Source organism: Cryptomeria japonica, chromosome 9 (genome assembly GCF_030272615.1).
Source record: "Cryptomeria japonica chromosome 9, Sugi_1.0, whole genome shotgun sequence".
NCBI classification, from domain to species: Eukaryota; Viridiplantae; Streptophyta; class Pinopsida; order Cupressales; family Cupressaceae; genus Cryptomeria; species Cryptomeria japonica.
This window is the reverse complement of record NC_081413.1, coordinates 666222005-666294093: the sequence shown is the minus strand read 5'-3', so window position 1 is coordinate 666294093 and position 72089 is coordinate 666222005.

Here is a 72089-nt window from a genome sequence, read left to right as displayed (position 1 = left end):
GGGAGCTAGAAGGTGCTAGAGACGGTGGGAGCTCAATGACAGGGTTGGTAGGTGGAGGTCTAGCAGGAGAAGAGGAGATCATCAGTGTTGAGGATTCACCATGATGATACTATCCTGCTAGTTGCTTCTACAATTTAGCAATGATGCTATCTCTATTCCTTACTCTTCTTGGGCATTAGTGTAGGCTTTTAAAACTATCTCCAATTTAACCTGGAGATCTGCCTTTTCCTTAGCTTCCCTTTCCGCAACTACAACACTAAATTTTGAAATTTCTAGTACAGTGCTAGCAGCTTCCACTACCCTAGTAATCTGCACCCTCTTCACCATCATCCCTCCAAGGTAACTTGACATTGAGGTGTCCTTTTTCTTCTTATTTTCATCTTTTTTCAGAGACCACATAAGTAATGTAGCATTGTCTTTATTGAAAGTGACTCCCTCCATAAGTTTAGTCTCCTTTCTTACTGCTTCTAGGACTAGAGCATCTACAATATCCCATTCGGGGACAGTGAGTACCCCAGCCTATGCCACCATGTCTCTTCCTTGCTGAGGAGTGATGGTCTTAAATTCTTCAACCATTTCTTGCTTTATTTCTTCCTCAACTGTAGCTAGGTCTTTATGAGGCTACTCACTCTTCCTTTTGTTACACCTTGCATTGTATTTTTCAATGCTCTGCTTCCACACAAATTGTATAAATGCTTCTGATGTGATAAATTTTTCATCAGCCAAGAAATATTCACTGGCCTGTTTGATCTCAGGATCCCATTCATGGGCTTTGAATTCATTGATGGTGATATCCATTTTAGTAGCTAAGGGCTCTTCTGGCATTCCTTCCTCTACCTCATCATAAGTGTAAGCAATTTCCCCTAAACTACCTAACTATAATAGTTTCTCAACTACTGCCTATTCATCTCCTATATGGACAGGTGATTGAGATGGGGAGTACAAAGGTTCTTCAGGTTGTACCTCTTTTCCCACTCTTTTTTTCTTTGGGCTGCTAGGGATGTCAATGACATCATGTATCTTCCTCATACCTTTAGAGGTAGCGGGCTCCCCTGAAGCAAGCATAAGTACACTGTAATTAGATTCCTTATGTAGCATGTAATTACTAGGAGGGATCGGCCTAGCAGATGCAGACCTACTCAGGATCAGTCTTGCTTTCTCAGGATTGTTTTTAATTACAACCTCCCTCTTTTCTTTTAGTACTTGCATCACCTCCTCAAAACTAAGAATTAAGAACTTCATCTTCTCTGCAAAGGGGTGAAAGCTAGACAAAGGGTCATAACTTATGTCAAGTTGGTGCACCAAGTCTAAGGCCTTCTTATAGGGTACCCACTTTTCCTTTCTCAGCTCTTGTTCATCTAAATCAAACTCATTCCTGATGAGGTCTTCAGGGAACTAAAATTGATGGGGCTTAGCTTTGCATACAGCCCTCTTCCTAAACATACCATTGAAGAAATCTTTGGGGTCAGCACACGGAGAGACTATAGTTGGTAAATGATATGGCTAGAGGAAATCTTCAAAACATTTCCAACCTCCTTTGGTTATCACAAATTGGTGTGCCATGATAATTGTAGGGAAAATTGTCCCCTTACCTCTGCCAGTCAATTCTGCCTCTTGGATAGCACCAATCTGTCTAAGAATCTCTGCAATTCCCACTTTAAGAGGGACCTGATAAGGTAACAAAAATGGGGCACCTATGAAACCATATATTCTGAACATTGTGGAAACAGGGTATAAGTAAATATCACCCCAATTGTGGACAATTTTTATGTCCTTTGCAAACTCTTGTGGCCTAATGAATTCCAAAAGCACCTTAGGAACTCTTGGGTTTTCCGAATAGATAAGGGTACTAATTTTTGATGGAAAATATTTATCAAACCTTAGAAAACTTGCATCTTCTCTGTCCCATGACAGAATTGTGCTCCATAATTGCACTGGCATCTTTTCTCCATCCTTTTCATTTACAAGGTCCATCCCACTTGCAAAATAATCACCACCTTTGAATAAAAATAAATGCATAAGAAGGGAGTACCACCCGAAGGGCCTATCTCCTTTCCCATTCTTGATCCCTACCAATCCATTATGGATAGCATCAGTTATAAAAGAAGCATAATCAAAAGTTATTTCCATAGAAGGATTCGAAATCCGAGTAACCATCAACATGTAGTGAGTAGGTATACTTGCTTCAGCATCTTCCACTAGGATTTGGTAGAGTGACCAGTATAATCCTTTATCCCTAAGGGTAAACAAATTTAGAGAAAAGGGCTCTTCAGTGTTAGGTCCCACAATAGTCAACCTGCCTATCTTCAAAAAGAATTCTTTGAGAGGCCCATTTCTTAGGTGGTTTCTTTGCACATTATACACCTGAGCTAGTGATTTAAAATCAATAGGCTCCAGAAAATTAGTGTATTCATTTAACCCAAAGGCATTCCTGAATTCCTCATTATTAATTTCAATGAGGGTCTTCCCACTAATATCCTTAACACTTCTTGAATTTGGGTCATAGTTATGTGCAATCTGATTTAGAAGATCTACATCAAAGAAAACCCCGGGAACCACCAACTTTCCAACATCCAACTCCCATATACTGTTCTAAGGGGCTGGATAATTTCTCATGCTGAATCCAACCTTGAATAATCCAAACCCAGACATCCCTATTTAAGGGTCTCTTAACCAATTTCCCTTATCATATAAACCCTCTCCTATTTTTAGGCCAGAAGCTCTTGGCACCAATTCTTTCATTTTGGAAGCCACATTACTTGACAACGTCAACTGTTCAAGGAAATCATCACAAATGGCCCTCTCGTGGTAATTGACCTTTCCTGAGAATTCCCTCTTAGGTGCCATCTCTTTTAGAAAATTAAGCAAGCAATTTAACAATCTCCTTCAATTGTTCTATGATAGATTAAAACCTCAATAAAACACACACAGTTAAAAAATGATGGCCGAACAAGAGTATAGAAAAACCTGCTTGTACTCGAAGGAATTAGCTCTGCAACTAAAGAAGTCTGCTCTACAACTGGTTCTTTACAAGTGCTCTTTAGAATGATACCTCATTTTAATTGATACGAGATCATATACAGCGGCTGGGCTCTTAACTGCGACATTGATTCCACATGCTTGGCCATCCCTTCAGAATTGAATTCATGAAAGAATTCAAAATTTTTGGTCCAACGGGTCACAACGCCTATGCATTTTCTCTTTTTTCTATTTCACAAAGCTTAATGTCTTGGCAACTTTACTTCACTAAATAACACTGGCCATCCGATCAAATGAGAGTTGATCAATCTTTACACTAGCTTAGTACTTTTACCCTTTTCACCGGGCCTTATTTCGTATCGCCAATTCGCGAGTTTTATCCTGTGAGCACCTTACCTTTGCGAAACTATGCCAGGTGTCAAATGGGACCCAAACTACGTGGCTTTTAACTTGCACCTGGATAGTCAGCTTTTTCACTAACCACGCCTTCACCTGATAGCTAACGGGTTTTCGCTATTTTGTAAAGCTTAATCTGCATTCAACTTTAGGCTGCGAAACAGCGTCAACCGTTGGATCAAACCATACTTGATCATCCTTTAAGTGAAGACTTTTATACTGGCTTGCTTTCTCTGCTCCTCCTCTGGTTACCGGATACCACATGGCACCTAACCATTTTCCCTGGGAAACTTATTAAGTTTAAATCTGAGTCAGCCGCATGTTATACCCCCTTTTAAAACTGTCGGTTACACCTTGGCACCTTCAATCTCTGTGGAAGTCACATGCTCGTGTACACATCACCATTTATCCTGGCATCAAGATGAATCTCCTTTACTTTTGCCATTTTGCTGAGCATATCCTTTAGGCATCTTACAAGCGCAAAATAGCGCCAGCAGTTAGATCAAATGAGAGTTGTTCGACCTTTACACTTCATGTTCTCTTTGCCTTTAAGAATGAAAAACCTTTTCACCATTTTGCAGCCTCTAATATTCATGCATCTTCAATCTACAAAACCGCGTGGGTCGTCGATCTTCATCTAACTTGCTCACCGATTAGCCTACTGTATTGTCACCATTTTCAGTTTGCCATTTCGCAGGGCTTAAAACGTGAGCACTTCACCTTCGCGAAATAACATGGGTCGTTCAATCAAATGAGAGTTGATCGATCTTTACACTCTGAACTTTTACCTGCAAATGTGGGCCCTCTGACTTAACTCTGAACACCTGTCATCTAGTCGTCTTTCAAGCTGACATATCAATCTTTGATTTGCTGAGAGAAAAACATTAGGTTCCTCTTTATTTTCACCACTTGTATTTGTCAGTATCTTGTGCCATTTTTCTTTTCTGCGACCCACCTTCTTTTAAACTCTCAGACCTGCCTCGCTGACTATTGCATTTTCTGCCACGTGCCATCATCTTACTTGCCTTCAAGACTGGCCAGACCATCCGCTTGTAATGCCACATCATTTCGCCATTTCGTGAGTCTTAAACCACGAGCCATTTTGCCTTTGCGAAATAGTGAGAACCATAGATTTTTTTGAAAGATGCGCCCAACTTAACGGGCCTAGAACACTAGGAAGAAAAGGTATAAGGCGTAAAAATTATAATTAATTCACAAGACAACCTAGGCAAATGACAAGGGGGGACACTTCTCATGAATCTGAGACCCATTACTTAAGTGGATAAAGTAACGAGGAATTAGAAACGAGGGGTTTTCAATATTTTGCGAAGCAAAAGGAAAATTTGAAATTAAAACCCTAAAAGCCCTAAGACCTGATGGAGAGATGAACCAACTGAAAGTAGGATTAATTCAAAAATTCAAAATTTTAGCCAACTTATGGGAAAGCCAAACCCATTCTTTAAACAATGATAACAAGTTTGTTGGATATTACTCCGAAGACACATTTTTTTGGATTGAGTCTTACATTGTATTGCTCAAGTCTATCAAAGATCTGTTAGTGAACTGATTTTGCCTTTCTTCAAATTAATTAATTTCAAAATCCGTCACCTTCTTTTAAAGACAAAATTTTAGCTAAACAGTTGGGTAAGTGTAACATATACTACTTCCCTCTGAAGTTTTGATAGGTATAGCTCCCTCCATTAGTTATTCAGGGAATAATCTAAAAAAAAATTAATTGGTATGCTTTTAACCTGAAAGAACGTAAGGCTACCTACTTCATTCTTAGATGAGAGGCTAATGATTCACACATATTTTAGAGAAAAAATATTCTTCTAAATGCTTCAACACAAGAAATAGAAGTGACCAAAACAAAGTTCAGAACACCAGTTTAATAGTTCATAAAAACAGATAAGAGAAACAAAATCTCTTTTCAAGCATAAAATCTTTCAAAATCTCACAAGGAGTCCTAGAATAATAATAATATTCTGCATTGGAAAGACAATCACTGTCGTTTGATTATCTCACTATACGCAAAGATATATCACTACATAGATTCAAAATTCAAAGGTTTTCCTTCCCCCCAAAATAGTATGATCCTTTATATATATATATATATATATATATATACAAAGACACAAAAATACATGTATAAAACCCTTTTCAATTCCATATTTTTTAAGTCTGATGATTTCCTTCAACAAAACAGAACTTCTAAAACCAAAAAGAAACTAAGTAAAAACTAATAAAATTCTAACCAAAATCTAACCCCTATTCCGTCCATCTTAATCTAATTTATAGTCTTTAGAGCAGAGGAGGTCTCCCTAAAAACTCAACTTCCTCCGAATGAGTTATGAAAACCAACAAAGTATTTTTTTGATAGATGTCCCGAAGTCATTTGCATAAGCATGAAAAATACATAAAAACAGAGCCTTAATCAACACATTATGTTGCTTTCCCATCATCATCTTCTTCTCCGCTTTCCTGGGCGTCGTGGGCAGTTGCGAGTTCCTAGATTATTGATTAGTTCAGATTCTTCATAGCATTGAGTTTGGCCTTTGCAGCCTCTTTGTTCCATCTATATGCTTCACCATCTTTTCGGCATGCTTCGGTAACTGATCGTTACCGATAAACATCATGGACTTGATCCGAGCGACCTGCGTTATATCTTCAGGGGTGAAATTGTCTTTAGCTTTAATTTTCTCCATGTATAGCCTAAAAACCTTTATCGCATCCTGTGTGTTCAGCCCGCAAATTTCCAACTGCCAATCATGGTCAGGATTAACCACTTTGTTGTCATTAACTAAACTGCATTGGAGGTACTGGAGTTCATACACAGAAGTCTTGGCATCGGAAATCACAGATTTGAAGGTGAGCACTAGCCACATTATGGTCTTCTTCAACATGAAGAGTTGGCATTCATCTGTTACCAACTTGATTGAATGCTCTATCAAGAATTTGGTAGCTCCATACTCTTCTATTTTAGTGAACATAGGAAAGACATTTTCCCATTTATGTTCCTCTTTCTCCCATGGCAAAATCTAGTTTTGAATTTTTGCAATAAGGCTCTACATCTCATCGCATAACTTCTGGGAGTTTGAAATATACTTTTCTTCATCTTTAATTACGCCTTCAATCATCTCTCCACAGCCTCTGCAATGCTTTTAGCTCATTGAACCTGACTCATTAGCTTTTTATTCTCTGGTGAAGTAGGATCAAAGCTCTCTATAGCATGGGATATAGGAAGTTCCCCGAAGCAACCAATGCTATCAATGAATTGAGCGAGAATTTTTATATGTCGCTTTAGCTCTCTCTTTTCCCGCCCATCTTTCTCTGACCTGGTGAGCATTTTCTTTGCCAAAACCTAGAAGAAATGATTATCTGAATCCCTACTCATGTTTCCGAGCTCCACCTTAGTGATCTCAAAATCTTCTGCATTGACTTCCTTGTCTTCATCCTTGGGCTTGTATGAGGCAATCTCGACAACCCACTTTCTGGTTCCTTCATCATTATCCAGTCGAGCAGTTGTTTTGAAACTTTTTGGCTTGGGGCCCTTCTCTGTGTACTTAACTACCATGTCTTGAATTAGAATGGTCACGAGAATGGAACTCTATTTTTTATTTACCGAAGTGGTTAGCCACTTAGGGGTTGCACTGGAACTGGTTGCTCCTCCGATCACTTTGGAGGGTGGTGTCATGGCTATGGTAACTACATGGGAATCTATGGTATTCACGATGTCCCTGTCAAGATCTTCAACTTCAAATATCCGAGCATCAAGAATCTTATCCTTCACCTCTGTATCTTTGGTTTGGTCCATTCTTCTCTGAGTAGTACTTCGTGACCTAGTATGTTGAGGAGTAGAGAAGTCCAAAGCTGGATTAGACTTGTGCCTAATGTGAGATGGCTTTTTATCCTTTCCTGCATGAACAGGCATAGACGTATGATTAGAAAAATGCTTTGGTGAATGCAGAGTAACCTCACTATTTCTTGCAGAGTTAGACTTGGCACCTAATTTCATTGCTTTCTTCCTTTCAACCCATTCTATGGTTCTCTCCAAAACCCTTTTTGTTTTTAGTTGTATATCGTCCTCTTTTTCCCCATCCCAGTTGATACAAGACACTTTGGTTTCAACTTGGATTGAGTATACAGGTTCAAATAATTCTAGATAATCTTCTTCAAGCCCATTTATGTCAAGCTTTACCTATAATGAAATGACTTTCTCCAACACCATTCTCATGTTTGCCCTTTTGAACACCTTGAGTTCATCACTACAATCCTCCCAGAAGTCCTCTAATTGTGGAATTGGGAGACACGACATTAGACCAAGACTTCAGGAGAAACCCTTATTGTCAAAGCCTTTCCTTTCGTGGTACAGTGAGAAATTGAAGTTTTTCAAGTCCGCTCCAATGCTCAAAGAATCCGACATTGAACTGGAGGATAAAATCCCCAACTAAATAGGGAAATGATCCTTCCATTTATCCCTAGGTTGAGCCTTTTTAATCACAGTAGCCAGCTGCCTACAAATCTCTACTAAAACAAAACAATCTGAACCAAAATGAGGAAGCTTGAAGGGCTCTTCTTCAAAACCGCCTACTCTTATGTAGCAAAAGCAAGGGAACTGGATAAAGAAGCTACCAAATCTCTTCACCAATTCTTGTACATCCTCAAACATCCTCTTGGTTTTCATGTTCTTTAATTCGTAGCACAAATCTCCTAGGAAGGAATTATGTACCCTCCTAAAGTCTTGTAAGGCATTATCCTTTTGTAACATAGGGTAAAATTCATATACAGAGATTTCTCCCTTAGTGAGCTGCCTAGGTATTCCCACTATCTCCTTGACACATGCCAAACAATATATAAGATATAAGGACATGAAGAAATTCTGCTTAAACTGTTTGGCCATACTCAGCTGCTCCCTCATGGAATCGGCAATTAGTTCTGCCTAATCGAGGTATTGCTTTCCTTCTAATACTAGCTGCACATAGCAATAAATCCAGTCATCAAACTATAGGCTTCTGTCAAACCTCTGACTCGGTGCAATAGTAACATGACATCATGAATGTGAGGACGCATATGGTTCTTGTTGGGATTCTTGGGCAATCTGGAACCACCCCTTTGGGGAACCTTCAACCAGTATTTTGCTACATTATTTTGGTGCCCGGTTTGATCTGCATTGAACTCAGTGATTGACTGGGCGGGGGAAAATTTTGAGAACTGGTAATCAGGTAGTTTGAAAACAGAGGAAATTACCTCATGGTTAATGGCAAGGAGGGTTTCACCGTTGTCTCTCTTGATGGTTTTGGAAACTGGATCGTATCTAGGAATACATTCTCTAACCAGTTCTGGGCAAGGGATAGCTGGGGGGAAGGCTGCCGCCTCTATGAGACCACTACTCAAAATTTCCACACCAAAGGAACCATCAATTCCTTTGAACACCTTTTCCTTTAAAACTTCAAGATTTTCCCCTTTTAGGTCTGTATCACTGAGTATGGGCTCTGTACATGCAAGACTAAAAATGTTTCCGAAAAGGTGTAATGTGGACTTCATAATTCATAGATGGCAAGCCTTATTTCCTCAACAAATCTTACTATGAGAGAAGAAAAGTAGGTAAAAATCACTGGAGAGGATAGGAAATGAACTCACCTTCACAGTTGAGAGCAATCAGACAATTACTAGCAAACAAACCTTCTATCCAAGAAAATAACTCCGTAGCAACGAGGAACAAATTTTCAGAGAATTAACTCTTTCATACCTTATAGAAAAAGCAATGATATGGACTTATTAAGTGCAATAATTCCAATCATCAATTTAAATGTGCTGAGCTTGTGGATTGGACATCACACGTATGCATTGAATGCATGGCGGCATTTTTGAAGTAACCACTAGTTCCTGAAATGATTACTTGCTTCAAAAACTTAAACAGTTGACGTCACCTGAAATATGGTTCACCCTTCCTCATACTTGGCAATAAGTGCACCATCAAATCTTTTAGCACATGGGACCCACTGAATTTGAACATGCCTGAACCGTTTGAACTAGGTTCAAGGAGTTCAATGCCTGGAGAGAGATGATATAACACATTACTGAACATGAGCAGTAAAAGAACCGTTGCAAAACACTTTAAGTGAATGTTAGTATGAAAACCTCCTAGACACCCAAGAACCTATGGAACCTAAATGAACCTTATGAACCTGCTTCAAAATAGTTCAATTAGTTCACAGAGTTCAAACTGATCATTAAAACTTGGCTTTTCAGATTTAAAGACCATCTACAAACGGATTAAGGATTTGAACCGAGGAATTCCAAGAAAGACAAGGACTTTGAATAAAATTTTATAGGGTGATTTACTCCTATTATGAAGGATAAATGATGCAGTAACAAGATCTTAGCTGATATGTCTAGATGACTATCCCTTGTGTTGGATTTTTCTAGTAAATCATCTACATATTCCTCCATGATTTTGTGTATTATGTCATAGAATAAGGTGGTCATTTCCCTTTGATAAGTGGTGCCCACATTCCCCATCGACAAGTGAATGTTATTTTAGGTTGGTCTTTTGGTGCAATTTTGATTTGATTATAACCAGAGAAACCATCCGTGAGGGATAGCATTTCATTTCTAGCTATCAAGTCCACTATCATGTCTATTTTAGGGAGTGGAAAGTCATATTTTGGGCAAGCCTCATTGAGATCTTCGAAGTTGATGCAGATCCTGATACCTCTAGTATTCTTGGATACTGGGAATAGATTTGAAATATATTCAACATAGTCTATGGGCCTAATAAAACCCACATCTAACAGTTTTTGTAGCTCAATTTTGACTAACAAGGCTATGTGAGGGTGCATCTTCTCGAGCTTCTGTTTATATGGTTTTACTCCGGGAAGCAATGGCAAATGATGTAAGACCAATTTAGGATCTAATCCAGGCATATCTGCATAAGACCATACAAAATTGATTGGTCTTTACTTAAAGAATTGGATAAATTTCTCTTTTTCTATTGGATTTAGGGACTTTTCTAGGTGAATGTGATGAACTTTCTTAGCATCACTGATGTTGATTTCCTTAGTTTCTTCTGCCAATAATGTTGATTATTCTTTATTAATAGGAAGAGAATCCATTCTATTAAGAGAAATGTGTTTTACTTCATTATCAGTGTCTTGATTAGGAGAGGAGCTTGCTTCTCCAAAATATGTAGTTTTGTCTAGATCTTTTGCAAAGCCAGCCTTGTGATTATCATAAGGGATTCTATCCCTTGCACCCGAGAATTCAGCTATGGATTCATCATTTTGAAACCAATCTAATTGTGTTTTTTTGTTTTGCTCCCAGTCAATCAAATATGGATGTATAAGGGGTAGGTATTTGTTCCCTTTTGTAGTAGAAGATCTTGATAACATGCATACTTTGTTATTTGGATGATCTGATATGTCCTTATCATAAATTGGTGGTGGGATTTCATCATTATCAGATGGGAATTTATAGTCATGAGAATTTGTGACACTTTCTACGTATGTTTCATATTCTAATTCTATGTCACTCATCTCATCTTGTTCTTGTAACTGAGTTTGTTTCAGATTAGTAGATCTTCTTTGTATTGTGTATACCCTTCTTAAACCTGGTATCAGTCATTGCAGTCTTTCTTCATATGAATCAAATGGAGGAGCTAGAGTTGTTTCCCTTAGCAAAAGTATTGACAGCAACCAAGGATTTGTCTCATTTGTTGGTGTTAAGCCTGTATCTGCTACCATATTTGCTTGTACAGATGTTTTAGGTACTGTACTGCTAGATGCTTCTGTGTCAGTTTCATGTAGAATTTTCCACATGTCTTCACCATCTGATTCCATAGTAGGTGATGTTAGTTCTCTTCTTCTTTTATGAGATGGAGAGAAAAATGATTGATTATAATGTATGTATTCTGAGGGTAACCTAGGCTTGTTCAGTATATCTAGTGTATGTTGTCTGGCCTTTCTTATTTGTGGTACATGTTTATATCCCAAATCTTGATTCTTTGGGTTTTCATGCAGGAAAACAGGTTCTAATCTTCCTTTCTTTTGGAGTCCCAATCTTGTGGTGCCATCATATGTTGGCATTATGTGAGCCGGTATAAGGACATAATAACATTGTATGTTGTCATTGATGTCAATATGTTGACGAGGTGAGAACCGGCATATGTGAGAACCGATATAACACTGTGAACCGGCATTTGTGCCAAAGTGAAGCGGTGTGCTTGTTCAAGATGAACCGACATATGGTTATGGGAACCAGCCCATGGAAGCATTGTATGACTACCAGTTGGTAGTCTCAACTTCAGGGTTTTCGGTTGAAGTGTTTCAAGCCTATGTGGCTCAATCGGTGACTTTGTGTGATGAGTTAGCATGGTAACGAAGAACAGATCATGTTACCATGTAAGCCTTGTGCGCATGAAGGATCTTGCATGAAGGAGATTGTTCCTATCTACCTTGGGAATGTGCAAAGTCTGTAAAATGGTGATAACGTGTGATGGGTTATCAGCCATCATGAAATCGATGGAAATGGACGATGGAGAATGTCTTGAGATTAGATCAAGAACTGTTGCATTTAATGCAGTGTGCTCAATGGTCAGGATTGAACCATTTGAATTCCTTAACCTAATAGGTTTAGGGTTTAGGGTTTATGCTACCGACCTATCTGTTTTCCTATAAGGTCGATGTTGTGTCTCTTTCTGAGGTTGTTGGCAAAAGTTGTGTGTGTGTATCCAAGAGAAGGCATATGTGATTCTTTCCAGACCAAAAGGAGAGAAGTAATATCTACAGAGTGTAAGTGCAGAAGCTGAAGAGGAGCTTAAGTGGATTTGCATTGGCATTGAGTACTATTACCAGATCATTGTAATACCTATTGATCTCTAACCACCTCAATAGTTGGAAAATCCCTTAACAGGGTAGCTTTAATTGGCTTGTTGTAAATCCTTTAACAGGGTGACTCAAAACAATTGAGTTCTTTAAATTCTCTAACAAGGTAACCTTTAATAGGGTTTAACCCTTAACCGAGTATTCTTGCCATCCCTTAACTGGGTGATCCCTAACAGGATTGGTTCCTAACAGAACCTATTGTATTAGTCTTTAACCAAACAAGGCTCCTAATAGAGTGGACTTCTAAAGAGTTCAGAAACAAGATTGTGGGTATTCATCCCCACCGTGGTTTTTCCCAGTTGGGTTTCCACATGAAAAAAATATGTGCGTTATGAGTGATGTCTTCCTCATGTGATGCTTTGTTGTTTTCTGTCAAGCAATAAATCATGTTGATCTAGTTGCTCATATGTATATCTTTGATGTTATATTACTTGTTCATGTATTAGGGTGAAATGGAAATGAAGTGTTAGAGTGTATGAGAAGATAGGTTTCAACCAGTTTATGCTTGTCTTAGCTATTCTGGGTTTTTTTCGGTTGTACTCTATTTTAAGACCGATGTTACTGTTTGTCTGTCAATGCACAGTGTCTACTGACAAACTAGTTTAAGAGTGTATTTTTATCTATACTAATTCACCCCCGCTCTCAGTACCTGTTTGGTACTATTATTTCATCATTGAGTTATCAATTGGTATTAGAGCATCCTCCAGGTCCTCTATGCTATAAGCTTAACCGCTTGAGGTAAATATCCCAGTCTAATGATGAAGAGGGAAGGTCCCAAGTTAAATAGAAAAAAATTTAGTATATGGAAAGACAGAATGAAGATATACATCAGAAGCATGGGTGCTCAATGCTGGAGCTATGTTGAGAATGCCTATGTTGCCCCTACCGGTACTCTCATCGATGACCAAAAGAGAGAGATACATGAGAATGGGCAAGTCATGGAAGCCCTAATTAGTAGTTTATCTGACATTGAGTTTATTGATGTCCAAGATAAGAAAAATCCCAAAGAGGTATTGGATACTCTTGAAAATATCTATGGTAGTGATGAGCATGTAAAACAAGCTAAGGAAGAAAGCCTTAGAGGGAAGTTTGAAGCTATGTGGATGGTTGAAGGTGAGACCATTCAACAGTATGGAATAAGAATCAAAACCATTGTTGGAGATATCAAGAGTGCATGTGGTAAAATAGAAGATTCCACTATGGTAAGCAAAGTCCCGAGATCCCTATTTCCGGTCTATGCAATAAGGGTTGCTACTATTTAGGAGCTGAGATCAATAGACAAGACTAGGGTATCCCTAGACTCTATCATTGCAAAGTTGACAACCTATGAGCTAAATAGTTTTGATGGCAGTGTTCAAAAAACTGAATCAACTTTTAAAGCTTTTGTTGTACCATCCAGAAAAGGAAAAGAAGCTAGCACTAGTGGTGAACCAAGATAGAGCAGAGAAATGGATGATGAGGAGATTCTAATGGCATTTGAAGCTCTCCTTGCCAGGAAACTTCCTAAAGGAACCGACAAATACAGAGGTAAGCTACCTTTGAAATGCTTTTCTTGTAACCAGATAGGACATATTGCTATAAACTGTCCTAATGGTGACAACAAAGACAAACCAGAAAGGTTCAAGAAATTCAAAGGAGGAAACCGGAGAAACTATTTTGTGGCAGTTGATGAAGGTGTCATAGATGAGGAATTAGAGGATGAAGAAAATGAAGATATCGTATTTGTTGTTGTCAATGAAGATGTGTTAGATAAGAAGGCTCTTGTTTCCCAGTTTGATAATTCCAATGAGTGGATCATTGATAGTGGCTGTTCTCACCATATGACTAGTGATCGGAGCAAGTTTCTATCCTTGGAAGAGAATGATGGTGGTGTGGTTCACTTTGGCAATGATGCACCATGCATGGTCAAAGGTAGAGGGTCCATCTCTTTGAATGGAAAGAGTAGTGCTGACAATGTGTATCCGGTTGATGGTCTCAGACACAACCTTTTGAGTGTTGCCTAGCTGAATGACAGTGGCCTCATTCTAGAATTCAAGAATGGAGTTTGCAGAATCAAAGGAAAGAATGGTGAATTGGTGGCCACCAACATGTAGACCAAAGGTAACCTATTTCAGCTAAATGAAAATATAAGTACATGTCTTATGGCTAAATTTGATGATAGCTGGATATGTCATAGGAGACTCTGTCATGTAAACTTTGATAACATTGTGAAGGTTAGTAAGATCAAGGTAGTTAGAGGGTTGCCGATGCTAAGTGAACTGGATAATACCTTGTGCAAAGAGTATCAGTTGGGGAAAATGTCTTCCTCAACCTTTAAAGGTAAATATTTCACTGTTGACAACTTGCTTGATCTTGTGCATACTGATTTGTGTGGTCCTATGAAAACTAGAAGTGTGTAGGGTGATAGGTACTTCATGATTCTCACTGATGACTGCTCAAGAATGATGTGGGTCACATTCCTGAAAGACAAGTCTGAAGCCTTTGTAAAGTTCAAAGCTTTTAGAGCATTAGTGGAGAAGGAAAGCGGTAAAAGGATCAAGTGCCTGAGAACTGATCAAGGAGGGGAATTTACTTCCGGTGAATTCAACAAGTACTGTGAAGAACATGGCATCAAGAGGCAATTGTCTGCCCCCCAGACTCCATAGCAGAATGGCCTAGTAGAGAGGAATAATCAAACTATGGTTGAAGTAGCTAGAACCATGTTGATTTAAGGAAAGGCAGCTCACACCTTTTCGAGAGAAGCGGTGAGCACTATAGTCTACACAATGAACTAGGTACTCATCAAGAAAGGTAAGGATAAAACTCCTTATGAGTATTGGACTGGTAAGACACCTATGGTTAGCTACTTTAGAGTGTTTGGTAGCAAATGGTACATCAAAAGGAGTAAACACCAGAGCAAATTTGATACGAAATGTGATATTCCACCAAGAGCAAAACTCTCTAGTGTTTCAACAATAGGACTCAGAGAATTATGGAAAGCATCAATTTAAGAGTTGATGAAACCTCTGAGAAAACTGAGGAAATCGACTATGAGCAAGCGGTAAATGAACCGGTTGTAACCTTTTGGGAACTGGTTGTTAGTCAACCAAGTAATAGTAACAGTGTTCCTACACCAGTAGATGTAGATGCTGATACTGATGGAGATGAGGATTAAGAAAAAAAGAAAGAGGAATCCATTAAGACCATTCCTCGATATGTCAAGTTGAATCATGATCCTAAGCAGATCATAGGAGATAAGGATACATGAATCCTTACAAGAAGAAAGGTTAGAGAAAAATCATGTATGATCTTTGAATTTGAGCCTAAATCATTCAAAGAGGCCCATAAAGATGAAGACTGGATCAAGGCAATGGAAGAGGAACTTGACCAAATAGAGGAAAATGGTACATGGTCTTTGGTACCCAGACGGGAGCATAAAAATGTCATTGGTACCAAATGGGTTTTCAAAAATAAGTTGAATGAGGATGGCATAGTGATTAGGAACAAAGCCAGATTGGTGTACAAAGGATATGCTCAAGAGGAAGGAGAAGACTATGGAGAAACCTTTGCTCCTGTAGCCAGATTGGAAGGAGTTCATATGCTTCTTGCATATGCATCTTTAAAAGGTTTCAAAGTATATCAAATGGATGTAAAATCTACATTCCTAAATGGTTTACTTGAAGAGGAGGTGTATATTGAGCAACCAGATGGGTTTGCCCTATCTGAAGATAGAGACATGGTATGTAGGCTACATAAAGCCTTATATGGTCTAAAGTAGGCACCTAGAGCATGGTATGAATGTCTGCATTCCCATCTTGTGAAGATTGGATTTGAGAGAACAAGTGAAGATAGCAATATCTACTTGAAGTCTGAAGGAGATCAGATCCTGATCTGTGACGTATTTGTTGATTGCATTATCTTTGGTGGAGATGACAAGATGAGTCATGAGTTTGCAGATGAGATGAAGAAAGAGTTTGAGATGTCACTCATAATGGAGATTAAATTCTTCATTGGATTGCAGATCCAACAGATGAAAGATGGAATCTTTATCACTTAGTCCAAGTATGTCAAAGAGGTGTTGAAGACCTTTGGCATGGAAGATAGAAAACTAGTTGGTACACCGATGGTGACCGGTTGTAAACTATCCAAAGAAGATGATTCAGCATTGGTTGATGAGAAGGAATACTGATCAATGATTGGTAAGTTGCATTATGTAGTGCATAGCAGACTGGATATTGCACATGTAGTTGCCATTATTGCAAGATTCCAAAAAAGTCCAAGAGAATCCCACTTGGTTGCAATCAAGCAGATTCTTAGGTATCTGAAGGGAACTACTGACTATGGATTGTGGTATCCATATAGCAAGGATTTCAACTTGAAAGTATACACAGATGCTAATTGGGTAGGCAATATAGATGATTGGAAAAGCACAACTGGTGGTGGATCCTTTCTCGGTGGTAGACTGGTCTCATGGATGAGTAAGAAGTAGAGTTGTATCTCTCAATCTACAGCGGAAGCAGAGTATGTTGCAACTTTCATGAACTGCGCTCAGATAATTTGGATGAAGCATGTATTAAATGGCTTCAAAGTTCCTATATCTAAACTGGTAAGTATATTTTGTGACAATACTAGTGCAATTAATATCTCCAAGAATCTGGTTTTACATTCTAGAACCAAGCACTTTGAGCTTAAGTATCATTTCTTGAGGGAAAAGGTTTAGAACAAAGAGATTGCACTGGAACATGTTTCCAGTCAAGAACAATTAGTAGACATATTCACCAAGCCTCTCCCAAAGGCTACATTTATGTACTTAAGGGGTGAATTAGGGGTGTTGCCCCTTTATGAGGTAAACTAAAGGTATATGGTCCACATCAGTCAGGTATTGCATAGTCAAATTTTTCTTCAGGATTGATGTGTTGAAGGATGCTACTCCTCAGAGGGTTCAATATAATGGAACAGGGAAGCTTGTGCCTCCACTTTGGCATTGTTGTCAAAGGGGGAGAAGATGTGAAGCAGAGGAGATATCTGCAGAAATTGGGCAAGAAGATGTGAAGCGGAGAGATATCTTTGTATATTGCCATCAATGCCAAAGGGGGAGATTGTTGGCATTATGTGAACCGATATGAGGACATAATAACATTGCATGTTGTCATTGATGTCAATATGTTGAAGAGGTGAGAACTGACATATGTGAGAACTGGTATAGCACTGTGAAGCGACATTTGTGCAAAAGTGAAGTGGTGTGTTTGTTCAAGGTGAACCGGCATATGGTTATGGGAACTGGCACATGGAAGCATTGTATGACTACGGGTTGGTAGTCTCAACTTCAGGGTTTTTAGTTGAAGTGCTTCAAGCCTGTGTGGCTCAACTGGTGACTTTGTGTGATGAGTTAGCATGGTAACGAAGAATAGATCATGTTGCCACATAAGCCTTGTGTGCGTGAAGGATCTTGCATTAAGGAGATTGTTCCTATCTACCTTGAGAATGTGTGAAGTCTGTAAAATGGTGATAACATGTGATGGGTTATCAACCGCCATGAAATCGGTGGAAATGGACAATGGAGAATGTCTTGAGATTAGATCAAGAACTGTTGCATTTAATGCAGTGTGCTCAATGGTCAGGATTGAACTGTTTGAATTCCTTAACCTAACAGGTTTAGGGTTTTGGGTTTATGCTACTGACCTATCTGTTTTCCTATAAGGTCAATGTTGTGTCTCTTTCTAAGGTTATTGGCAAAAGTTGTGTGTGTGTATCCAAGAGAAGTGATACGTGATTCTTGCCAGACCAAAAGGAGAGAAGTGATACCTGTAGAGTGTAAGTGTAGAAGGTGAAGAGGAGCTTAAGCAGATCTGCATTGGCATTTGTTGGTATTTTGGTATGGTTTTCTCATTGATGTCAACACCTACTAATACACTTACCTTGGAGATCCAACAATATTCACCGGCAAGCAAGTAAACTATGCAACAGTTACTGGTATATGGTTCACCAGTAGGATATATTGTTCACTGGTACCTGGAATGATATGGAAGACACTTGGTAATGTCAAAGACATCATGTGGACACTTTGTTTTGAATAATTAATCATTGGTATATTCATATTTGCATATTTGCTTTTACCAGCAAATAGGTCCAGGTTATCTAGGGTTACACTGGCAGGTTTATCTTTTCCAGATCAGCATGGCACACTATGGAGATGATTTGTTATTGATGTAAATGCATTAAGCTGACATGTTCAATCAGTTATTGCATCAGATATTATATTGTTTGTAAAAATGTTTTTTGTAATATCTTGTGGAGCCAACCTACTAAAATTGGTCTTAGGGTATGGTATAAATGTAAGATCTTATTTGTAAGATCAAGTGTGGAATGCGAAAAATAATTAAGTGAAGGTATATGTGAGATCAAGAAGGGATATACATGAAGACATCATTTGAAGGTGAAACTAGGTTTTTGTAGAAGCATATCAACATTACACTGGTACTGAATCCAGCATATGAAGATGCTATTTTGTGCAGTACATTCTTATTGGATTTAACCATCCAACTGTAGTCAGTGTGACTCCCATTTTTTGATTGAGCAGTGAGCTCTAGGCTGTTGGCCTTTTTGCATGTGTAGACCCCATTTATGTAAACTTACTATCTGCAGTAGTATCATCTGATTGTGGGTAAGGTTTCCCATCATGGTTTTTCCCCTTACAGGGTTTCCACATACAAATATTGGTGTCATGTGTTGTGGATGACTTTATGTTTATGTTTCATGCATTAATCCTTACCGGTATAGCAATTTACTATTAACACTATCTACCGGCATACTTAACTGGTTTACTGGTATTAAGCATTAAGTTGGCTAATTAGTTTTTGGTTTGAATTTATTAGACAACTGATTCACCCCCCCCTCTCAGTTGTCTCCAGGACCTAATAGCATTGAGTGTTGTTACCAGATCATTGTAATACCTATTGATCTCTAACCACCTCAACAGTTGGAAAATCCCTTAACAAGGTAGCTTTAACCCGCTTGCTGTAAATCCTTTAACAGGGTGACTCAAAACAATTGAGTTCTTGAAATCCTCTAACAAGGTAACCTTTAATAGGGTTTACCACTTAACTGGGTATTCTTGCCATCCCTTAACCAGGTGATCCCTAATAGGATCAGATCCTAACAGAACCTATTGTATCAGTCTTTAACCAAATAAGGCTCCTAACAGAGCGGACTTCTAAAGAGTTCAAAAACAAGCTTGTGGATATTCATCCCCACCATGGTTTTTTCCAGTTGGGTTTCCACGTGAAAAAAATGTGTGTTATGTGTGATGTCTTCCTTAGGTGATGCTTTGTTGTTTTCTGTCAAGCAGTAAATCATGTTGATCTAGTTGCTCATATGTATATCTTTGATGGTAGATTACTTGTTCATGTATTAGGGTGAAATGGAAATGAAGTGTTAGAGTGTATGAGAAGATAGGTTTCAACTGGTTTATGCTTGTCTTAGGTATTCTGGGTTTTTGCCGGTTGTACTCTATTTCAAGACTGGTGTTACTATTTGTCTGTCAATGCACAGTGTCTGTTGACAAACTAGTTTAAGTGTGTATTTTTGTCTGTACTAATTCACCCCCCCCTCTCAGTACCTATTTGGTACTATTCTTTCATCATTGAGTTATCATCATACCCATGTTTTTGTAGAATCTTAAAGCAATTACCATATTGATGTAAAGGTAACTTAGTAATGGTCATATCATCTTCTTCTCTATATATCTAGTGATTAACATCGTCATTTAGAGATTCTTCTTGTAAGTTCCCCCGTCTTATGAAAGAGCATGAATTTGAGTACTTCACTATCTGTTTTCCTTTATCTTGATTCATTGTTGTGTTTTGAGGCTTCCCAAAAGACCTGGGAGAAAGAGGTGATTGTTTTCCATTTGAGGTACTCAAAATAGAATATTCTTCACAACCAACTTCCTTAATCTGTAAAGGAGATATGGTCAGTGTATTTTTCTCTGTTTCTTTGATTGATAATGATTCCATTTGTACGTGAAGTGGAGCTTCCTAATTGTTTGGTACTTGATTGTCTGTGCTTGCCCTTAAATAATTACAGTGTAGAAAAGGGTTGGGTCACCATGGACAGTGATCTCTATGCCATTGTATGGTAATTTCACACATTGGTGAAATGTTGATGGTACTACTTGCATTGTATGTATCCATGGGTGGCCTAATAGCATATTGTACCCCAATTCTTTGTCTAAGAATTGAATGGTGATGTCTATTGTAACTTGTCCCACTTGTACTGGAAAAGTCACCACACCCTTAGAAGGGTGTTCCTCATCATCATAAGCTTTGATATTGATTCTCTTTGTAGGATCAATTTGATGTTCAGAATATCCTAAAGCTTTGATCAAATGTAGTGTGCATATGTTAAGGCCAGCTCCACCATCTATAAGCACTCTTTGAACCTTTTTCCAGTGAACCAAAGCTTCTAGGTGTAAGGGATCATTATGCATGGGTCGGTCTATAGGTACATCCTATTCAATTAATGCAACCTTTGAAGTTGCTAACTTTCCAACCATGGATTGGAATGTGTTCTCACCAATATCTCTAGCAACAACTAAATCTTGTAAGGCTTTGTCCAAGACTGCCTTATGAGTCGACAAGATGCACAATAACTCAAATAATAAAATTTGAGTTGGGGTTCTTTTCAACTGATCCACCATATTATAATTACTAGTTGGTGGAGGTGGATTTGATGGCACCCCTTGTAATGTGACCTTTGATCTTCTAGTGATAACAACACAATCTTTGTTTTTAGGATTCACTGTGACTGTAGCCACCATTTCATCTCCTGCACTTAGTGTGTTTATGGCATAATCAAATGAGACATTGGTATAGTTGGTAGTATTGTTTTGCGCATTAGAATTATAATCCTTCCCTTTGTCATGTTTGATGAAAGGATCCTTGAAAATGCTATGATATGTGTTTGGTGTCTTAGTGGTATCCATAGTAATGTCACCTTGATCAATGAGATCTTGGATGAGGTTTTTTAATTTGTAGCAACTTGCTGTCTTGTGACCCTTATTATGGTGATAATCACATAAATCATTGTCATTCCACCAAGCAGGCTTGAATGAACTAGGTTTATATGGCCTAGCTTCTGGTAAAGTTATGGCATTACTTTGTATCAACTTTTTCAGTGTTGATTCAATAGGATCATCGAGGGGTGTAAATTTTCTTCTGGGTGTACCTATCCTTGGTGGTCTTGAATCATTTGACTATAGTGAATTGGTGTTGTTTGTCTGAGACTAGTTCTTACTACCAAAATTAGTGGTCATTGTAGAGATACTGTTGGTTGAGCTCTATTTACAATACATGCATCAACAAATCCATCATTTGTGACATTTTTGTTCCTAGGCCAAAATTTTGGCCTTTCATTATTTGTAGTGGTGGTTGATCCACTATCTTTGTGGTGTTTCAATATCCCTTGTTCTAGCAGGCCTCTCTCACACTTGATGCCTTTTTCTTTTATGTCTTTAAACTATTCAAGCATTTCATTTGTAATGGATACTTAATTGGAGGTACAAGAATTTCATTGAAAATGTCTACCTTCTTAGCTTCAGGGATGTGACTAAGACATCTGTGGTATAGGCCCCTCCATCTTTGCAAGAATGTGGTGAAAGTTTCACCTTCTTTTTACTTTGTTGCACATAAATCCATTAAGGTAACCAGATTATCTATGTTGAATGCAAAGCTGGGTACGAATAACTCAGCCAATTCTCCCCATGAAGTAATTTTGGGTGGAAGGTGTGAAAACCATTCCAATGTTGTCCCTCCAAGACTTTTAGAAAATAGCCTCATAATTATGTATCATTGTGGGTACTTCAATACATGTCATGAATAATTTTCTAATATGATCTTGAGGATCACCTTTCCCTCTATACTTGTCGAACCTTGGAGTTTCAAAATGCGGGGGAAATGGTGGCATGCATAACTTTTTGTCAAAAGGATACAGACAAATGTCCTCTATTGTGTAGCTCTTTTTATCATTGACTTCTTGCATACTAGCCATTTACTTTTGAAGATTCTCCATTTGTTGAGTTGGGATCTTTTTTTGGGTCAATGGTGCACTGACTTGATAAGTATTTCCCACAAAAGGGATAGTGTTGGAGTATCTTGGAGCTTGCTGGAATGTGGACTGTCGATGTAATTGTCTACCATGAATCCCATTGGGTGGTGTAAAGTATGCAAATTGTGGACTGACATTTAGCTAAGTTGAGCTAGTTGTCCCCTGATTCACATTCTTGGTACTATAGATGGAGCCAACTCAAACTAAGGGTTGAGTTATATTTGCCAAAGTAGCATTGTGAGCCATTGTAGATTGCATTGTCACACTGGGAATTGTCAGAGATGTAACATTGGTACTTGTTGATGCCATTGTTGAATGTGATGAGGTTGTAGCCGTATGGGTACTTTGAGATATACCTTGTGTTGATGTAGCAACTGAAGTTTGAGTCTATGTAGCAATAGGCATTTGAGGTACATTTTGATTCAATGTCACTCCTGGTGGCAATATTGCTGAAATGTCTATCCCTAGAGGTAACTTGGCCCCATTTTGGACTAAGAGAGTGAGATATATGTCTCTATCATTGTTGATGAGAGCATTAAGAATCATAAGTATTGTTGGATCTTGTTGGGCTGCCTCCAATTCCACTTTGGTCAGACTATGTTGTATTGTATCAAGAGAAGGGATCCTATTTATGTTTGTTGATAAGGTTGCAGGTCTCTGACCTTGTGCTTATTTTTGTGTGGATAAATCCATATTCCATGTGGGATTAACCAAAGGGTCATTGTTAGGATCCATCTAGTGTTTTTCCTTTTCAGCACATGTTAATGGCATGAATGTTGTTCCAAAGTGATCTTGACTCTCTAAGATGCAGATGCAAGATTCAATTAAATGCAGCTAAGTATGCTTCTATGAATTCCTAAAGATTAAAGTGCAGAATGCAATCTATGAATGATGACTTGCTATCAAGGATTCTGAAATTTAGACACAAGATTTTCAGCGTATTGTTGAAAAGCTTCTAATTCTGCTTCTTCTTTGATTTGATTTTTGAGGTCTATGTCAATTTGTACTGACTTCTGAACTTTATCATCTATGACAGCTTGGACTATGTCGTATTAGCCTTGTTCAACTATCAATTCCTTAGCAAGGATATTCAAACCATCATTTATTTCTAATTGAATGTTGTTTGGCCCAAGATCGGGTTACTCAAATAGGAATTTATCATTTCCTTTTAGACCCATACATTGAAGACTACAATGTAGACTATGCAGACCCTAGGAATGATTGACACTTTTCTTTTTTGAAGAATATTAACAAGGATTCAAAAATGATGCTATGTTCTTTTCTACCAATTATCTAATAGTTTCTTTTTGAGCTGCTCTTTGTATCTTTTTCCTTAGTTTCTCATCAAGATGAACATACTTCTAGATTTCATCATTTATGATAGCCTCAACCATGTCATACTAGGCATGATGGACTCTTACTTCCCAAGTGAGGTTATCCAAACCATCAATTATTGCTAATTGGTCATTGTCTGGCCCAAGATTGGGTTGTTCAAATAGAAATTCATCGTCTCCTCTAGTACCCATGGACTTAGGTATGGTTCCTATACTCTAATGCAACACTAAATTTTAATTGAGTGAATGCAAACTTGATTGAGGACTACTCTTTGAAGTGAAATGACTTGTGCAAGGAATTTGTGAGATGATTCTAATGGGACTTCTACATGAATTGAATGTCTAGGACCTAAGATCACTTGAAAGTAACATGTATATCATCTTTGAATTTGTGCAAAGGTTTGGATCTAATGTTGATGTTTATGTTGACATTTAACTTTGTTGAGGTTTGTTTTATCTTGTTGAACACTAAAACTTTGTTAAGGTTTTGATTGATCTTGTTGAACACTAAAACTTGACTTTGTTGAGGTTTTGATTTGTTTCCTATAATGTTTGAATTTGACAAAGTGAAGCGAAGGAAACAATAGTCACACCAAAAGTGTAGGATTTTGCCAAGATCAAGGGCACAATGAAAAGCATAAAAGAGAGACAATAGAATGACAAGAACAAACTATATTCTCATCAATATGCAAATGATCAACTGGATTAACCAATACAATGAATATAGGCCTGCTTATATAGGCAAGGTCATATGGATGTATGAGCACACAAATATAACATGTGGCTCAATGAGAAACAGGGGTAGGTAAGAAATACTAGGGGTAGGTAGGAGAAATAATATAATATTCCACAAGAGGTGGATGACCCACCGAATGTGGAGTGTAACAGCAAAATAAGACCACAAAAGGTGGAATTTCTCCTACAAGCTCTAACCCTATGTGCACACTTCCCTAAGTGTCTCAAATCCAAACTACGAAGAGATGCATTATCCTAAGTTAACTTAAGTAAAGTGTAATAATATCCAAAATGAATATTTATTTACACCAACACCTCCCCTTAAGTGCAACTTAGGGGAATGAAGACTCAAGTCAGCAATGCAAGATAGGTCGCAACTACTAGGCCATGATAGGTACCCATGTACAATATGCAAATGCAAGCAAAACCATGCAATGCAATCTCTCACAAATAGAGAAAGTGAGAAAACCCAGTGGGAAAAAACTCCCCCCCAAAAGAGAGATGAATGTACAAAAGACTCTCAAAGAAGAAGGACAAAACCTCAAAGAGGAAAAAGTCCCCCCCATAAGAGAGGAAGAAGAAGTCAGCTGACCCCCCCTAATGACACATCCTGCACCCCCAAGAGAGCTCGCAACTGCTGGAAGTTACTCTCAGTGAAAGGTTTGGTGAATATGTCAGCAACCTACTCTGCTGTAGGACAATACTGCAAATCAATGACCTGCTCCTGGATGAGCTCTCGGATATAGTGCATATGAATCTTGATGTGTTTGGTTCACTGGTGCTGGACCGGGTTCTTCGAGATTGCAATAGCACTCTGATTGTCGCAATGTAGAATTTTCGGTCATGGAGTGGTGAATCCAAACACTGTGAGGATCTACTGGAGCCAAATGGTCTCAGTTGCTACGTTAACAGTGCCTCGATACTCAGCCTCAGTCAAAGAGAGAGCAATAGCATGTTGCTTCTTGCTCTACCAACAAATGGGGCCCGAACCAAGGTGAAAACTATAACCAGAAGTAGACTTATGATCATCAAGATCGCCAGCCCAATTGGAGTCTGTGTAACCAACCAAGCGAAGTCCTGTGCCTGATGCATAGTGAATCCCATAGTGATGTGTACCCTGGATGTAATGAAGGATGCATTTGGCAGCTTTCCAATGAAGCTCATGTGGTTCCTGCATGAAGCAAGAAACCATGCCAACTGCAAATGAAATATCAGAGCGTGTATGGGTCAAGTAGATGAGACTACCCACAAGCTGACGATACAAAGTGGCATCAATTGATGGAGAAGAACACTAAGCCTCAAGCTTGACTCTTGAAAGAAAGGGAGTCAGGGCAGGCTTACAATCAGCCATATGAAAGTGTGCAAGTAGATCAAGAGCATACTTGGGCTGCAATAGTGTAATCCCAGAAGGTGACTGTGAAATCTCTATCCCGAGAAAGTAGTGCAAAAGACCCAAGTCAGTCATAGCAAATCTGTCATGCAAAGTAGATTTGACCCTACAAATGATGGATGAAGTACTCCCTGTAATGATCAAGTCATCAACATAGAGCACAAGTATCAAGTGAGAGTCATCCTATCGCAAAATGTAGACATTCGGATCGGAATGACACCTGGTGAACCCTGGGAAGAGAAGAAAGGAATCCATCTTGGCGTACCAAGCCCTGGGGGCCTGCTTAAGGTCATAGAGAGATTTCCTTAGTTTGCAAACCAAGGAAGTATCTTGGATGAAACCCTGTGGCTGCTCCATATAAATCTCCTCATCAAGGTCACCATGAAGAAAAACACTCTTCACATACATCTGATGTACAACCCAACCATGAGCTGCAGCAATAGCAAGAGTCAAACGAATGGAGTTCATCTTGGCTATGGGTGCAAAGGTCTCAGTATAGTCAACACCTGCAACCTGAGAGAAACCTTTCGCAACAAGCTGAGCCTTATACTTATCCACACTACGATCCGCTGCAAACTTGGTCCGATAGATCCACTAACATCAAACCATCTTTCTCCCCTTAGGGAGATGGACTAGATCCCATGTGTTGTTCCTCATCAAGGAACTATACTCTTCCTCCATAGCTTGGTCCCACTCAGGAACCCCTAATGCTTCCCTAAATGTCTGTGGATCGGAAGCAGTAGCAATGAATGCATGAGGAAGATCCTAATGTTGTGATCGAGTTCTCCGTGTATCTGAAGGATCCCCAACAAGAGAACCCGCAGACTCAAGTGTCTGTCGAGCCCAACAAGGTCTAGGTGGAGGTGGAGAACGAGGCTCCTCAACTTCAAGTGGACCCTACGTAGGTGTAACCCTACAAGTCGGAGTTGAAGGAGTCTCATCATCTGAATCACTAACATCACTATCCACAATGGAAGAAGGTGGAGGAGGTAGAGAGGCTAAGCTAGGAGAGCTTTCCTCAAAGTGAACACTCCTCTCAATGAACACCTCCTATGTCTCTGGATCCATCAATCTATATGCGTTAACACCCTCAAGATATCCAACAAATATGCAAGGTCGACTCTGAGGTTCCAATGCCTTGCGTTTCTATGGAGGAATGTGAGCCCATGCTGGACACCCAAAGACTCTAAAATGTATCACAATCAGTTTCCTACCAGCCCAAGCCTCAAAAGGAGTAATACCTTGCAAAGCTTTGTGAGGAACCCGATTCTGGATGTGTGTGGCACAACTGATAGCCTCTGCCCAAAAGGCAGGATCAAGAGAATGTGCATGTATCATATAGCTAGCCATTTCTTTGAGAGTTCTATTCTTGCGTTCTGCAACCCCATTCTGCTGTGGAGTGTATGCTACAGAATGCTGAAGATCAATCCCCTCAAATGTACAAAAATCCTCAAGTCTTTTGTTCACATATTCCCTTCCATTATCTGTGTGAAGAATCTTGACCACTTTCCCTGATTGCTTCTCCACACGAGTCTTGAAGTCCTGAAATCTATCAAATACTTCACTCTTATGAATAAGAAAGTAGACCCAAGTGAAGCAGGAGTAGTCATCAATGAAGGTGAGAACATAGCGGGCCTTATTAAATGAAGGTGTTGGAAATGGACCTGCTACATCATTGTGAACAAGTTGAAGAACTTACAAAGCTCTCCAAGCTTTCCCCTTATCAAACTTCTCTTTGGGATGCTTGCCCATGGAACAACCTGAACATACACCCTCTGAAAAACTGATTCGAGGTAGACCTGTGACCATGTCTTTAGTGCTTAGCTGTTGAAGATAGCGGTAGTTGAGGTGACCAAACCGCTCATGCCATAGCTTACTTTCTAAATTTGAATGAGTAAGCAAGGCCCTAGAAGGTGAACTTGGCACAAAGTGGGAGAATGAATAAAGCCTTGAGTTGTCATTGACTTGTCCCACTCCTACCAAGGCATCATCATCAAGTTCCTTTACCACAATTGAATCTGGTGTAAACTCAATCTTTTTCCCATTCCCATAGTGAGTGATTTGGTAGATGGAGAGAAGGTTGGTAGACAAGTTAGGAACATAGAGAACATTCTCAAATGTTCCATCATCCATGTCAACTGAACCTTTCCCTTCAACCTCTACCTGTGTATCATCACCTATGTAAATGTGAGGTACCTTAGATGGCTCCAATGAAGAAAACAGCTCCTTTGTAGAACCCATGTGATATGAGGCACCCGAGTCAAGTATCCAATGCTGTGAAGAACCTATTGTAGCCACAAATGCTTGCCCTTTTCCCTTAGACTGTGAGGAAGAGGAAGGAGATGAATCCTTCTTTGTGTAGGTGGATGGCAAGTTGATGTTGTTTTTCTTGAGAAGATTAGTTAACTCATCAACTTGCTTTGCGTGGCATCGATGCTCATCAGGACCATACTTCTTGCAATATGCACAAGTTGGTTTATCCTTCTTAGGTGGTGTCCCCTTCTTGGAAGAGGATGAAAAATCGCCTTGTGATGGATAGGATGATTGTCCTTTTTCCTGGTGTGGCTTAGACTTAGAGTGCTTCTTCTTCTTGTTGGAATCTCTGCCTTGACTTCCTTGATTCCCTTGATTTGCCACCAAAGCCTTGGACTTTGAAGACTTGAGAAGCCCCATGTTCAACAACTTAGATTGTTCCAAGATCAACATTTTTGTGAAAGCATCAAATGAAGGCATAACATAGGAACTCCCCACTATCAAACGATGAGTTTGGAAGCTAGACACAAATGCTGCATATTCTGGTGCAAGCTTGTCCAACAAGTTGAATATCAACTGAGCATCCTTTTTGTCAATTCCACAATCCTTAAGCTTTGCTCTTAGCTCATTTGCTTTGGTGACATAATCTTGGATTGTATCAAAACTCTTGGGATCCAAGTAGGTGAGCTCATTGTCAATCTAATAGCCTCTGATTTCATCAACTTGACCATACAATTTCTGAAACATATCCCAAGCCTCTTTGATTGTTTTACACTTCTCAATGTGAAAAATGAGGTCATCTGATACATACTTGTGCAAAGTTCCAAGAGCCATACAATTCTTTGTGAGCCATTCTAACTAAGAATTTGGATTAGCCTTAGGATCAGGTGGTGATGTTATTGTTCCATCTATGTAATGTGTGAGACCCTTTTCCATTAATTTACTCCATACTTTAATTTTCCATGATGCATAATTATGTGGAGTTAAAGGTGGAAATTTATGAGGACTCATTGCAACAAAAATGGAAAGAGCACAAAGAGAGGCACAATCACACAAGACACCCCCCCAAATTCACTCAATCAAAGAACCCCCCCAAAAGTGATGATTTGACACTTTATAATTAGTGTGTATAAAATGGGCCACTTGCAAAAGATGGAAAAATGGACTTCTAATTACAATTTTACAACTGCCTCAATAAGGCCAAAAGAGACTCAAACTGATAATGCAAGAGATCTAACTAAGATCCAAGCAATTTACAAGTACCTAATAGGCCAAATAAGATCAATATCTGAAAGTACAATTTCCACTCAAAATATTTGAAATCTGATCATAGATTATGAAATTAGATGAAAAAACATGCACTTTCAAAAAAAATGGCACCTAAAAAGGAGGTCGTATGAGCTCAAACGAGGCCTTTGAAGTTGCAGAATTGAGGATTGGACAGGTACAGCTGAGAGAATTCAAAAATTCTGAAAAACCTGTACACCAAAATCAGAAAATAACCACACCACTGTGAATAGCATGAAATTTTAGCCCATTTCAAAACAAATTGCACCAAAAAAGGAGCAAAAATGAGCAAGATATGGCCTTTCAAAGTTGGACTATAAAACTGAAAAGCTCAATGGAGAGGGGTCAAAAAATTTCAAAAAGCTACTGATGTGGCGGTGACATCAGCAATTCACGAGCTTAAATTATACGCCCATCTAGATGTCACAAAAATGTCATCCCCTTGCGTGGCGTCCGTACTGTACGGACATGCTGACTGTGCAAGCTGACTGGTTGTACGGACAGATGATGTGGCTCTGTGATTGGGCATACGGTGGTGACTACGGGCCAGTGGCTGCCTGCCACATGGCGGGTGCGGGTCCGTCTATTTAGTAACCACCGGCGGGAGGATGGCATCACCGGAGGCGGGAGCGGGCTGCCAGAGTCGCCAGAGGCGAGAGCGAGCTGTCGGAGGGACGGAGACCAGCAGGTCAGGAGCTGAGGGAAGCCGGCGGCGGGAGACCAGGGCTCTGCAGAAGGTGTGGGCAGTGGCTGGTGGCGGCGGGTACACTACGACACAGGAGGTACGTCAGCAGGTGCTGCAGAGTACAGCCGGGTACGACCTGCAAGCTGCAACATGCAGGTACAAACGGCACGGGGGGGTCTGCGAACCCCCCAAAAATATTTTTTTCTTGTTTTTTTTTTATTTGCTATTTTGATTTTTCAAATTTTGATCACCTTTTTTTTTGAAAAAAAAATTCGAAAAATAATTTTTTTTGAAAAAAAATATTTCAAAATCCGTACGATAATAGTCAAAATGGGGAAAAAAAATTTCTCACCAAAATAGGTCGACTTTAAAGTTGAAATTTATGGAAACGGCCTCCCGGATTCAACGGTGATGTCCAAATCGCTGTACGACACCCCAAAAAAATGAAGATCCCCAAATCTGAAAATAGAAGCCTCCAAAATGTCTCCAAAAAACTAATCAATGAAGCCCCAATGGCTCTGATACCATGTAGGATTTTGCCAAGATCAAGGGCACAATGAAAAGCATAAAAGAAAGATAATAGAATGACAAGAACAAACTGTATTCTCATCAATATGGAAATGATCAACTGGATTAACCAATACAATGAATATAGGCCTGCTTATATAGGCAAGGTCATATGGATGTATGAGCACACAAATATGACATGTGGCTCAATGAGAAACAAGGGTAGGTAAGAAATACTAGGGGTAGGTAGGAGAAATAATATAATATTCCACAAGAGGTGGATGACCCACCAAATGTGGAGTGTAATAGCAAAATAAGACCACAAAAGGTGGAATTTCTCCTACAAGCTCTATCCCTATGTGCACACTTCCCTAAGTGTCTCAAATCCAAACTATGAAGAGATGCATTATCCTAAGTTAACTTAAGTAAAGTGTAATAATATCCAAAATGAATATTTATTTACACCATCAAAAAGAATAAAACCATGAAAAAAAAACTTGTTTAAGGGATTTTTTCAAATTCCTACGAATGTTGGGATCTTTCTCAAGATCTCATTTTATTTTTGATATATTTGGGGCAATTAGATATCACATCAAATAGACTCTCCTAAGGTCAAAAGGTTACAATTATTACCACAACCCACATCTTGATACTCCGTCAGCTCAAACAGCCATGTCACACCCTAGGGCGTGCCTGTGTTTTTGCCTTTTTTTGGAAATTAGACCAAAGAAGATTGCTCCTCAATTGGCCTATTATCCAGGGAGATATATGGTGAGTGTCTTGGGGGCGGATTCTTCCCCACCCTTGCACTGTGATAAAATAAATGTCTAGTTACTGACTCAGTTGGGCTTCTAATTTTTATGGTGTTTAGACAGGGTTCCATTCAAGTGGTCACAATCAACAGCATTTTACACTCCACTAAGTGAGGTCTCCCAATCTATAGAGGTTATGCTCTACAGATTTTAACATATCGTATAGGCACTGAGCGAGGCATAATGTCGTTGTGACAACATGTAACACTCGGTGCATATAATTTTCATAACATATGCATTTTTTTATAGTGGCTTGGATTACTTGGCTTTAGCCATTGCCACTTGGGTCATTCCCTTCTCATTGGCCCCCCAAAGGAAACTCGGGAAGGAAAACCCTCTAAAGTATGTAACTACAAGAAATAAATGGAAGCTTGAAAGAATAGAGTCTGTCTTTTTAATCACCCATTGAAGGGGATAGCATAATACCTATCCCTTTAAAAATACGTAAAAGAAGGGTTCTTTTTAACCTTTTATCACAATGATTTTCTAATATATTTGGAGATGTTGCTCCAAAAAAGCATGGGGTTTAGTTTTAACTTTCATCACAATTGTGAAAAATAAGACAAGTTTGTTTGTGGTTTATTTTATTAGCATGAAACTAAAGTGTTTCTAAGCTACCCCTGTAGAAAATGATGTTATTAAGCACATGGTGGGCTATCTAGCCTAATTTTCCAATTACAGAGCTCTGTCTTTTTATAGACATAAATAAATTTTGATAAAAACCAAAACCGAACTAAAACAGAATGAAAAAAATATAATCTAATAGTTGCAACTTACCTACTAAACAAACGTGAATTGATGTCAGATCAATTACAAATTGATATACCATCAATTATGAATTATTGTTTAAGCAATTGCAATGTGATGACTGATCAATTGTGAATTGCTATAAGATCAATTACTCATCAGTAAAATTAAAAAAAATAAAATTGAATTTTAAGAAACAACAGAAAAAGACAGAAGATAGAAGGATTATTCTACAATAATATTATCCCACACCACTTGAGCCATCACCTCAATGTCATTGTAAAATTTGTACTTCGCTAAGAAACAGTGGATATTTTTGTGATATTGAGCAATCTCCTCTTTTTCTTCGATTTCATGAAGCTCCCTTTATGCCTTTAAGAGTCTTTGATATGTCCTTTGTTGTCTCCTATGCTGTTTTGTCTTCCTTGCACCTAAAATTCAGAATCTCACCTTTCCTGCCATTGAATTAGATACATTTTATATGCAGAAATTGAAATTTTCATAATTTAATGAAATTTTTGGGTTAGGTGCGCAAGACTAGATAATGACAAAATGACATAAGACAAATTAATTTTACAAATTCCCAAGGCAATTGCGAACTATTTTGGCAATTGTAGTGTAGGAACTGATCAATTGTGGTGTAATATGCTATCAATTGTGGTGTAATATTGTCAAATGCGAATTTCTACTTAAGTAATTACGGTATCAGGATCTCCTTTTAAGTAGGGACCTACAAAATCAATTTAAACAGACAATTGAAGTTAGCATGTTTCCACGTCGGGTTCACCAAATGTACTTAGAGGTAAATAAAACATAAATAGCATAATTAGATATCAAAGACCGAATCACAACTCTAATCTAATCAAATTACTCCTAAATTACAATGAAATAAAGTTAACATCAGTTGACTTATGAAATGAAACTATTTAAAAGCTCCCTCAATTGATGCAACATGGCTTTCATTGCTCTTCTCCAATTTGTGTGGTAGGTGGCTTTCAGGTATTGCAATGGGATTCCTGCATATGATTAACACAAATATTTTGAAGATTGTGACTCTAGATTGAAAATGACAAAAGAGGTTGAATTTATAGATTTTCAACACAAAGGAGGTGAGGATTTAGAACTCAAGTGTTGATTGACAGATAACTAAAATCGATTGATCAATGAACTCAATTGATTGATTCGTTAACATAATTGATTCATTCGTTAACTCAATAGATTGGGGAGTCAACTAGATAAATTAGATATTGAATTGAATAGACTAGTCAGTTGAATAAATTAATGAATCAGATGACTGCATTGATTGATAGATAACTGGTTAGTCAGAAAAACTGATTGAGAATGAAAAGGGGTGATTGACTAGTTTATCAAGTTAACTAATTAGTTAACTAATTTGATCAATTAGTTCTTATTTTAGCATGTGTTGTAGGATTTTGAAATTGAATTTGATTTTTATTTTCAATTTGGATTTGAATTTGGTCATTCGAATGCTGAAATGCACATGAAATTAACCAAAATTCAGATTAGGGGGAAATGTGAATTTGATGAAATGAAATTAATTGGAATTAAGTGAAATTCAAATTTGGGGAAAATGAAATGAAATTAGATGGAATTAATTGGAATTAGAATTTGGGGATTGGAATAATTTAATTAATTAAATAGATAATTTAAATGAAATTATTTAATCATAGGAAATTGAATTAACTAAATAATAAAGACTATTTGACTAGGGAAAATGTTGCAATTAATTAAATAAATAATATTTAATTAATAATTGAGATAGGGTTAATTGAATAAAATGATAGAAATTTGAATAATTAGTAATAGTCAAGGGTGATGATTAGAAGAAATAATTAATTTAATCAAATAATTAAAGAATTACTTAATTAAATAGATGAATAATTAGTGTAGAATTAATGAGACATTTTTGGGTGTCTACACTCTTCATAATCAATTCCTTCTTCCTTTGAATAACCTTTACAAACCAATCTAGCCTTGTTCTTTATAACTTGACCTTCCTCATTCAATTTATTCTTGAAAACCCATTTAGTTCAAACAATGTTCTTGTCTTTAGGTCTAGGTACTAGTTCCCATGTCTTATTCTTTTCAATCTGATCTAGTTCCTCTTTTGTTTCTTTTATCCAATTTTCATCCTTACTTGCTTCAATAAATGATTCCGGTTCAATTTGAGAAATTAAACATACCTCTTCAGCAGCTAACCTTCTCCTAGTCCTCACACCTTTCCTTTTATCTCTAATAATTTGATCTTCAAAATGATTTAGTTTTATGTACTTGGGAGTCTTTGTATTTTCTTAATTTTCTGACTCATTTTGTTGTTCATCTGTCACTATTGAATTCTATTATGCTACCGTGTCACTGGTTCAGCATTCTGAATTGATTCTTGAATTACCGGTTCTGGTTTGATAAATTCATCTTTTGGTCCATAATCAAATGATTTGATTTGATTACTGCCATGCTCATCCACCTTGACATTTATGCTATCCATTATCCTATTCAATCTTTTTTTATAATATCTATATGCGTCTCTTAGTAGAATAACCAAAATATTCTTGCATCACTTCTAGGATCAAACTTTCGTAATGTATCATCTCTTCTAATGTAACATTTTCTTCCAAAAATTCTGAAATATCTAATAGTAGGAGTATGACCAAACCATAATTCATAAATAGTCTTACCAGTTTCAACTTTAATATGTACTTTGTGTAACATAGAAATTAGGAATCATCACAAGACAAGTATATCAAATCAAAACATTAAACATGATAGCTCAATCAAAGAAATACTCATTGCAATGAACCTAATCACAATGCACATTCAATAGAGGTATGAAAATGAAGCATTCAAAAGAAAACATTATGCAAACCAGATTCAAGATTGAATACTCCTTCCATGCGGCTCCATTGTTGTTCTTTCCTCTTCAATAGTTTTGTGGATCTCACCTACAAGTGCTCTCACAATTGAAAGCAAAAAGCTCAAGAGTACTAGAACGAAAATTCAGTAGTTTGTTAGCAATTTAGAATTCATGAAGTGATTGAAGGGGTTATTGAAGAAAAATTATCCAATTTATAGAGAAATTGGAGAAGTGACAAGATTGGCATGATGCAATTCAAATGGAAATTGCAAATCAATATGTTAATTATGACAAATTATGCAAATTATGCACTTTCCATGCACAATTTTGATTGATTGATTATGACACATTTCATGTCAAAATTGATTGATTAAATCAATTATGACAATTTCATGACAAATTGAAATGCCACTCCCATAGAATTAGGAGGGAAAAAGAATTAGAAATTTGAAAATTAGGAATTTGAAATTGATGACAAATTAGGAAATTGGAATTAGAAATTGATGAAAAATAGGATTTAGTGAATTAGTGAATTAATTAATAATTTTTCATTTATTAATCAATTCACAAAGAGGAATAATTAGACAATTAAATAAAGATTTAATTGTAATAAGAAGACTTAGGATAAATAAGTAATTTATTTAATCCTAAAGGAAGAAATGGCGAATTAGGTTAAATGATTGAATCATAAAACCCTAGAAGACGAATTAGAAATGCGAAAATGACAATTAGGTCTTGATTGAAGATAATTAATGTCATGATTTGATTTTGATAAATGACCAATGCGACAAAATGATTTGATTGATAGACGCGCCAATTGACAAGGAACAATGACAAATTGATCCAACTTGACATAATTGAGACAGATAATGATTGATAGTGAAATGATCGCAAAATGACAAGATTGACAAGAGGACGAGGATCAATGATAAAATAGATTGCAAGATGACAAGATTGATAATGACCACGATCAATGACAAATTGATCGCAAGATGACAAGATTGAACATGACAACGATCGATGACAAATCGATCGTTAAAATGACAAGATTGAAGGATTGATGATAAATCGACAAGATTGATAAGAGGACAAAACCCTAATTAGGATTAACGATGTCCAAAATGATGACAAATGAATACGCACATTGATGCGACAGGGTAAAATCGAACAAAATCATGACTGGATAATATTGTTGACAAGACCAAATTCGAGGACGAGATGATTGAGGAATGTAGAAGAATGACTCAATGTTCGCAAATGATAAAGACCAAGTGCGTGACATAGGAGAAATGTTAATGCGACGCAAAAACCTAAAATGAGGCAATGCGCAAATGTTAAAGTATGACCTCGCAAGCGTTGACCATTTTTGGGTGTCTACATTTTGCCCCTCTTTGAGACAATGCGATTCTGAGTGTTGTTTCAAAGAACAATAATAAAAATGCCCCAGACAATGATAATGACATATGCATGCCCCCTCGAGGAATTGGCCGGAAACATACGGAAAAGAGGCCAATTGATCGATAAAAATGACAGGATCGAACGGACTGACAATCGGAGATCGGATGCATGACAGACAATCAATTTAATGTGCACAAGACCGCGACCAACATAAGATGGAGAAGACGCACGTCCATCTATGCAATGACAAAGAGCTATAAATGGGACCAAGAGGGACATCATCTGCGAGACATGGCAGGGATGAGGAGGACAGAGGGAGCACCCAGTGACAGAGGCACGTGCTCTTTAGGACAGACAGTGGACATTATGTAGTTTGACATGTTGTAGTCAGCCTGCGGGCCATACTTAGGACAGACAGTCCGATTTTGTACTCCGACATGATTGTGATATGTGATATGATATGCATCGATATGATGGATGCAATATGTTATGACTTATGGGTTTTTTGCATGGATGGATGACTTATGTACTGGTTTATGAACATGTATGGATGCATTTTTTTTATGTATTTTTGATATATTTATGAAATGAAATGTATAAAGTACGTAATGTAATATGTAATGGAATGCAAATGTACTAACCAAATGGATGCAAGACGCAATATATGTGCTTGAATATCGGAGCACTAGACCGAACTGACTATCCGACCGGACGGAAGAAGTGTTAGTAAGAAGAAATGAGATAGAAGACAGTTAGAGATGATGAAAACTTGCTTTCAGTAATGCACTTTGTAGGTGAGAACCTTTATTTTTATTTAGCAAAATGGATGCGTAGCATCATGGCATTGAAGGCTAGAGCTGAAATGCAACCCGATTTGCAAAAGACAGACACATCACAGACAAACGACAATCACAATCAAAAAAGAAAAGGATCATGAGCCATCCCGGTTACTCTAAATCACTCAGTGACATCATCGAGCAACATAGGGACATGATCGAAGCCAAAGATAAATCAATAAAATGAGAAGACTCACAAATTCAAGCAAATCAAACAAACATCTTGATCTTTATTGTCAAAAGTTGAACGTGCTGATAGGACGATCATGCTGTCTGGTTTCAGGAAATGTGGTACCCCGTCTAAGACAGGACACAGTCTGGTTTCGAGTATACCACACCTTGTATAAGACCCATGATAATGTGACAAGGACAAATGATTTTCGATGCTGATATTCGATTGATATGACAATTTTGATCAGGTTGGAATGTTTGATTTTGATTGAATAAGTTCATCTGTTAATGCACGATTTCATTAAAGCATAGTGTTTGATTGCGAGTGTCATTGGAGGAATGCTCAGTGATCTGTCGATGCACAAAAGGGATAATTATTGCAAAAATGCATGTTTTTGGTTTTTGGAGTTTTTACAATTTTTTTGTTCATTTTTTCAGGACTTTATTTGATTTTTAGAGATTATTTCAGGACGTTATTCGATTTTTTTTTTTAGATTTTTTTCAGGACATTTTTTGATTTTTAGAATTTTTTCAGGACATTTTTCAATTTTTATGACTTTTTTCAGGACATTATTCGATTTTTTGGATTATTTCAGGACATTATTTGATTTTTTTTTTTGGATTATTTCAGGACATTATTTGATTTTTTTTGAATTATTTCAGGACATTTTGCCATTTTTATGGATTTTTTTCAAGTTTTGCCCCCAGTGTCTAGCAAGGCAAGGAATATGACAGGTGAATAAATAGGCTTGCTGAAATGATGGTGGATAGAGGGAAAACATAGGCCTTTTATTATGGAGACAATATGGATGCAATTTCCAAGGGCTATGGCGTGATGGGACAAGAGACTAGATATGACAATATAAAGCAGTGACATGGCATGAGGGACATGTCAAGAGGTGTTTGAAAAATATGTTTTGCATTTCATGTCCTTATGTCAGATCAAGATCAAGGAATGAAAAAGAATGTATGGATAGTGATAAGATATGGATAGGATAAGCAAGACCAAGAATGGATAAGGGACATGGACTGAAGGTCGGGATAGGATACGGGATAGTGGCAAAAAGTTGCAATAAGGTAGGGAATATGGATGAAAGGTTATAATAAGCAAATGGATAAATGACCAAAAGCTATGATGGACTAAAAGCTGCAAACAAGATGCATGATGCTCATGAAGATCGTCAGCCTTGTCAAGATCAAAGGTGGAAAGATGAAATGGACATGAGTGACAATAGGATATGAAGGGGTATGACATGATATGATAGGATAATGAAGGGCAATAGGATATGAAGGAGGAAACTTGCCCCCAAGTGTGCTGTGCAAGAAGTTCATAAATTACACATGACGCCTGTTTGCCAGGTTTTCATCACGGTACTTGCCCAAGGCGCCTGTTTGCTAGGTTTTCACTAGTGGACGAATTATTTTTCTTTATTTTTTTTTTTCTGTTTTTCATTTTTTTCTTTTTTTTTGATTTTTGACTTTTTCAATAGAAGATGGACACATGATAGGGGATGGAAGAAGGACTCAAGCGTCTTTTTGTTTGGATAGCAGCCTTGAAAAGAATGGACCATGACCTTTAAAAGTATGCTCAAAGACGTTGGTAGGATAAGGACATGGACACTGAGATGAAACTAAGGCAATGATTTATGCAAAGGATTGGCTGAGAGAGATGGAAGGATGGAAAATATGCATTGGATAATGGATAGGGTATTGGAAGAGTTGGGCTTGAGTGGATGGAAATGAAGGCAAGATCGACATTGGCACACACCTTGAGGGGTGATGGACTGATGGAGGACAAATGTATTTTGGATATTGAGATTTGGATGGAGGAATAGCTTGGGATTTTGGGACATAAGGGCCCAAAATGGATGAAGGAGGTGGTGGAGAAATAGACTTGGAAGGTTTGGATGGAGGAACAACAATTTTAGATACCAAGTTGGATGTTTCCTTTTGTGCTTTAAGGAGCTTCTTGGGGATCTACATGGTTTTTGATTTTTCATGCTTTTGTGGTTCCTTGGAGTGCATTGCTTGCACAAGGGATTTAGGAACCCATATATATTTTGACTTTGCTTTATTTTGCTCAGTGGGCCTTTGTGGCCTTTTGGATATTTCTTTTTCTTTTTGGATCATATTTTTCTTTGCTTTGACATGTCGATTATATTGGACATGTTGATCTTTTAATACATGTGGATTGCTAGACTTATGATTTTTATACTTGGCATCCAAATTTCTTGGAAGAGGGAATGAATGTTGGTGTGGACGGGAATGATATGGAGGCATGTGGGATGGATGGAAGGTTCTCCAAGATGTGTGCCTTTGTTGATGTTGCATAGGAGATGGAGGGATATAGGGACCTAGAATGGATGGAAGCGATGATGGGGAAGGTGGACATTTGGATTTTGACTTTGAAGGGATACCAACGCCTTGAGTGTGAGCTCTGTAGCCATGACCATTAGTATATTCTTTGATATGGAAGGGTTCTTGCTTGTGAAGGTCTACTCCTTTGCCTTTATGAATATCTTGACTTGTAGGATACTCTTTTCTTTGGGAAGAAGACGCGAGTTCATTATGAGGTGGATGTGATATGAGAGAAATAATGAGATCTTGAAGTGGATCGGATTGCACCAAAGTGGAAGAACCCATTATGCATGTCGAGGGTTCATGAACATCTTGCACTGACACGTCAGAATCATGAGGGGTATTAGGATCACTAGGGGGATTAGGATCATGTAGGGTATCAGGATCATGAGGGGGATTAGGATCATGTAGGGTATCAAGATCATGAGGGGGATTAGAATCATGTAGTGGACATGGTTCAATGATAGGCTCTTCAAGAGATGGGATGGGAGAAATAATGGGATCACCAAAAGAAATGCACTCTTTGAGTGGATATGCTGGATTAGGATGTGGAGATGGAGGGACAAGTGGATCTTGTGGAGGATCTGAAGGAATAATTTGATCTTGACAAGGAGGAAGATCATTGGATTCCTCTTTAAAGGTGCTTTGCTCTGAACTTTCAATGGGATCATCGGAAAGGATGGAAGGAATATCTTTATCTTGTTTAGGAAGTGGAATGTCAATAGGATTTGAAAGGACATTTTTTTCATGAAATGGAAGGGGATCATTTGGGATTGGATGGACTAGGATATCTTGATCTTGCTCAGGGAATGGAGTGTTAATAGGACTTTGGATATGATGGACAAGAATAGGAGAATCATCATGAGTTTCTGGGAAGATGGGGTCCTGGTCAACAATTGGATGGGATGATAAGGTTTCAGGATCTTGATCTTGATTTTCCTTAGGACACGTTTCTTCATGTTCTAAATTATCCTTTTGACATGGGGTTGGACTTTGGATATGCATGGGGGATTTTGGCAAGGGATTAATGCTTTGGCATGAAGGAAAGGCAATTTGAACATTTGTAAGATTAGACATTCCAATCGTAAAGCTTTCTTGCATCTTAGATTTGGATCCACTTTTTGGCATTCGAGGAATCACTTCCTGTTGAGGGACACCTGTCCTCAACATTTGTGTGGCCTTCATTTGATCTGGTGTTAAAGGTGTTGCATTAAACAATGGATTGTCTATTATTTTGAATGTGGACTTTTGAGGAATAGTCACTGTCAATGCCTTTGAAGTACGTTTACTCATCAAGGTAGGTTGGGTTTCTTGTTGCACATGTTCTTCATTTGGATGCGGAGAGAAACTCAACAACTCGCCGCCTTGTCGTTTTTGCACATTAATTTGCTTACTTGAGGAGGTCACATTACTCATCATGTCAAGATATTTTTGTGGGAACCTCTTAAAGAGCTTATTCAAGAATTTATCCATCTTTTTGGTCAACTTTGGATCCTTAAGGTACATAACAACATCATCAGAGACATCGAAATCGGATGAAGAGTCTAGTTGGACATTTGGATTTGTTTCTTGGTGAATGCCTTGATCTGAACCAAATCCTTGAGATAGAGTTGGTTCTTCATACAATGTTTGTATTTCCTGTTGCAAGCTGGACTGATTCCAATCGAAAGGTGCATTTCCTCTTGGAGTTGGTGGAACACTCCCATGTCCTGGTTTCATAGGTACAAACACTGGTTCATATAATAGAGGTGGTCCAAGTTGAACCATTCCATATGGTGGTAGAGATGTGTTTAATGAACCTTCAACTTGCACTGTTTGACTAGTTTGAAACTACGAATTTACTATGTTATCCATGGATTGATACATTGATTCACTCATCTTCTTAGATCTTGATCTTATCTCAACAGGCATGTCACTTATGCAAATGCAAAATTTTTTTTTTTTTGGAATTTTTCAAAGACAATATATGATATGTAACTAAATGCGAACTAAATAGATGAAAATGCAATCTATGGCAAGAATGCAATCTATGTTTTTGGTTGTTTTTCAAGATTTTGACAAACTTTTGGAATGCAAATCTAAAAGAGACCCTTAGGATATTGGAATGATGTCTAGACCTCAAAGGACAAAAGGACTTAATGGACAAAGGACAAAATTGACAATGTCTCACCTATATGCTTGGATACTAAGCTAGGTTTAATGAAATGATATTGATGACAAAAGGACAAAAGTTTGATAAGGTCTAGACTTCTTAACAATGACTTAGGGTTTATCAAAGATTTGGATTACTCAAGTATGACAAAACCTAGTTTTGACACTATATGCAAAGGGACAATTGCTATGATATGATAATGACTTAGGTTTAATGAAGAGACTTTGGATATGCAAATGCAGATGTATGACAATGTCCACCTAAGATGAAACCTAAGGTTTAATTATGAAATGATTTTGCTCTTATGCAAGAGGACTCATGTAAATGGATGACTTTTATTGATATGCAAAAGAAGTATGACTTAGGTGAATCCTAACTTTGATACTTGATAATGAACTTGCAAAATGCAAACTAGGATGAACCTAAATGCAAGTGACATAAGAGTTGAGACAAGTTTTTGACCAATGTTGGACAACCATGCTTGAAGTATGATCTTTGAATCTTGTTGAATGTTTGTTGGATGAATGTCTTTGGTGTTTGATCTTATGTTATATCAATGTGCTTGTTCTTGAAATGGTATTCAACTTTTGACAATCAAAGAATACAAGATGTTATAACTTAGACTCAAGACAGTCATGCTCATTTCCACATTCCCTAGGGTAGGCAAAGACATTAGGTACTTGAGAGGTAGACTCATTATGGGATTCAAGGAGAATACATAGATGCTTGACCCCACGGGCTCCCCTCCACGGCACTCACTTCTCAGGGCAGCCAAGCATCAGTCCCCATGGAATCTCCCCATGGCGAACTTAGTATCTCTTCCAAGTATCCGAATTTGTCCTTCTCAAGCAACTAGAAAGGTTTTTGGCCTCTAAAAACAAGGTATGTAGTAAGGATTTCTGTTAAGCATTACTTCTTGATGTCATGCAAGCATGATTGAGACATTAAGCCCATCAAGATACCAACAAACGTAGTCACGCAAGCGCGATTTAGACCAAGAGGCCCTACTTAGATGTTGATATGAGAAAGAGTTTCAAGGGGCATCACTTCCCAAGTAACTACAATTCCCACGTAACACTTCCTTCAAAGCTTTCGCTCATCGGGTATTTTTTTATAGTGAGTTAGAATGCCAAGGAATTCTAGCCGTACTCACTTTGGGTCGTTCCCTTCTCACGATTATCACTCGCTTGCTAAAGCAAAGTGGTCGGGAAGGCAGGCCCTCTAATGGAGATAAACAATCAACAACACAAGCATGGTATCGAAGATCTGGATTTCTGATCACCCTATGAAGGATGAGAGCATACTCTCCTACTCCAATGTCATACTTACAAAACAAAGCAAACAAGGGTTCATTTCCACCTATTTAAAAAAATCACTAAGTGCCTAATTAGAAAACTCAAACACACAATTTGGTTGTTTCTCCAAGGCAACCTGCAAAACACATGTCAGAAGTTTGATTTATAGTCTTTGACCATCGAATCTGCATAACACACGTTAGTAGTTTGATTTTTAGTCTTTGTCATGCGTATGCCAAGATCCTGCACAAATAATCAGTACCAAAATCCAAAGCATAGAAAACAGAAAGCAAAAACACCAAAAATTATTTGCATGAATGCATGATTAATTTACCAAGCTAAATTAATCTAGATGAAGGTTGCATGATTTTGTTTTTTTCAAAATTTTGACCATTTACAGTAGCATAATTAAAAACGTCATAACTTTCTCAATATTTATCCAAATTACAAACCGTAAAATGATCTGGAAAGATAACAACGTGATCTAATAAACCCAGAAATAGTTTATTTTAATTCTGCACGCATTTTTTTACGTTTTCAATTGATTATGACTGTTTTTTTCTTCGAAGAAAAATCTGCAATTTCTCCACAAAAAAATCTGCAACTTCACAAAAATTTCCAAAAGATATTAGATCCAAGCATGTTCACGTCGGGTTCACCAGTTAATGTGGAGTAGAAATTAGGAATCATCACAAGACAAGTATATCAAATCAAAACATTAAACATGATAGCTCAATCAAAGAAATACTCATTGCAATGAACCTAATCACAATGCACATTCAATAGAGGTATGAAAATGAAGCATTCAAAAGAAAACATTATGCAAACCAGATTCAAGATTGAATACTCCTTCCATGCGGCTCCATTGTTGTTCTTTCCTCTTCAATAGTTTTGTGGATCTCACCTACAAGTGCTCTCACAATTGAAAGCAAAAAGCTCAAGAGTACTAGAACGAAAATTCAGTAGTTTGTTAGCAATTTAGAATTCATGAAGTGATTGAAGGGGTTATTGAAGAAAAATTATCCAATTTATAGAGAAATTGGAGAAGTGACAAGATTGGCATGATGCAATTCAAATGGAAATTGCAAATCAATATGTTAATTATGACAAATTATGCAAATTATGCACTTTCCATGCACAATTTTGATTGATTGATTATGACACATTTCATGTCAAAATTGATTGATTAAATCAATTATGACAATTTCATGACAAATTGAAATGCCACTCCCATAGAATTAGGAGATGAATTAGGAGGGAAAAAGAATTAGAAATTTGAAAATTAGGAATTTGAAATTGATGACAAATTAGGAAATTGGAATTAGAAATTGATGAAAAATAGGATTTAGTGAATTAGTGAATTAATTAATAATTTTTCATTTATTAATCAATTCACAAAGAGGAATAATTAGACAATTAAATAAAGATTTAATTGTAATAAGAAGACTTAGGATAAATAAGTAATTTATTTAATCCTAAAGGAAGAAATGGCGAATTAGGTTAAATGATTGAATCATAAAACCCTAGAAGACGAATTAGAAATGCGAAAATGACAATTAGGTCTTGATTGAAGATAATTAATGTCATGATTTGATTTTGATAAATGACCAATGCGACAAAATGATTTGATTGATAGACGCGCCAATTGACAAGGAACAATGACAAATTGATCCAACTTGACATAATTGAGACAGATAATGATTGATAGTGAAATGATCGCAAAATGACAAGATTGACAAGAGGACGAGGATCAATGATAAAATAGATTGCAAGATGACAAGATTGATAATGACCACGATCAATGACAAATTGATCGCAAGATGACAAGATTGAACATGACAACGATCGATGACAAATCGATCGTTAAAATGACAAGATTGAAGGATTGATGATAAATCGACAAGATTGATAAGAGGACAAAACCCTAATTAGGATTAACGATGTCCAAAATGATGACAAATGAATACGCACATTGATGCGACAGGGTAAAATCGAACAAAATCATGACTGGATAATATTGTTGACAAGACCAAATTCGAGGACGAGATGATTGAGGAATGTAGAAGAATGACTCAATGTTCGCAAATGATAAAGACCAAGTGCGTGACATAGGAGAAATGTTAATGCGACGCAAAAACCTAAAATGAGGCAATGCGCAAATGTTAAAGTATGACCTCGCAAGCGTTGACCATTTTTGGGTGTCTACACTTTGTTGAAAGTGTATACCGATGTATTGACAACTTCCCTCCAATAGATATTAGGTAATCTAGCTTTTGTCATCAATGTCCTTGTTGCATCCAATATTGTTGTGTTCTTCCTTTCCATTAATTTGTTCTGTTGTGGAGTCCTAGGTGTAGAAAGTTGTCTCCTAATACCATTCCTTTCACAAAATTTTTTGAACTCACGGGATATAAACTCACCACCATGATCTAATCATAAGCAGTTTATCTTCAGTCATGTCTCAGTCTCAACCATAGCTTTAAAGATTTTGAATTTCTCAAGAGCTTCAAATTTGTCCTTCAAAAATGTTACTCACATCATCCTAGAATAGTCATCAATAACTAACATAAAATATCTATCACCTTGAAAGATTTTAGTACATGCCAGTCCACACAAATCAGTATGAATAAGATCAAGAATTTCATTAGATTTATCATGTATACTTTTGAAAGTTCTAACTTTCTTACCCATTTGACATTCTCTACATACCGGATTATGAGGTTCAACATTCTTGGGTAGATGTCTAACAGCCGGTATAGATTTAATCTTCACTATGCAATCAAAATTTACATGACACTATTAGATACTTGATCAGTCCCAAAGACATTGAGGGGGGGGGGGTGAATCAATGTCTAACTGTTAAACAAAATATTTAAACTTGTTCACAACTTTATAACCCAAATTAATATACCAGTAAGAAAATAATAATGCAGTAAAGAAAAAAAAAGTATAACCATCAATGCACACCATAACACATATATTTTTGGTGAGGAAACTCGGTAGGGGAAAAACCTCGGTGGGATTTGTGACCCACAATATTTACTCACTAGCCGATATGAATAAATATTACTTATACAATAGGGGCCTTCACATGTAGGAAGGCCAATAGCCTAGAGCTCACTGCTCGATACAAAAATGGAGTCCCACTGACTACAATTGGATGGTTAAATCCAATGATAATGTACTGCTCAAAATAGCATCTGCAATGCTGGATTCAATACCAGTTTAAGCTTTGTCAGATACCTCTATCATAAACCTTGTTTCACTCTGCTTAGCTCTTATTTGCTCATAAAATAATTACATCATAAAGCATATACAGTTATTTGCTCTCATATACCGCTTACATTCATAACCTACTGACATTCCTTGCTTACTTATAAAATGACCTACAAGATCTCATACATATATGAGTCTTTAAATACATCTGTTACTACTTATCAAATTGCCATTAGTTTTATATACAAAGTCATTCTATATACTCTAGTCAGTTACCACTACCGAAATATTTAGTCGGTATGAATAGTCTAGTTGGTTATAGAAGGAAAACAGTCACAAAGCCCAGTATACACCGAGATGTCTACCGAGCATTAAAGATAATACACCGAGTTGATATACACCGAGTGAAACATGTTACAAGATCGAGGCACATAGAACCGTTATCACATTAGAAATTGCACATATAGATTTTGTATAATTTTGAGGTCATCTAACCAATGAAATATTTTGCATGGTTATTCATTCGAGAAATCATGTTTGTAAGATTGAAGCAATGAATCAGATCACCGACATAAGAAATCTATTTATACAGCATGAATTTAGGGTTAGAGATATATGTGAATAAGAGAAATGTGTGTGCATATGTGTATGAAGCAAGACTTATGTGATACATGAGAAATCACAAAGTATTATGACTGTTACAGAGACACAGAGGTCATCGAGAAGGTTATCAGAGAACAATCAAAGAATAGAGTAAACAAAAGGGTTTACTGAATTACTTTATGAGTTATCGAGGTATGCTATAGGCAAGGTAATCTTATTTTGAGCACATAGAATCTGCTACAGCATTTCAGATGTAAAGTTGCAGATATTTGTAAAGTCTTATTGTAATATCTTGAAGTTGTAAGAGAAACCTTTAACAGGGTAAAAGACTCTAATCAAGTCTATAAATTGTAAAGCCTCTAACCAGGTGTAGCATTTATATAAAGTGTTGTAAAATCCTTTAGCAAGGTAGATCTAACAGGTCTTGTTACTTCTAACAAGGTAAGCTATCAGAAATAGCTAAATATGTAGCTCTAACCGAGCACTCTTTATTATTGCAGTAGTGAAGTTGTGGGTGCCATCCCCACCATAGTTTTTCTCTCTAACCAAGAGTTTCTGCATAACCAAAATATATGTGTTATGGAGTGAATCATGTATGATTGTTACTCATTTGTTTTAGCTTTATGTTATGTTACAGCAGTTTTTGGTTTATGCATAACAATAAAGATATTGTTGATAAAAGGATTTGAAGTACTGATTCACCCCTCCCCTCTCAATACATTAGCTTTCCATATTGGGCCTAACAATTGGTATCAGAGCTTGAATCTTGGAAAAGGGTTTAACTGCCTAAAGAGAAAGATCTTATCAATGGAAGGCTACAAAAAATCTCAGAGGATTGTGTATCTATAAGAAGAATTGGATCATGCTAATCAAGTGATTGCAGACATGCAAAGGCAAATTCAAAAATCTCTGAAAGTGAGAAGAAGATTATCTGATGATTTGGAGGACTCTCAAGAGTTAGTGGAACAAATTGAGACATCATCTAAGAACAGTATGTCTGAAGAGACTGAAGAAATGATTGGACTATTGAAAGAAAAGAACAAAGCACTGGCTGATCAACTAAAAGCAATGAAAAGAGAACATGAACATTTTAGTACACAGATGACTAAAAATCTTGATGCATTGAGGACAACCGAGGACAAAGTAAGAGATCTAGAAAGAGAGAAACAACAACTTGAAACTTTAGTATCTGATAAGGATGATGAAATCATAAGGTTGACTGGGATTAAACAAAATATGACAGATCAACTAGGTTATGCACATCATGAAGCAAATCTAAAAGATGATGAGAATCAAGCATTGAAACTTGAAGTATTAAGGTTGAGCAATGAACTTGAAATAGAGAAGAAATCCAAGGAAACACTAAAGAAGAATTATGAAGCATCAAAGATGTTGGATGAGCAATTGAACACAAGACGACCCTACAAAGAAGGAGGACTTGGTTACAAAGGAAAAGACTCTATCGAGAAGGGAATCTGCACTAGCGAGAGAGGAGAATCATCAAAACAAGCTAGAAAAAGGAATAACATCAAAAGGAAGAAGCCTATTTGCTACTATTGTGGAAATCAAGGTCATACTGCCAACATGTGTCAAACCAGAAAAGGTAAGCAACTGAATGCCACTAAGACCAATGGTTATTGTTACAATTGCAATAAATATGGTCACACATCTAATCAATGTAGGACAAAGTCTGTTAATAATTATCAAAAGGAAAAATTCAAAGGGTTTTGTAAAAACTGCAATAGATATGGACATAGTACTGAGAAGTGTTGGTTTAAGCAAAAGAACCACATGTGGTCTGCACACCGAGCAAATACTAGAGGTTACCGAACTCACATAGATCCTTACCGACAATATTCTGCAGTACCATGAGATTACATTACAAGGATATGGTGTGAATGTTGTGGAAGATATGGACATATAAGTGCCAACTGCTTCATAAGGTTTGGAATGAATAACCGAAGCTCATGGAGAAATCCTGGTATGGCATGTTTTCATTGTCACAAAGTTGGACACTTGGTTGGAGATTGCAGAGATCAACCTAGAGAAGACACTGAGGAAATAAAAGAGAAATTAAAGATGATCTAGAGAAAGAAGGAAATTGTGTCAAATAAAGAAAGCACCTTACCTACCGAGTTAGGTTCTCCACTCCAAATTAATCGGTAAAGGTATGAAGGGACTGCATTCTCACAAGGTTAAATCTTAAATAGTTCCTATTTTAGTATGTACTGAATTCAAAATCTACATATTAAGATGTAGTAGTAAGTTTGAAATTCTATCAAAGTCTTTTGGAGCACTTTACAGGAAATCTGTCAAGTTGATGAATTCAGGAAGCCTGTCAAGTTGGTATATGAAGGAAATTTGGTTACTCGGTTAAAGCGCAAAAAAAAAGGGAAAGAAAGTTAAGTGAACTGAGTGCATTTAATGTCTTTGACCTAACTTGCACGGAGCCCGATAAGGTATTTTTGAGTATTTAAAGGTTTTTCGTGGTCATTTTCATTCACCAAGTTTTTGAGAAGCAGAGCAGAGTGAATCAAGGTGATCAAACCATCTTCAAAGCAAAATCTAAGGTATTTACATCGAATCTCATCGCATTGCTAAGCTATTTTACTGAACTCATTAAGTTGTTATTATCTGCTGAGTGTGAAGTGTCTGTCGTTTGTTAAGTTCTCAAACCCTAAGGTTCGTGTGTCAATTTTTATCTGAAATTAAAATGGCACCTAAGATCCAAGACCCCATTATTTTCAAGAATGTAGAGAAGACCTCACTAAAATACTCTTTGACTCCCAAAATTTCATCTGAACTGGATGACAAAACTGCATTTTCACTCATCCCAGATTGAGTCTTGTTAGTCAAGGATGTGAGATTCTTCACAAAATGCCATGTTGAAGAACTCAGTCATGTTGAGATAAAAGATGCATATGATGAATTGTGCACAGATGGTAAAATGGATAGCAAGTATGAGCATATCAAAATCAAGGGATTGAATGAAGCCCTAACCTATCCCCGTGTGTTCAAACCCCAGTGGGTCAAGTTTTTACTAAGTCGAGTGCATGATGATTTCATGTGGCTACAAGAGCAACCATTTAAGATCACTAAAGAAATCATTCATCTGATCACCAATTATCCTATCTATGATCATGCCCGAGCACAAAAAATGATATCATAGAAGGAATTGATCAGTTTGACTGGAGTAGAATCTGATCGCAGAGGTCTAAAGTTGAACAATGTCACTGATCCTAAACTCAAATTTGCCATTAGAGTAATTGGTTACTGTTTCTTCCAATCGGCAAGGGAAAACAGTGTACCCTATGCAGCAGTGGACTTAGCATGCAAAATTGTTAAGAAAGGCATGAAAATTGACTTGTGTGAAGTATTGTTGAAGAACTTGTTTGAAAATCTAAACACAATCAAGAAGCCGAAGAAGAATAGCTCGACAAATACTCTAAAATTTGGATCACTACTTGTATGTATGTTTTTCTACTTTGAGAAGTTTTTTCCAACAGTCGGTAAAGTTGTTTGGGAACTACACTAACCAATCACCCATCAGATCAATGACTTCATCAAGAAGTTAGGTGATAACTTTAATGATATAATGGATGATTACTTCAGCAAGTTCCAAGAGAAAATGCATAATAGGTACTGGATTCCACCACAGCTGGTAGAAAAATACAAAGATGAAATATGTTTTGAAGTTGACACTGATTACTGTTATGTGAATACTGTGGAACTGAGGACTCAATCTTTGTCACCTATGCATTACGAGATTGATTTTGATATCACATAATAGCAAATCGATGCATTTCTGACACTACCAAGGCATGCTACCGAGCTGAGGTATGGAACCTATGAAGAGGTGAAAGAAAAAGTAAAGATGAGCATTGTAGTACCCAAAGCTACAAGGAAGGTATTAACTGAGAAATTTGGAGAAGAGTCTTCCTCCACACTTGTCAAAGGCATTCTAGCCATCACTGAAGAGGAGACAGAAGCCCAAGAAGCAGCCATAACACTTAAGACCAAATTGCCTAAGGGAAAAGTGTTGAAGAGAAAGAAATAGGACACTTCAATGGCCCTACCAACCCCTCCAACAAAGAGACCTAACACAAGGGCATCTGCTGCATCACCGAGTAAGAAACAAAAGACTATTGCTATTCCTAAGGTAACTAGAACTTACAAGAAATCTACTAGGAGACTCATTTTGCCAAAAGAGTCGAGTGATACTGAGTCTGAAGATGCAAGTAAATTTTAGATTGTGAAAATCAAGAAGGTAGATGTACATAGTGTAGAAAATTTTTGTAATAATCTAAAGGAATATGGTGGATTTGGTGGATTCAGATTTGTCAAATATGAATCTAGATCTACTGATGAAAAGAGGCAAATTGAAGAAGCTGTCATTTGCACACTTCTAAAATTTTGAGTGGTCCCATTAGAAGTATGTAATTCTATTCCTGAGGAATTATATGCACATATTGAAACCAGATGGCAATATGCCCTAGACTCGAAGAAACAAATTAGAGAAAGAAGTCTGGTGCATCTCTTTCTTGATATGTCAATTGATGAAATAAAAGAACATTTGACAAATAGCCAAACATAATTTATAGTAAAACAAAAGGCCTTGAAATTGATGAATGCCCTATATATAGAAGTGGAGAAGGAAACAAAAGAGCAATGGAAGGACATCTTTCAAAGAAAGAATGCTGGTGAACAATCTACAGTGGAAATAGTCGATGTCACCAACCAAGAGCCTGATGTCACCGAGCAAGACCTTGCTGACACCATTCAAATAGATGAAGATATCATGGATGCAGAGGCACCTGAACAAGAAATGATAGAAGGTAATGCTTATGCAAAACTTATCTCCAGTGAATCTGTTTTGGAACAAGTTCATCCTTACCCACTGATCAATCAACCTGCTATAATTGAAGCTCCTCATGATACAGGTGAAAGCACTGAAGGTCAAAAGTCTATAGCAGAAGGTACTTCACAAGAACAAACCTCTCAAGAACCTTCTAGCACGGAAAATGTTACAGCTGAGACACTGAAGGACACTACCAAGGCTAAAGAAACTGGCCAAAGTGTTGTCTCTACCAAGCAACCTACCGAGGGTCCTCAAGCCTCTCAAGCTATTATAGTGGTTCACCCGGTGAAAGGTAAAGAAAAGAAATTGAAAAAGCATAGTTTCAAAATTGATTTATCAAAACCAATAGTGTTGCCCAATGTAGACATCTCCAAATTGAAAGGGCAAGCACTCACTGAATTCGGTGAACTGTGCAAAGCAAAGGCCAAACAGGAGAAGCAAATGGCCATACAAAAGAAGAATAAAGTACTTCAGAAGGTAAAGACCTTACTATCAGATATGCTACCTTTAGCTACAGTATCAACTGATGCAGCCATCCATATTCAAGTGGATGAACTCCTAAATCAGATTGAGACATCTGGAGTAGATGCATCTGAATACTTGAGCAAATTAAAAGACAAGGAGCTAACTGCTAAAATGATAGAGGAAGTATAGAAATCCATTGCTATTGGCAAGGTAAAACTTGTCAAATTTATTGCTGAGTTGTCCCCTCAACTCAAGCACATTCTTTCATTATTTCAGAAACTCTGCACATTTTCTTTATTCCTTAAGGACATTAAGAATAAAATAGAAGCAATTGAGAAAGAGATCACCGATCTCTCAAATAAGTTGACCCCTATGCCCAATTCAGTTCAGAATTTTTATACTAAGCTACAACAGCTCATGGCTCAACAATTGGAACTGAGGAATGAAGAACACAAGATCAGGATGGACATAATGATCTTCAAACATTATTCCTTCCTCATCTTTCATCCGTTCAAGAACAGCTAAACCGAGCCACTTACCTCTCTACTACACAAGAGGGAAGCACTTTAGATGGCTTAATTTCATTATTGGCTGATATTAATGCACATAATTCTTTAATGGACAGTGTAAAGGATGCACTCTCTATCGCTCTCACCGAAGCCAAGACAAAGTACAAATCCATTTTTGATCAGTTGCCACCTCCAAATGGTAACTAAATTTTGATGTTTGTCAAAAAGGGGGAGTATATCATCAAGAGTATATATAGCATCAAAGTACACAGGGGGAGTGTATAGTATTCAAAGTATCAAACAACCAGAGTGTAGTATACAGGGGGAGTATACCGAGCAGAATAAGGAGAGTATCCAAGAGCAGTGAATAGGGGAAACAACAGTGATTACAGAGTATTGATCACCGAGCACACATAATCAGAGTTTTGTATAGCATATTGATAAGGGGAGTATATTTGTTTATATTGTTTGATTGACTAATGTATATACTATATGTTTAGTCAAATTTTGTAAAGTATACAGATTTTTGAGTAATGACTTCGAAAGTAGTTTTGTCAAACATCTCAACTAATGTCAAAAGGGGAGATTGTTACTACTTATCAAATTGTCATTAGTTTTATATACAAAGTCATTCTATATACTCTAGTCGGTTACCACTACCGAAATATTTAGTCGGTATGAACAGTCTAGTTGGTTACAGAAGCAAAATAGTCACAAAGCCCAGTATACACCGAGTTGTCTACCAAGTGTTATTTCATGTCTACCAAGCAGTAAAGATAATACACCGAGTTGATATACACCGAGTGAAACATGTTACCAGATTCATTGAACCTGGACACACATATGAAAACGTGTTACAAGATCGAGGCACATAGAACTGTTATCACATTGGAAATTGCACATATAGATTTTGTATAATTTTGAGGTCATCTAACCAATGAAATATTTTGCATGGTTATTCATTCAAGAAATCATGTTTGTAAGATCGAAGAAATGAATCAGATCATCAACATAAGAAATCTATTTATACAGCATGAATTTAGGGTTACAGATATATGTGAATAAGAGAAATGTGTGTGCATATGTGTATGAAGTAAGACTTATGTGATACATGAGAAATCACAGAGTATTATGACTGTTACAGAGACACAGAGGTCACCGAGAAGGTTATCAGAGAACAGTCAAAGAATAGAGTAAATAGAAGGGTTTACTAAATTACTTTATGAGTTACCGAGGTATGCTATAGGCAAGGTAATCTTATTTTGAGCACATAGAATCTGCTACAACATTTCAGATGTAAAGTTGTAGATATTTGTAAAGTCTTATTGTAATATCTTGAAGTTGTAAGAGAAACCTTTAACAGGGTAAAAGACTCTAATCAAGTCTATAAATTGTAAAGCCTCTAACCAGGTGCAACATTTATATAAAGTGTTGTAAAATCCTTTAGCAAGGTAGATCTAATAGATCTTGTTACTCCTAACGGGGTAAGCTATCAAAAATAGCTAAATATGTAGCTCTAACCGAGCACTCTTTATTATTGCAGTAGTGAAGTTGTGGGTGCCATCCCTACCATAGTTTTTCTCTCTAACCAAGAGTTTCTGCGTAACCAAAATATATGTGTTATGGAGTGAATCATGTATGATTGTTACTCATTTGTTTTAGCTTTATGTTATGTTACAATAGTTTTTGGTTTATGCATAACAGTAAAGATATTGTTGATAAAAGGATTTGAAGTACTGATTCACCCCTCCCCTCTCAGTACATTAGCTTTCCATATTTGGCGTAACAACATCATATCGGTTATACAAATAATTTTACAAAACAAAACAATATTATTTCTATGTCGGCTTAGAGTGTCAGTGTGATCTACTGTCAGTGTAGATTGGATGCCCGTGAATAACCTTGTAGTGCCTGTCGGTGCCAGTAGATGATGTTTGTTGCCGGTGTAACCTGTGAATCATATTACCAGTTGGTTGCCATCAATGACAACATCAACCATTCTCATCTGAGTGTATAATGCCAACAGACACATCCTCTTATGCCATAACTAACTTTCGTCAATCTAAGCAATCAAGCAAGCCTTCTCACCGGAGTTCAAATGAAAGCTATTACCTTTAGTCTGTGTTCCGAAAGCAATTTCTAATCCATATCTATTGATGATCATACATTTTCCATCCTTGAATTGCAAATGAAATCTTCTATCCACCATCTAACCTACACTTAAAAGATTATGCTTTAAGCCTTCAACATAATAAACATTATCAGTATTAGTCTTACCATCCAATGATATTGTTCCTTTGCCTTTGATCCCACATGCCTTGTTGTCTCCAAATCTGACCAATCCACCATCAAATTATTGCAATGTTAAAAACTTTCTCTTGTCACTAGTTATGTGATGTGAGCATCCATTGTCTATGACTCGTTCATCCTTCTCTTCAATTTTTGTAGCTAAAGTCTTTTCTTCAGTATGAGTTGTTTCAATGATAGATTCTAGAGAATCATCCTTAATAGCAATAAATACCTAATCTTTGCTAGATGAGGCTCCATTACCAAATCCACTCACAGGTTCATCATTATTAGTGATACCAAAATCATCATCACTAGCATAATAACATGATTTATCCTTATTCCTTCTGAATCTAGGTCTGCTCTGATATTCAGGATTAGGCTTATAATTTCTCACAAATCTTTCATGATTCCTAGCAGCTCTTTCAGGGCATCTAGAAGCAAAATGACCAATCTTATTACATGAAAAACATTTAAAAGGGACTTTTCCTTCATATTTATTTCCATATTGTCCTTTAGAAATTCTTCTAGCAATGAGGACTTCTAGCTCTTCAAGTTCTCTTTCTTATTTCTCAATTTTCTCCATATCCTTAGCATACATTTCTTTCCAATTTATCTTCTTCTTACAATAGGCAAATGCTTTAAATGCAGTCTCAATTTTAGCAACAATCTGATCTCAAATTTCTTTAAGTTAAAAAGCTATTAATTTCCCAAGTAATGTATCTCTGGTCACAAAGGTACTTGACATTGCCTGGAGTTCATTGATAGCAGCAGCCTTCATCTTGTAAGCTGGAGGTAGAACTCTCAAAAATTTTGACACTATCTCATCCTCACTAACTGATCTGTCACAATATTTGATACCCATGACAATTTCATTAACTCTATCCATAAAAGAACTTATCTTCTCATCTTCTTCCATCTTCAAAGTTTCATATCTTACCCAAAAACCTTCAAGTTTAGAAATCCTTACTGCCTCGTCACCTTCATAAAGAGTTTCAAGCTTCAACCAGATCCACTTAGAATTATCCAATTCTATGACATTCAATAACTTTTCATTAGATAGGACACTTAACAATGCTTTTTTTGTTCTCACATCATTTTCAGCTCTCTTCTGTTCATCAGCAGGTGTCAGTGTTCCAGAATTAGGATCACGAGGTTGTTGGAATCCAATAACATTGAGAGGGGGGGTGAATCATTGTTATGTCAAAATGATCAATTTTATCTTTATTAAAATATGAATACACCAATCGGTAAAGCGGTACATACATAATTGACAGAAGTAAAGCAACCAATAAGCCAATCACATAAGTGAGAATCATAACACACAGAATTATACGTGGAAAACCTCAAAAAGGAAAAACCACAATGGGATTTGTGACTCACAATATCAATCTACTGGCCATATGAAGAGATATTACAAAATATGAGGGGCCTGCACTTTCAGGAAGGCTTACAACCTAGAGCACACTACTCAATAACAAAAGGAGCCTCACTGACTACATATAAATCCAGAGTACAATCCGGAGAAGTGTTGAACTACTATATAGCATCTTCTATACCAGAATATAGTTTCGGTTTAAGCTCTATCCATTCTGGTCTGAAACCCTAAACCCTTTACCAAAATAACCCTTACATAAATATCCTCAAATACATAATCTCTTTGATATATTTTGCATCTCCTTCCAATTACATATTCACATTCTGATTATTTTTCTTATATCAAAATGATCTATCAAACTGACCTATATACCCTATACATTTTATCATGCCTTATGTTGGCTTACAAAGATACATACAATATCAAATTACATGTTAGTTGGATAACATAAATACATGAATATCAAAAAAAATTGCCGATGCTGGATCTAAGAGATGTGGTCTCCAATACAAATAACCATATTCTAAACCATGTCGGCCTGCATTGTCGGTAACCAAAGAAATCCTTTTGTCCTCTCGGTCCGGTGTCAGTGAAGTGCCTGCTGGTACACAATGAAAACAAAACATGTAGCTAGAACACAATACCATGTTTCCATCAATGAAAACATAGTGAAACCAACCAATTGAGTGTCAATTGCCAACAATCTCCCCCTTTGGCATTGATGGAAAAACTCATGTGAAAAATGGTCAAGGTTTCATTTGTCGGTTCCATCCTGCCTTCTCTCACTGAGCTGAATATGTCCATATGTCCATATCTCCATATCTATAATTCCCCCTAATGTATACAACTCCTTCTATTATTTTTCACATCTATATCAGTCCCCCTTTGACATCAATGCCATAAAAAATTCCAAAAAAAATGTCGAAGATCCAAAAGAAACTGTACAATGAATATCCCAAAAATATCTTACCAGAGCTTAACAATTTTTAAAATTTTTGGATAATCCTTCTCCAATAGCTCAAGATAAGTATCCCAACCTAGTTTGAAAGTACCGGAAATGGATACAAGTCCACTTAGTATATGTGCAAATGACTCTTTCTCATTTACCTATGTCGGTGTGGGCTTTCCCACCATATCCATACATTATTTCTTATGTACACTGAGTGAATCCAACCGGGGACTCACCAAGCCTCTCAGACTTCTAGCTCTTCTTATAATTTTGTCTCTTTCCTTCTCAAGAACAGAAATTTTGGCTTCCAAAATCAAAATTTAACCATCAATGGATGTAGTCAATGAAGTCAATCCATCAAAAGAATTCACTATATTTGCAATTTTCTCTTGAAATTATTTTATCTTCTTATCCACATTAGCTGTAAGAATATCAGTGTTACAACATACCTATAAATATTTGTACATTGCTTAAAAGAATTATCTATCAGTTTTAGCTTCTCATCAATCCTTTTCTTCTCAAATTCAATCACCTGATCAAATGTAGCTCTCTTAGCCTAAGTGAACCTCTTTAGTGCTTGTCAGTTTGAAATCTATTATAACGATTGGAAATCCTTTGAAATATGCTCAATAATTATTTTAATCTTGTTGGATGGGCTCACTTCATTATCAATCTTGCACTTTGGGAGTAGTCTATGTAAAATAGTGATTGACTGATCAATAATCCTTTTATCTGTATATCCCTCCTTCATTATTTTTTGTGCTGCCATCATCATGAGTTCAATAGAACTCATCTCGATTATGTTTTTCTTTTCAACCTGCAAGGTATCAATTGACAACAATGATGGACCAACTACCAGTTCCCTGTCGGATTCCCCTTTCTTCTCCTCTGATGATTTATCCTTTATAGCTTCCTCACTTGCACCGGTGGCTTCACCACTTAGTGTAGTCTCTGTAACTATAGGTTTCTCTATAGGAACTGTAACCTCAACTTGTACATTTGTATTTGGAGGACTGTTATCCTTAATATTAGTAACTTGTAAATCATTAACTTTTTTGCTCTCTGTATTAACCGATATCTCAATATTTGTACATTTGTATCAACCAAGGGCTTAATTTCCACTATCTTAATATTTTTCAAAACTAAGGGTGAAGTACCCATAATTCCCTTTCCTTTTCCTTCAACTGGGGTGTCAACAGTGTCTGTCTTGGATTTTGGTGAAGTAAAGAAACCTTTGTTCTCTCCGAAGAATTTAACCCATTCTTTTTGAGTCTCCTTTATTATTTCATTTACCCTTCCTAGCATCAGAATGGTTATTCTATGTTTGCTATTAAAGAATTTTCTATCTACCACCTTAAGTGTCCTTTCCATTTCCTTTGGAGAAATAGTAACACAAATAGATAATAACTCTTGAATTTTAATATGCTTATCTTCTTGCATAGCTGACAATGTTCTAGCATCTAACATATTATACAATTCTATCGGTATTTGATTTTCAATTTCTATTAAGGCTAACTTATAAATATACAAATATAATAAGACTTCTTGCTCTACTTCTCTTTGTTCATCATCCTCTAAGTGTTCATAATATAACTATACATTCTTTAACATGCCATCCTTAATAATTTAATCTACTAACTCTGCACAAGTTTTAGGTGGAATGCTAGTCACATTACCAGATTGAATTGGCAAATCGATGTCACTCTTCTTCTTCCTCTTTGGAGTACCAGATGTAGCTGAAGGTGTTGCCTTTGGTGCTTGCTTCTGTGTTGGTATTTTGAATGTAACCTTCCTAACTGGTTTCTTTTTAGCTTCAACCTTTGTTTCCTTTGTTTTCTTCCTTACAACCCTCTTGAATGCCAATAGTGTGTCATCCTCAGATTCAGATTCTGTTGTAACAGGCTCAATGTGTACTTCTGGATTCTTCCTCTTCCTTCCTTCTCTCAGACAACATCAATTAATTCTTTGATGTCCTATGAGACCTTCTCAACAAATTTTCTAGCCTTTCCTTCTTGCTTCTCTCTCTTCTTTTGGTTGAACTTTGTTTCAACCTCTTGTGATTTTTGTTTTGCAGTACCACAGGGCTTCTCTGCCTCATCAATAGATGCATCAATCAACATTTTTGCATAAGCCTCAAGAATTTGTGCATCCACTTCATAGCCCATTTCCTCAATCCAAATCTTTTGGGGCTCAACCGCTTCCATAAGTGTTTCATCCTTCTTCACCATGAAGCATATGTCAGCTGAATATTTTTCTACGATATGCTTAGGAACCCTTTCCCTAGACTTCATATATTTTTGAAATCCCTTGAAATATCCCAAAACTTTATCATCTCTTTGACTTCCTAAAACAACAATTGATTGTTTCAATTGTCTCCCTACCGGGATGTCAAATGCCCATTACCTTTTACCAAAACTGGGTGTATCATTCATGAAAAATAACATCAAGCAGACTATCAAGTTGCCATACTGGAAGGTACCCGTCTTTTCTCCCTTAATATTTCCTAGGTTTATTAATAACTCATCTAACATCCAACCACATACATCCAATTTCACATTCTCTCTCATCATTTTGTATGCATCTAAAATGTAGGAACTAGAAACATAATTCAGTCGGTTTGACTGAGTTACCTTATACCCGATGATCATGCTACCGAATCTAATGTCCATGTCAGTAATAGTTCTTATTCTCATAGATCTCCTATTAGATGTCATGTTGGTGATCTTGTTCATGAAATCATTTGAAACCTTCTTATCTGGATGTTGCCCAACTGATGGTAAACCAATGATTGCTCAGATGACTTCCTTGGAGATCTTGTAAGGTCTATCTAACCATATAAACTCCTCATGTACTCTGCTCAAAAAATACCTAATTATCTCATCTTTGAATTCTAGAATATCCAAAATGTCAGTTAACCCTAAGTCTTCAATGTGCTTGTATGATGATTTGATCTTTCCAGATTCTCTCATTAGCTCACTCATATACATACCCTTAATTTCAGATGTTCCCAAGTCCTCAATGTGATAGTGTATGTATTCCCTAACATATTCAACATAGACAACTCCCTTCGGAATATGGGAAAATGCTCCAACCAAATCTTCTAGGGTAGCCACATGTGGATACCACTTGAAAATTGTCATGGGGTGGTCCTTGACCTCTACTATAGTCGGGTTTGCAACAAAAGTAGGAATAGATGATGATCCCACTTCCATGTTTAAAGATAAATACCTTTTGATTGCTCTTGGTGAAAACCTTCAACAAATTCTTCCAGTCACCGGTGAAATTGCTCAAGAAGAAATCTGATTGCTCTAAAATGCCTTTGATCACTCTTAGCTGCTCTTAATTTTTTTGAATTCAAGGTGATCAATAATGAAGTGAATTCAAATTTTTAACCTCTATGAAAAACCCTAATGTTCTATTGACATAAATGACTACTAGTGAAAGATACCAGATCTTGAACCGAACATATCCATGCTAGATAATCAGCTCCAATGTCTGGAATATCTTCCAAAACCTCTTCCTAGGGCATATGCAACATCTTCATGACTTTTTCTTACCCCTAAGGCATTTGTCTCAGTTACCGGATGAGATACCTATCGATGTAGGAGAAACCTCTTATGCCGGATAAGTAACTGGTACATTTCCATCTGATGATTGTTCTTCAGTCTTCCTAACCCATCTCTTAGTGATCTTGCCAGATTTCACTAACCTTCTCTTTCCCTTTCTCTTTTGATCCTCCATTACCAACCAATGGATTTCTGCTTCTACAAAATTTAGCAATATGTCCAACCTCATTACATGCATAACATGTAACATTGTTCCTTTGAATTTCTTTGCTAAAACTGGAGAAATTGCTTTACTTGCACTGAGTAGCCATATGTCCAAACTTTCCACATGCATAGCATTTAACATTCATTCTGCAATATTTTATCTTATGTCCATACTTATTTCATTTAGAACATTTACCAGGAGCAAAATCAAGGTTCTGATTTGCTCTGTTTCTACATTGCCTAGCCATGTGACCAAATCTATTGCAAACAAAAAATCTACCATTAAATTGCCTTACTGGTGCCTTGTGGTTTTGCTCTTCATTAGCAGTATTGGAACTCTATCCTTTCTCAAATCCAAGTCCACTGGAATCTCCAATCTGCCTTTGTCTCTTCAATAGCTCATCTAGTTGTGCTAAGCTAATCTTAAATTTTTCTTTATAGTCACTTGTAGTAGTTAGATCTTCTCTCAGAATTGTCATTTGTCTCTCAAGCTCTTGTTCATTACTTTGGGATTGTACCAAATCAATTCTCAACATATCATTCTCATGAACCAACCTACCACATTCTCCAAATTTGTTCTTTAGGGATACAACAAGATTTTGTTCCTTTTTCTTTCATTCCTCGATCTCGTTAGACATCCTCATAGTTATAACTTGCATTTTATTTTTCATAACCATGTTCTCCTGACTCAGTTTCTAGCATTGTTCCTTAAGTGCATATTTCTCTTCATCATCCTGACTTTGCAAAATTTCCTTTCTCATAGCCTGAACAAATGATAGCCTCTCTTGTAGGACAAGAATGAATTCCTTAGCAGAATTAAATTCATCTTATAGCTTTAAGTTCTTCAACCTTTTAGCATCATAATCTTCAAGTGCCATCTCAAGTTGCTTCTCCAAAGCCATATCCATGGATTTTGGATTCAGGATCTTCCTCAAGCTGTTAAACTTCCTCCGAGGCACAAGGCTTTGATACCAATTGTTGGAATCCAATAACACTAAGAGAGGGGGGGAGTGAATCAGTGTTATACCAGAATAATCAATTTTATCCTTATTAAAATATGCATACACCAACTGGTATACCAGTACATACAAAATTGAAAGAAGTAAAGCAACCAATAAGCCAATCACATAAATGAGAATCATAACACACAAAATTATACATGGAAAACCTCAAAGAGCAAAAACCATGGTGGGATTTGTGACCCACAATATTAATCCACTGGCCATATTACAAAATATGAGGGGCCTCCACTTGCAGGAAGGCTTACAGCCTAGAGCACATTGCTCAATCACAAAAGGAACCTCGTTGACTACATATAAATCCAAACTACAATCTGGAGAAGTGTTGAATTGCTAAGATAGCGTCTTCTATGCCAAAATATAGTTATGGTTTAAGCTCTGTCTGTTCCGGTCTAAAACCCTAAACCCTTTACCGAAATAAACCTTACATAAATATCCTCACATACATAATCTCTCTGATATATTTCACATCTCCTTCCAATTACATATTTGCATTCTGATTATTTTTCTTATGTCAAAATGATCTATCAAACTGACCTATATACCCTACATATTTTATCATACCTTATGTTGGCTTACAAAGATATATACAATATAAAATTACATGTCGGTTGGATAACATAAATATATGAATATAAAAAACAATTGGCAATACCGGATCCAAGAGATGTCGGCCTCCAATACTGATAACCATATTCTAAACCATGTCGGCCTGCATTGCTGGTAACCAAAGAAATCCTCATGTCCTGCTGGTGTTGGTGAAGTATATGCCGGTACACAACTAAACCAAAACATGAAGTCGAAACACAATACCATGTTGCCATCAATGACAATATAGTGAAACCAACCAATTGAGTGTCAATTGCCAACAAAGGTATATACCCTTTCTCCACTATCTCCCAAACTTATGCTCCAAGACATCTGAGATGAATCTTCATTCACTTCTTCCATATTTTGTAATTATTAGCATCAAATATGGTACTCTCCTTCCAATAAGGATTGAATGTATAACTTGATGCTAATGTCATTGGATCTCCTCAAGTGGTTAAGCATATGTAGAGAGGACCTCTCTCTGATACCAATTGTTAGACAACTTTGATACCAATTATTGGAATGATCTGATACTGAGAGTAAACTGAGAGGGGGGGGTGAATCAGTTTACTCACAAGCATAGAAATTAATTCAATTATAAACCTTATACTGGAGCACAACACAATGAAAGATATAACATGAAAGAACAACACACATAACACCAATATTTTGATGTGGAAAACCTAGAAAGGGAAAAGCCATGGTGGGAAACCCTAGCCACAATTAGATGAATACTCTATATTAGTATTATGAACAATTACAATAGGGTCTACACTTGCACAAAGTCCAACAGTCTAGAGCATACTGCTCATCACAAAGGGAAGTCTCACTGACTTACATAAACATTAGACTACAATCCGGAAAGAAATGAACTATGAAACTAACATCTACTAATTCTTGATATAGTTTTGGTTAAGCACTGATGTCTGCTCTACAATACAAAACCTTTCCAACCTTCAATTGAATGATTTATCTTTGTTCACACATAATCCTTTCTCTGATAATGCAGACAAAACCATACATAGCCAAATACCATGAATAAGTCACCTATAAGTGCAGATCATCAACCTTATTGATGAGGTCAGCTAAACCCTAAACCCATAATTATAAAAATTACATCACACAATACCACCAAACCAATACTATGATTTACATTACATAGTATGGACCTAAATCAAGTATCCAAACAATTATATCTATCGTAAATTCCTCTAAGACCAAAATCCAACACACTTCACCAACTGGTAGAAACCCTTAGTGAAACAATAGAAAGTTTAACCAGATCCAAATAGGATCATTATAACAACAAGACATCCAATGCAAAGTCACCAAATGCATAGGAAACGATCAAGAAACACCTTCAGCATGATAGAAACTGATTCCATAAGACGAACCCAAAATCCACTGACCAAGTCACCAAATGATGCATACTTGTAAAGCTAACCAGGATAGCTAGAAGCAAGCTAGTTCTAGTAAATACCAAAAGCGACAATAGCCAAAGAACCAAATCATGAACCAATAGATTATAGAAAGCATGTAATCATCCATAATAAGCATCCAAAACTGATTCTAGAGATTTGATCATACCAGATCAGGATCATAGCTGAAACCAGGAAGATTACCAAGACTAACTATGATAGATCCAACTAGGATATAGTATTGACATCAATGAAAACACTTAACTAAATCCAACATATTTCCAACACATTCAACAATTAAATTGAAAAAGTTGACTATGGAGTAAAAACATACTAGAAATGTCTTCAAAGGAATCAAGGTGTTTTAAAGTAGTTGAGCATTATGAAAAATCAATGGATAGGGGAATTACCAATATAGAGGATCATTCATTGATATCAATAAATTACAAGTGTATTTATAATATGTGGATTCCTCCTTTTACTAGATAATTTCAATAAAAATATAAAATTTATAGTACATAAATTTTTAGGAGTAACTAAAAATAAAAACATTATAAAGCAATGATAAAAAATAATACAACATCAAAGCTCGCTTAATGTCATAATAACCTATCACTCATCTTGTAAATACTAGAGATATATTTGCATAGATTATGTGGTTATGATTTCAAAATACTTGATTTACATCCATTTAAACATGCACCCAAATTATCTTGAAATTGTCCTTTTCTATTGCTGACCCTCAAATGTAAATATTTTTATGTTGTTAAGAAAACTAGTGATAATGACCTTACTGAATTTCAACTTTTTTAAATTTATTTTTCTCTCCATAATGTTTACCTTCGTCCTATTAGGCCTCTTGTCCTTTTTTATTAACTACTCTTTCAAACTTAAGATGATCCTCTTTAGTGTTACAATCATCCAGCAGAGAGATTTTACTAAAAAATTACATTAGGTATGGATTTAACAATTGAATAGGCAATCTAGTTCTACTGTGTGATGACCAAATTCCTTGTAGGAATATATTTATGGTTTAGAATAATATACCAAAAAAAATTAAAAGGATGAAAAATTCCAAGATTTTCAAGAGGTATTTGGTTCTATGCTATATATTTTTTGGTTCTTGTAGTGGATGAGTGGTTGAGTTGATGGGTAACAAGTTGACTTTCCCTAAATAGGAAAAATCATCTATTGTTATATATTTATATGTTTAGCCTATTACAAGATAGGGTTGTCATTGCACCAATAGATCGACCTGTCAATGCCCGATACAACCACTAGACTTATATAATCCATAGGAGGTTGTTAAACCATGTCATGAATCCCCACGAGGGACATTGGCCCACTAACAACAATCCCCTTCCCAGCGTCACTCGATGCGGCCTACATAATTTGAACCTGTGACCAATCTCTAATACCACTTGTTACAAGCTAGGGTTGTCATTGCACCAAAGATCGACCTGTCAATGCCCAATACAACCCCTAGACTTATAGAATCCACATGAGGATGTTAAACCATGTCGGGACGTTGGCCCACTGCTAACATAGCCACTATCCTTATTTATAGAATTATTAAATTTAAGAACATATTCATTATCCCATTATATAAGTAGCTATACGGAAAGACTAGACCAAGGATGGATAACTTTTCAATATATTTCATCTACCACAAGCAATTTAATTTCCCTCGAAATTCAACACATAACTAGCATAATTAACTTTTATCCAAAAAATAATATTTATTAAGAATTAATCGAAAACTACTCTTTCTTATAAATTTAATAAAATTGTCCCATCAAGATTACTTTGTTGGAAGAAACTTGTCTTAATAAATAAAGCATATTTTAGAGATGACAATTATGTCATCCTCTAGTCAAATTTGTAACATTAAATTTAATAGGGTATTTTTTTTATTATACAAGGAAAGGGCTCTAATCCAAATATCTTACAAAGGGAGGATAATAAAATAAATTACATAAAAAAACCAAAATGTAGGCACCCTAGCCCACACAACAAACTAGATCAAAACAATAGCAACTCAGACCAACAAAATAGCAAACTAGAGAAAGGAATAACCTAATCAATAAATAGACTAACTAATTAATTTCCACTATTCAATAAGGGAGAGAAAAGAGTCATCCCTAGTTTCCTTTATCTAAAACTACTCCTTTTTCTTCTTCTTATCTCCTGCTTCTAGAGTGTCATTATTTTTTCCTTTCTCCTTTCTCTATTTTTTCAATTTGAATTATTCAAAGACAGTACCAATATTTTTTCCTCATAATTTCATCGATCACAAAAACCAATCTATTAACTGCAAGATCCATTTTATATATTCTTTCATGGTATTCCTGAATGAGGCTATAGAGCCCTTTCCACTTTTATTTTCAAACTTTACACTGACTCTTATTGTCACCTTTTTTTCTATATCTACTCCATTCTATTTCAAAGTGTCTCTAAATTAGCACCAAAAATGACCAAAAACATTTTTGAGTATTTTTTCTCTCATAATAATTTAAAGGAGTACAACTAGAACTACTTCAGCACCTCCCTCAAATTATTTTCCTTTCCTTATTCTTATTCATCTTCCTCCTTCCTCCTTCCTCCTTCCTCCTTCCCCTCCTTATTGTACTTCTCTTCTAGATGATCAAACTCAAGTTTTTAAATTTCCTCCTCAACATAAACCTTTGCATCCTTCTCCTACTCCTCAAATAAATTATAGTATTCCTCCATCAAATCCTCCTAATAGGAATCCTCCCAAGAAATATCCACATCACCTTAAGGAAGGAAACACCATCTTTAGAGGCTTCTTCAACATTATAAACAATAATTTCCTTCTCTTTTCCTTTCACATTATTATTAGCAGAGGCTTTCACAATCCTGGATAATATACTACCACCCACAACTAGCTCAAAATCTTACAATGGGTGAACTTACAATAATGGTTCCCACCTTTTGGCCAACTTTGACACTTAGATGAACATTTTTAGAAACATCTTCACTTTCCAACTCCTATAAATTTTAAACTATTAATAATTTGAAGATGATGTAAACTAGTGATTTGTAACATCTTATCTATAGATTCTAAAGTTTTTTTTTCAATTTTTTTTGAATAAAATTGTATTGATTTTTCCATCTCTTTTGAAAAGTAGTTTTTATAGTAAACAACATTTTTTAGGAGTGATGTACATCTCAAAATGCATAACTTTTTTTCTATAAATGATAAAAACTCAATTCTTTTGAATTTTGGTTTATAATACCCAAGGCATGCAGTTGGTTGCATAGTGATATGTTGAATATTTTTCATTTTATTAAGATTTGAAGTCAGAATAATTATAATCTAGACATAGGTGTACATTTGAACACATAACTTGTTCTATATATATCAAAATTAAATTATTATTATTTTTTTAGAAAGAAGACATCAATACCTAGGGCATAGATATTTTTCAGAATTTTTTTGAATTAGTTTACCTTTTTTTATCCAATGCGTTGAATAGAGAAGTGCATGTTCGATGAAAAACCTATATTTGGTAAAATTTAAAAAACAATGTTATAATAAACTCATAATGTAATAAAATTATAGTTGTTGGAAATCTTACTTTGAGAGCTAAAATTCTACATTTTGGGTTGTCGCGATTGTCTCATTTGAACAGGTTTGAAGGCAAAAATTTCTCAAAATTCTGAAGAGATTAGGGGGAAGATGCATGGAGAGGGGGTTCGAACGAACACCCCTTTGAGCAAAAGGGGTTTGTGTGAACCTATGTTTCTATGAACATACACAACACAAACAACCACATAACTAATGGGTTCATATGAACACCCCATTTTGTAACAATCGACATTCGTATGAACCCTAGCCAAAGTAAAAAAAAAAATTAATTGACTCTCATATAAATGTAACACTTTATTTCATTTTTTTAAACACAAAATAGAAACATAATTCACATTTTTTGGTGAGAGAAGACATTTGAAGATCATTTTAAGGGTGACAATTTTAAAGGAAGGACATGGGGAATAAGAAAACAAGGGGAAATAAGACTTCAAGGAAGTATTCACCCGACATGGAACAAAGATATTGAGAACTAAGAATGCAAATATATCATGCACGTATGTATCTTTGATGAATACTAAGAGGGGGGATGAATTAGTATACCAAAAAACATTGAATTCAAATACTTAAATAGTTTGGCAGATAACCGGTATGATAGATTTGCAAATAAACTGGTAAAGATAAATGCAAACCAAATACCAAACAAAGCATTCACCCACAAGAGAAAAATCAATATAACACAAGAATTTTTGACATGGAAACCCAAATGGGAAAAACCACGGTGAGCAGAAACTCACAAGTAACTATCTGTAAAATAGAAACTAGACCAGTTAAGGTCATACAATGTTCTTCACCAGAACAGATCCTGTTAGGAATCTAGATCTTTGTTAGGAGATAATTCCTATTAAAGACTACCTTGTGAGAGGATTTTAGATTCACAGTTGTGAACCCCCTTGTTAGAGGATTTACAAAGGCTTTGATGGGCCTACCCTATTAAGGGTTTCAGACTTGTCAAATATATGAGTAATCAACAAGTAGATGATCTAGATACTAGCACAGTATGCTTGGTTAGATCCTTGATAGCCCATTGTTAATGCACATTTAGCATTACTTTAGTCTTCAATATCTCCACACTCTGTTTCGTCACACAGACCTAATCTTCTCTTCTATAATTGCACATACAAAACCCTCATCTGCTAAAACCCTAGACATGATGTCCTTATAAAGGAGTCTAATTTCATGTCGGTCCAATAGGATTACATTACAAGTTCCTAGGTTTAGTGCATCTAGACACATTTGGTAACACGACACAAAATCACTGCCAAAGTGTCAGTGGATGATAACTCATCACAAAAAAACTGGTTGGTAACTTGTCATAGAGTAATACTGATTCATACAATTTACCAATTACCAGTTGTCTAAAATGAAGATTAGAAAAATGTTAACTACCGCTTTGTTCCTTCATACCACTTTAGGTCTTCAGTTAGTTTGTGACCAGGAAACATCTTCTGCAAAACACTGATAGTCTAAAGACTATAATACATAATACCAGTTGGAACAAATACCAATTGAGCATAACTCATACATAAAGAAAGTGGTCTCAAAAACAAGTGTGTGTCCATCAATGACAATCAAAACATCATCAAAAAGCCAACAATCTCCCCCTTTGGCATTGATGGCAACACTTCGGAAAATTTTGACATCTAAGTGTTTTTACAATAAAAATATGCCATAATCAAAATTACTCCCCCTAAGCATATACACTATCCCTTTTGCAGAAATGACAATGTATGCTACTTCCTTAAAAAGGTAACATAAAAGTATACATTACATTCACCAAAATTTTAAATACTACCCCCCCTTTGCCAACTGTAGCGTAGAAATTAGGAATCATCAAAGCAATATATAAAAGGACATATTATTCATTATTAGCTCAATCACACATTGCAATGATCTAATCCTAAGCACACTCAATAGAGACATAAAAACAAAGCATTCAAAATGAAAATTATGCAAACCAAATGCAGAATTGAATGCTCCTTCCATGCGGCTCCATTGTTGTTCCTTCCTCTTCAATGGGTTTGTGGATCTCACCTACAAGTGCTCACACAATTGAAAGCAAGATTGATGAAAGGCTCAAGAGTACTAGAAGCATAAGTTCGGTAGTTTGATAGGAATTCGGATCAAGGATTTGAAGGATCAAGGGTTATTAAGGATTAAGGGTCAAGGGATTTGATTGATGAAGATCATCCAATTTATAGAGAAATTGGAGAAATGGACAAATTAGCATGAAATAGATTTGAATAGAAATTCAAATCAAGAATAGCAAAGTTATGACATGTTGCTATGCAAAGAGGCTTATGACAATTTTATGACAGATTTTATGACAAATTGCTATGTCAAGACAAATTCTATGACAAATTTCTATGTCAAGAACTTATTCTATGACAAATTTCTATGTCAAGACAAATTCTATGACAAATTTCTATGTCATTAGGAAGTTCTATGACAAATTTCTATGTCAAGAGTATGACGCATGAAGCACCAAAATAGGGAGAACTAGTGACAAGTTAATTAGGTGGAATTTGAATTAGAAAATTAGAAAATAGGTGGAAATTAGGAATTGGGAAAATAATGAAAATAGAAAATTAGGAAATTAGAAAATGAGAAAATTAGGTAAATTAATTAATAATCTTTCATTTATTAATTAATTCACAAGAGGAAGAATAATTAGCCAATTAAATAAAGATTTAATTGTAACTTAGGATTAATAAATAATTTATTAATCGTAAAGGAAGAAAATGATAAGCAAGGTTACGAAACCCTAGAAGATGAATTAGGTCTTGAAAGATAATTGACTCGATTCGATTTGATTTTGGATTGATAAATGACCAATGTGATAAATGATTTGATAAATGTGCCAATCGACGAGGAACAATGACAAATTGATCAAATTGACATGATTGAAAAGGACAAGGATCGATGACGAATCGATCGCAATATGACAAGATTGACAAAAGGACAAAGATCGACCAAAATCATGACTGAAGGTTGTTGTCGACAAGACCAAATTCGAAGGCGAGATGATAGAAGAATGACTCGATGCTTGTAAATGATAAAAACCAAGTACAAATCATAGGAGAAATGTTAATGCGATGCAAAAAACCTAAAATGAGGCAATGCGCAAATGTTAAAGTATGACCTCGTAAGCGTTTGACCATTTTTAGGTGTCTACACCAACAATTACAAAGTAATGTAGAATAACCCCCGTTTCTCATTAACATTAAAATAAGTAAATGTTTATGACAATAATGAGTGAAACTTATCAAAAACATATTTAAAATCCTGCATAAAAGTCTTCATGGCTAATGACCATAACTCAAGTAAGGAGGTAGCAACCTCACTTTCCGTTTGCATCTGTGATACATGTTCTTCCATGGAATCAATCGTACTCATCTCTTGAGTTACTGTTAAAGCTTCTAGATTAAGAAAGCACTTCTGAAGAATTTGCAGTCTAGGTAATAAAACCAGTTGAAGCTCCTGCAAATCTCTTGTCTGGTTGCTAATCTCCAATTCTATCCTAGCAGACTAAAGCTGATACCAGTGAACAATTTGCCTATATGTAGTGAAAGAATCATACGTCTTAAAGTTGCTTATGTATGCCTGCAAATTAGATTGCAGTTTATCCTTTTGTGCAAGCACATCATCACAAAATAGATGGGGTTGGCTTATTTTTTTCAACAATAGTTTTTCCTCATCCATAGCATCTCTTAGATCCTTCTGTTGTTTCTAAAGTTGAGACCGGAGATCATTCAGTTTCTTTACTAAGGTAGTGTCTAGTGCCTTTTGATGCTTCTTTTGTGCATTATCTTCAGTAACTTCTTCCAAGCATTGTACCTGGTCCTCTATAACTATACATAGAAGTTTTAGTTTGGCCAGAGAGGAATCGGTACTGGGGAGGTTGGTACCTAGAATCAAACTGGTAAGGGTGTCAATCGCAATGTGAATAACATCATGCTCCTTTTTCCTCCTCAAAGTTTCTAGTCTTTCTTGTGCTAGCTTTATGCCTTGCATCAACTCCAATTCATCTGCAGATTGGAAGTCAATAGGATTGGTAATGTCACTTAGTTTGGCTTGACCACTAGTTGCCTTTAGAGTCTCTACTTGTTTGTTCTTTTCTGCTTCCTTCTTCTTTCTTTCTTTTTCTTTCTGCTTCTCCTCTTCTTGTTTCTTCTTCTCCTTGTCTTTCCGCTTCTCCTCTTCTTTCTTTTCTTCCTCTTCTTTCCTCTTCTCCTCTTCTTTCCT